At 39.3% G+C, this 66,830-nt stretch overlaps 2 protein-coding genes across 2 annotated transcripts; both read right to left on the bottom strand.

The window, feature by feature from the left end:
- Nucleotides 1-28,108: 28,108 nt before the first annotated feature.
- Nucleotides 28,109-31,370, bottom strand: gdf3 (growth differentiation factor 3). The gene is made up of 2 exons (XM_008301464.1): nt 31,073-31,370; nt 28,109-28,959 (listed from the first exon to the last, which is right to left on the bottom strand). The coding sequence occupies exons 1-2, from the start codon at nt 31,368-31,370 to the stop codon at nt 28,109-28,111; spliced, it is 1,149 nt and encodes a 382-aa protein (XP_008299686.1).
- A 4,842-nt stretch (nt 31,371-36,212) lies between these two features.
- On the bottom strand, nt 36,213-66,613 carry trappc10 (trafficking protein particle complex subunit 10). Its single transcript, XM_008301463.1, has 23 exons — nt 66,539-66,613; nt 61,938-62,019; nt 59,981-60,116; nt 55,330-55,529; nt 54,657-54,852; nt 54,341-54,452; nt 53,993-54,240; nt 53,479-53,625; nt 52,230-52,344; nt 51,453-51,529; nt 51,123-51,214; nt 49,465-49,605; nt 48,825-48,934; nt 47,446-47,978; nt 47,108-47,249; nt 45,537-45,695; nt 44,295-44,524; nt 43,675-43,775; nt 42,577-42,700; nt 41,170-41,334; nt 40,667-40,847; nt 39,753-39,947; nt 36,213-38,419 (listed from the first exon to the last, which is right to left on the bottom strand). The coding sequence occupies exons 1-23, from the start codon at nt 66,597-66,599 to the stop codon at nt 38,172-38,174; spliced, it is 3,795 nt and encodes a 1,264-aa protein (XP_008299685.1). The 5' UTR covers nt 66,600-66,613; the 3' UTR covers nt 36,213-38,171.
- Between the last annotated feature and the right edge of the window lie 217 nt (nt 66,614-66,830).

Here is a 66,830-nt window from a genome sequence, read left to right as displayed (position 1 = left end):
CATCTGTATGGTCGCTGCCGACTGTCAATCAAGCCAGCCATGCCCCTTGTCCCCCAAAAGTTTGACGATTTTTTAAAAATTCAGTATTGATCTATTTTCAGATTGGCCACCTGATCTCTGGATTTGACTATGAAAACTAATAAGAAAAAACCCCTGAGCAGTAAGAATGCGGTATTTCGTGTTCTGTGATCACTTCTTTTCTAATTCATTCCATGGGAGCCAGGGCTTTTTGGAGCCAGCAGCTCACGGACGCAGGTTTTTGACACTTCCAGGTTGGCTTCATTTTTCAGCTACGTCCATCTTTTATACAGTCTATGGTGTGAGTGTGTGTCTGTGTGCATTTGTATGCGTAACCATATGTGTATGTGTACACATGGAGGGTGGGGGGGCGGGTTTTCTTGTCTTTTTTTTTTTTTTTGATAATGTTTTTAATACCGTAAAGCACTTTGTGTTGCTCCATGTATGAAAAGTGCTATATAAATAAAGTTTGATTTGATTTGATATTCCTAGAATTAAAGCCAAAGTTACTTAGTGTTGAAAGGGTTTAACTACGTGTCTCTAATCTGTTTATCTTTTTCAGACAAATGAGCACTGGTGGAGGAACTGGTAACTTCACATACTACAGATATTTGCTCCTTAGACTTTGATTTTGTTTCCATGCTCATCTCCTCTCCAATCCGTGTAAACACACTCAGTCGAAAAGTTCTGGAGTTTTTGTCACATGACTGTTGGTCACTGCTGAGTCATGAATTGCTTCATGGTTGTGCCAAAGAGTAAAATATTAATAGCTTTATACAGAAACTGGCTTATGCAAAGACTACATTTTCAGCGTATTCTTGAATAATAATAAGGTACGTCAAACACGATAACCATCAAAAAAGCTGTAAATCCGATGCCCGTTTTCCTTTTTTTGTTGTTTTTGTTGTTTTCTTTTTTAAGAGTTTCTGGCTCTGATAAATTATGCAGATTTTCTTTTTCTTTTTTAGAACTTTTTCAACACAGCATGCCTTTCAAACTTGCCTGCAGGTTTTGGGGTTTAGAGGGTTAAAAGAAAGTTTGCTTCGAGTTTGCTTGACAATTATAAAAAAACTTCTCTTTCACTTTTTTTTCCCCCTTTACCTGCTTTATTCTTCTCCCGTCAGACTCTTTTCTCCATCATGTCATATTTTCTCTACATTCTTCAGTCCTTGTTAACTGTGTTTTTAAATTTTTTATTATTTCACCTTCTCCTTTCTGATCGTTTCCCCTTTACTTTACCTTTCTTGCAGGTTTCGGTCTCATTTCTAACCTTTTCCTCATCTTCTTTTCTTTTTAATCATCTCCTTTTTCTCCTCTCTGCTCTCTTTTCTCTCTTTATTCCCAGTTCCCTCTCTCTTCTCCTCTCCTCTCTGCAGGATTATTGATGGCCTCGTATTCTCAGTGGCCGGGCAGACAGGAAACAGAAACCCCTGCAAAGAGTGAAACAGCATCACAACCCCTCGGGCAGGTGACCAGGTGAGTGACTCTGAGTGTGTGTTTGTGTGCGTTTGTATTTATGTGTATGTGTGTGTGTGTGTGTGTGTGTGTGTGTGTGTGTGGAGGAGGAGATGGGATTTGTGTCCAGGCTGAAGTTATGGTGGTTGCGCTGACAGAGGCAAAAAGGTAAAAGGGGTGGGGGAAAGAAAAAAAAGAGGAAAAGGAGGAAAAGAATTCATTTTCTCCAGAGGGATGAAGGGTTTGTGTGTCTGTGTGTAGTAACAGTGGACTCCTGCTACCTCCAGCCCTGCAGGCCTCTCAGAATAAATGGATTTTCTTTTTCTATTCTAGGACGCACTGGACCTTATTTCCTTCTCATTCTCCTCTCTCTTTCAATCTCTGTCTCCATCTCTGTTCTCCCCGAGCCACGAGAACATGCTCACAGATGTTGCGGCCCTCACTCCCAGCCCTATTATCTCGTGGAGTGCCATTAATAGACTTTAATTTAATTCAATAATCCTTTATTACAGTAGACTACAAAAAAAAGGGAGCTGAACCAATAAAATCGAGGCAAATATCCCACTCATGTGACTCCAAATAAGAAGAATATGAGGGATAATCAAAACGATAGTAATGACAGTCATGCCGTGTTGCTATGGTTACCAGCAGTTTAATAACCTCCTGCACTGATTTTGAGCAGCGACGACAACATTGACTATGTACAGCAGAACTTAAGATACGCCAGCGTGAAGTTTTAGCGAAGAGTCGCCAACCAGTCAGAAGCAAGGAGGGTTGTAAAGAAAGTTTGCAGTTATATGATCACAAAAAAAGACACAAGTCTTTTTTTTAATTCACTTTCTAAGTCAGGTGGATCCTCAGAAAACTTATATTTTCTTCTCAGATTGGATATTGACGCATGTAAGGCCAAGAGTTAGAACAAGTGGCCAACTCAGATGTACTTACAGATCTGGATACACGTGCAGGTAGGAATAAGAAGCTTCAATTGTGACATAAAAACAAACATTAATGAATGAGTCTGAGGTCAACAATTCTATGATCAAGACATTCCTTCAGTTGTTATGAAAACTGGCTTCCAGCAACATCTACCGCACCAACCCTAATGTGCTTAGAATATTTCTCATTATGTGCAGCCTTTGGTACAGTTTTTCTGGTTTGATTGCTTCTTTTGAAAACAAGAAAATGCTTTTTCATACTGAAAACAACTTTCCACAGCAGGCGGCACACCATAGTATAACTCTTAACCTGTATCCTGAACCTCAGTCCATAAACGCACGGTCAACTCTGTCTCACAAAATGTACGTCTCTACACAGCCAAGCTACACTGTCATTTACATTTTGAAAGAACAGTATTTTCCCAACTAACTCTAAAGCTATTGAGCACATTGATTCTAGTGTGAAAAGATCCATTGAGTCTACATCAGGAGGACAGAGAGGAGGAGGATGCACCATCCCACGATCCAACCTCCATCCAGGAGGCTTCGCTTTGCATCCTATGCATAATTCTTCAGCTTAAGTTTAATGTCACTATTTAATTTTGTTTTTCTCTTACAGTTTGGTTAAATTTTAAAAACTTAAAAAATGACCCATTCACAGCAGTAGGAACCTTCTCCTACATTTTCTGAAGTGACAAGTCCCACCAGAACTAATGTCTGACTAGGAAAGCAGTGACAGTAAGGCAATAAGGTAAATGGCAAAGATACATCTGAACACAGCCGAGAAGAAAATTTCTCCATAGAATGTAACCGATTGTAAATATTGTATAGATCTAGTAGCCTGCTGGTATTGATCATTATTGTTTTTGGCTCAAAAAAAGCACCAGATTTTACAATATTTAACCATATTTTAGAAAGGCAGTGCACAACACAATCTGTCTTTATCTTAACAGTGATCTATTAGAGTGTCTAACTAGCAAACCATTTCCACCCATAGACTGGCTGAGCTCTTCGATGCTTGCTAACATTTAACTTTACTAACTAATTTAGTCCAAGAATCTGCAGATCACTCAGGATCTCCAGAACAAGTTACTACAATTTAGGACATTTGATTTTGTAATCTGAAACATAGATGATAAATAATAAACCACATCAGTTAAATGCTAGTTTCCTGTTTGTAAAACAAAAGAAAAAAAAGAAAGAAAAGAAAGAAATCAATGTTGATGAACTGATATTTTGGTTATTTAATTAGTTTTTTCCACATAATGAAATAAGGCAGCAGCATAAAAACCTAAACACACTTGGCTTAACAAAATTGGCCAACTAATTTTTTTCTACCAATTAATTTATTTTAATGTTGTTGAACCATCATTGAATAAGCCGATACACGTGTATGTAATTACTTGTAAATGAATGCATTGTATAGGATATAGAATATGTACAGATTACAGTATGAATATTTATAGACAAATGCAGCACTGGACTTTAAAATAATCAAACTCAAGTTTCTCGTGTGTGTGTTTTAGTAGTTACATAATTGAAATGAAATGTACAGGAGAGTTAAGCGAGCACATTCTGTTGGAAGAGAGACGACCACAGCTCCTCTGGATCTGCACTATCTGCAGTTTTTCCTGTTTGTTTTACAGCAGCAGTTTTTCGGGGTATAAAATAATCAGCCTGAAAACACATAAAATAAAAACACTGCAACCGTTCTGTTTGTTTTACAGTTCACCATCCAGCCTGAGAACATTAACTCCATTTTTTCCCCTCAACTTCACTGCTTCTGTCTTTAATGCACTTTGTTTGTGTTCTGCAACACAGTTTCCCATTTTTAGACATCACTCAAAGTAACATGAGTTAAAACTAAAATAGAACTTGTTGAGATTAATGTCATATCTTATTAACAGCTAGTGAAGAGCTGGAATATTTCATGGAGTTGTGTGTCAACCACAAGAAACAAGATTGCACTGGCTTGACGTTTTCACTAAAAATACAATGAACTGATAAAACAAACAACCCAATGTTTCAGTTCTCCACCAGAACAAATGCTGTTTTTACACCTACAGATTTATAGAATTGATGAGTGTTGCTATGCATGTTTTTTTCTTCCTGTACATCATCAACACTTGTCAAATCTCAAACTGGCTCGAGTGTTTCACTTCAGTTCATTTTAAAGGTTGAATATTTTAGCCTAACGGCACACAGAGCTCTTTCTTCGTTAAATAATCGCCTTCTATCAAAAAGTCTCGTCAAGCTGACAAATGAAAACACTGCCCTTGAATGTGACTCCTCAGATTTTCATGTAGGCGTTCAGGACGCGTCCATCTGCGTTGGCTCTCAGCCGCTTTCGAGCCTCGAATCGACTCCACAGACTCTTGACATTGTCCAGAGAGGGTCCATCTCCGAGCATCGCCATGGTGATAACTGCATTATGTTAAATTTCACAGCAGCATACGGAGGAGGCAGAAACAGGAAGAGAGTCGCTTTCTACACAATGTTAAGATGTGAACTTTCACCACTGGTAAAAAAAAAAAAAAAAAAAACCTCCAATTAATGTCCTCAACCAGCAAAACTGTTGCAGACACAAGCACTGGGATTTATTAGCCCTCACAGTTGTTTATGATGGGATGGCAGGTGTTGTTAAAGTGCTAAACATCTCACACACTGGTCCACAGTCAGAGAGATAAGACCTGGTTAAGAGCAGCTGGTGTATGACAGACAGTAAAATAAGAAAGCCAGCATTTAGTTCCACATCAGGGCTTCTCGTCTCAATGCTGTCTTCTTTATTAACTATCACAAACCTCAGGCTTTTGTTAAAAAAAGGTAAAACCACTTATACAAGCTTACAATGAGCACCAGAGGTCTATAATACAAAGCAGGTGTTCAGGTTATCAAGCTAACTTCAGGTTTAAGTTGGGTTTTCATGTCAACAGCAGCGGTTCACCTCTTAATGGACTATGTTGCTATATATGTTAACTAAACACCTAAACTGCTTTGGAGCATTCATGATATAACATCCACTGACAAATTGGCTCTCTTGGAAAATGGCATCATCATTCCTAAAAGATTCCACAGAGTTTGGTACGCTGATAGCGAGAGGGGCAAGTGGGAATTTTTCAAGCAATTTTACAGTCATTTCATTGTTTTTTTCTGTCTTTGTACAGCAATATAAACCTAAAAATGAAACTGATGGCTCTAAAAGCAAACATTTAGGCTGAACAAAAACTATGCAACAGTTTGCAACAGTCTTTTTGAGTTATGATGACTTCTAATAAAATTATGTTCAACCAACAAACTAAATTTTAAAAATGGAATTAATCTTTTGTCTATAATCAATTGGAATTTAAGCGATCAATTACTTAATAATTAGTGCAACAAACACATATTCAAGGACTTTAAATTCTGAACCTAAAAACCTATAGCACAAATGTATTTATTTCTTTGTTTGTTTTTAGTCAGTCCACATGTAAATAAAAACTTTTCATTTTACTACTTTTTATGTGTAATTTACAAAAGAGGAAACGTCAGAAAAACAACAAAAATAACAGTTGAATGATTGACCATATTTTAATCCAATTATTTTTTAGTGGTAGTTTTTTTACATTGTCCTCAAGGCTACAAACATTAGGGATTCAAACTCAAGCATTAAAAGCTTGCGAGACAACTTGTGCAGCTTCCAATAGTCACACTGATATTTTCTCCAGGAAATGCAATCTGGTGTCATCTTTAGTTTTTAGCTGCCGTCCAAAACCTCTCTACAATGTTCCGCCACATCTGCAACCATTAACTCAATAAACTTACCTCCTCTTGAAGAAACAGCATTGACAGAAACCTTATTTAAATAATAGTGATAAATTGTAGAGGAAGTGTGGTAATGCGGTACCACTTTCCAACACAACGCTACATGCAATTATTAACTGAAATAATATAAATAAGCTGGCGAGATCAGTATAATGTTGTTATTGTTCCTGCGATCAGACTCAACAATAACTAATGTGCTGGCTGCTTTATTTAAGTGGATTCAACAGCTGAAGTGTTTTCGAAACCTGTGTTTGTTTGTTGCAAAGAGCCGACATCCAGACTGTTCAGACATTAGCTTAAGCTGTGAGCAAGTGTGTGTGTGTGTGTGTGTGTGGTGGGGGGGGCTGTTTCTATTTGCATACATTTGTGTTGATAAAACCTCAAACATTTTTAATTCACATGGATGCAGTTTTACCATAATTGATGCCATCTACAGCAAATCTGTGTCTGCGTCTTACCTCTAAGATTTACTTCTTTAACTTTGGCCGCTCGTCTCAAACTTTGTCTGCAAGCTGTTGGTTTGTCAAAGAGTGAAGAGACTAAATTGGAGAAATGAAATTACAATACGAGCACAGGAAGACAGGTGATTTCAGCTAACCAGCTCCAGCCGCGGAGTGGAAGCGTCCGAGTCCGAGTCAAGGTGAGACATCTGATTAATTATGCGCTCTCTGGTTGAAGCTCCACTGCTCTCTGAAATCATTTGGGCCCTGTCGCGGTTTTGCAGGTTTCACAAACAATGAGTTTGTTTGCTCGAAATTTGCCAGCAGTAGCAGATGGGCAGGAATAATTAATTTCAGGATGGAGTGCGTGAACTTTCACGTCGCCTTGGGAGGAAATTCAGACAAATCAAGAAAAGGAACCAAGAAAACTGAGTGATACACAGAGATGTATGATTTATACAAAAAAATGATGCTAGAGCCACTTTAGTGTGTTGATTGCAAGCTATATTATTAAAATTTGCTCTTGTATTAAGGTGATGTGAATCTACTATTTTGCTTTAGTCTCAATAATAATATTCTGATGAATTAATGTGGGATTTGCTGCAGTTTATGAAATCCTTAATCAGCTGTCATAGTTAGCATGTGGAGAAAAATCCTGTATTTTTATTCATTTAAATGGCCAAGTAACAGTTAAGGAAACTGTTTAAAGCTTGCATCCCTGGTTTAAATTCACATGTAGGGTTTTTCTGTGTTTCTTTCAGCTCGTGATTTTGGTTTTAAAGCAAATTTCCTGTTTCATATGGTCTCACTACTGTCACCATGCCCTTTACTACAAAATACAGTCGTCCACAAATGTATTCATATGCCTCCATTAAAGAAAAGGCAAAATTCACAATAGTCACTCAACTAACTAGGAACTGAAAAATAATAAATAAAAAATGTGCTAAATTATAATTTAGTGAAATAAGACATTGCTTTTTTGAATTGTGGTTGAAAAGAATAATTAAAAACAAACAAAACTGTCTCGGACAAATTAGAGCACTTTGCTGATGAGCAGTGGGCCAAAATCTAAATACCTGTCAACAGGTGCAGAAGTCTGATTGAGAGTTACAGAAAACACTTGATTGCAGTGATTGGCTCAAAGGGTTGTTCAACAAAACATTAGTTTGTGGGTCCCATCATGCTTGTTTGCTTGGTTTTTTTTTTGTTGTTGTTGTTGTTGTTGTTTTAATATTTCTGTTGAAAAGCAGTGTCATGATTTTCACTACATTTTTATTTATTATTACTTTTGTCAATTTCACCTTATTTCAGTGACAGCTGTTTTTTTCCTTCTTTAATGGGAGGGCATGAATACATTTGAGGACGGCTGTAGATCAAACTGATTTCACACTAACTTCTCTGCACCAGACAGCAAGCAGGCCCATTTGGAGACTAGCTAACATCCATATCAGAGGTAAAAGGCACTTTGCATATTTAAATTCTGCAACTTTAAGATGATTTCAAACAGAAAAACACCTTCAAAAGTACAGAAACATGCACAATTACCTGCTAACTAACAAGCTTGCATCCCTGGTTTAAATGCACATGTCTGCCTTTTTTGAATATCTTTTTGCTCATTGTTTAGGTTTTACGGCACATTGGCTGTTTCACTTGGTCTCAAAGCTACCCTTCACAATAAAATATGTCTAATTAGCTGCACTCTAGCTGCTCTGCACCAAACAGAAGTCAGAGACTAGCTGGTGAAGAAAACATACATATTAGAGGAAACAGGCACCTTGCACATTTTAAAATTCTGCAACTTTAAAGAGATCTTAATCTGAAAAACATTGGATTTTACCTAGAAACAATTGTCCAAAAATATTCTCTGGAGCCAAACGGCAGACTTTAGTAGATACGCAGCAGCTTCTTCTTCCTCTTTGATTCTTAGAGCGGCGCAGAAGTTCAAACAGGCCTATTTGATGTTACAGCAGCTCTCACACAAAACTGTTACACAGAAAGTCGAGAGAAATCTTTATGTTCATGTAAGCATTCCTCTTCACAGGGGAGCTTATTGAGTAAAAGGAAAGAGGACATGAAAGAGGAGCAGAGAACAAACAGGGCCAGAGAGTTCTTTGTTTTTCTGCTTAATTGCTCACGTTCCAACAAATTAACCGCGTGGAAAGTTTTCTAATTGCTGACAAAGAAAACTCGGGTCAATGATCTCACTGTGTGTGTGTGTGTGCGACTGTGCGTGTGTTTGTGAACGTTGAGCTGTTTTGGGGATTTGTAAGTGTGTTTGCAGTATGTATTTATTATCATAGTAAGTCTGGTTGAATGTGGTGCCTGGTGTTTCTGTTGAATCACTGGAGGAATAAACGGAGAGAAAAAAAACACCACTTTTCCTCTTTGGGGAGTGGACAGGTGATCACCATCATCCTCATGACAGACTTTTTTTTGTCTTTTCTTTCTCTGAGGACACATATTTTCTCACTTCTTCAGTATTTCTTGTCTACCGTGTGCTTGTTTGTGTAAATTAATAACAGCCTTCAGTTTGATAATGAGGTTGGATCTGTGTCGGATGAGCTGGTGAACGAATGCTGATTTAATCAATACGTTGGAAATCTGAATGGCTGCTCACTTATTCTGGTCTGAGAGTCTCAACAACAACAAAAAACAAACTGAATATATGTGTCTACCAGTCACGTCTATATATAGGTCACCTCCTATATGTGTTGTCTCCGTGCCTCAGGTTGCTGAGAGGGTTTCCTGCCAGCGGCTGCCCTCCATCACCTCAGACTCAGACAAACTAAAGCCTCATTCAGACAGGATTTATTTCTCCAGAGGACGCTGTGATTTTAATATTGCATGTGCTGACCATTGATTTTAATCCTGTCTGGAGCGCATGTGTGTGATTTTTGTCTTCCTTTTGCTCTCCTGCCGCACAGATATAAATATTTAAAATAAAAACCGATGATTGTGGTTTCTTATGATTTTGCCACTGATTAAAAGCTGCATGTATAGTTCATTTCAAAGCTAATTACAACTTTGCAGACAATATTGTTGAGCTTCTGGACGTGTTTTTCCAACCATTTCAGACATCCACCAGTTTACATGCAGCCTGTGAATATAAACCACTAAATGTGCATTTTGGTTTATATTTATGGGGGTAATTGAATACAAAATCAATAATGTATTAGAATTTGACATGCTTTTAAACTGCAGGTCGATTTAAAAGATAGATTTGGCTGAGTTACTCTGCAGCAGTAATGTAACACTGAGAAAAACTCATTTAGACTTGGTGTTTGTGTGAAGCATAACTCGAGCAACTTTCAAACATCAGAATATTTACTTCTACATGGTTCAGTAATGAATGAAAACAAACTTGTCCTGCAGCAGGACTGAAAATAAAGAAATGTTCAGCAAACATATACACAGTTTGTAAGACGATTTAAAAAACAAACAAACAAACAAACAAAACCATAGCATGGACAGAAAAAGAAAAAGATATTTTTTTCTGTACTCACAAAGATGCATCTCCTTTTTTGTGTTTCATAAATTCACAGTCTTTTAGAAAAGAGAAATGTGAGTTTCTGCAGCTGTTTTGTTTAATAATTACTAAATATTAACATGATATATTTAGTAAGCTTACAGTGAGGCTCACAATGTTTTATGTGAGCTTTTTACAGGTTGATACCCTTAAAAAGCAGAAAACTTTTCTTACTTTTCACTCCCAGACAGACATTTAAAAGAAAATGCATAATAGCAGGTTGTCTGGGCAGCAGTATAGACTGAAAACCAACATAGATTGTCTGATTTAGGTGTTTGGGTGCCAACAGAACAGCTTCACTGCATTGACTCTTCTTCCAACAGATATTCTCTCATTTGGGATTTTTACAATGAGAATCTCCCATAAGCTATCAGTTGGGTTGAGATCAGCTGACTGTCAAGGCCACAGAATGTGATTCACATCATTTACAGACTTGAACTATTCAATGACACCTCATGTCCTAACAGAAACCACTAACATCACAATACAAATGTTTCATCATATAATAAATGTGATGTATTGATTTGCGGTGACCCTTCCCTCTTGTAGCCAGCAAAAAATGCCCTATGTCATAACCAAGCCACTGACTCTCCTCACTGTAGGGGTCCAGGGTTCAGGTTTCTACTCTAAATTGTTACCTGTCCGTATACTGTATACAGTGGATCGCTGCAAGCGGCGTAAAGTACAGTCTGCTAGTTTAAAGTGCAGCTTCACCTCCATCTCTGAGCCTAACTCAGATTTAAAAAAAAAAAAAAAAAAAAGCAAGAGACTAAGAGTTTTCCGCTTCAGAATCCCCTGAAGAGGAGTCCAAGCCTTATAAATTCACCACAGTGGTGATGTTGCCACTGAGGGTCTGATGGGAGAAACTAGTCCAGTGGTGCTTCTACAGCCATCAAAAACACAAAACTAAACAAAGCAGGAATTACAATGTATACATACACCACAAAAAATAGCATAAACTCCTATGAATGACGAGTCTTCATCAGCATTTGTGCTTCACCATGTCACATTTCAGCACAATCACATCGCAAGAAGTGCAATGTAAAGCAAATTAATTCATCAAGTTACAATGTTTTTGTTGCTTGATACAGAAAGAAAACGCACATGGTTCTCTTTTTCTATGATTAATCTACAGGAGAACTTTGTTTTGTTTTCTTGGACACACAGATTTGTTTTGACCTTACAATAAATTGGAGTGTGTTGACATGCAGGAGAAAACAGGAGAGAAACTCTGAAAATGGAAGATTCTGTTACAAAAAGAAATGCAACATGAGTTACATGGAAATATTTTAAATACTAAAAGGATGACATGAGCAAAAACAGAAACTCTGTCATCAGTGTCTTGTAATTGAGGCAATACCACTATTTTCTTTTCACCATTTAAATCCACACCAGAAACCAATGTATGATGAGAGCAAAGCCTGATGAAAAAGACGCCATGTAAAGTTAAAAAGCAACTTTAGACACTGTTGTCAGTGTTACATCATATGAAAAAGATTCCAAACTGCATTGTTTAAAATGATTTTTTTATTGTCTATATACTCCCCTACCAGTCATTATGGAATGATTCATTCTTTTCATATGTAGTTGTTCAAGTCAAAGCCGTGTATTTTCTATACAGCAATATTTATATATCACTGAAAATCATTGTTTCCCCAATAACATGCAGCCTCAGTCAGTATGTATTTGAAAAAAAAGTGCAGTTTTACCAGTTTACACTCGAGAGCAAAGTCTGGTAGGAGGTGAGCCGCCCACCTCTGATTAAAGAGCATTTCATTTCTGTTTTATATAAATTTAATGACATAACTGAATCCTGAATTGTGACTATCTCAGCATAGGCCTTGCTGAGTTCAGTAGATGATGTGTTGAACCATTTTCAACCCATGAAATGCCAATTTTTAGATGTTTTGTGCTGTCTTTGAAGTTGATGTGTGTGAGTTGATTAAAAACACAAGTTAAAAAAGTTAAAAAGTAGGATTAAAAAGTGTTTTTTGTAGTTCTTTGAAAATCTGTCAGAGTGAGCGCTCTGTGCGTCGTCTCCGTGAAGAGAGTTCCACTTGTAACGGCTATCACAAGCACAACGGAGCTTCACGGCATCGCTAAATTGTTCATACATGCTTTTGCCTTGGAAAATATTTGCCTGTAAGTGAAAGTGTGCACAAGCATGAAATACACTACATATGTGTTTTCGAGCAGACGTTTCTGTTTCTGTCACTCCGCTTGTGATAAGAGCCGTTAGCAGCTAACCCGTGTAGCTAACTTTAGCTAAAGGTTTATTGGCTGTGGTTAAATGTTGTTCGTGTTCATGCTACATGGCAGCTATATGTTTTGTTTCATGTTTATGTAGTGTGATTGTGTATTTATTTTCTCTGTATTTTCAGTTTTACAAGATGTTTGAAAGCTACAAAAGAACAGTAAATGCCAAGAAAACAAGCCTTGTGTGTTTATTGAACATAGCTGGAACATGTTCACTGGCTGTCCAGCAGTGTGAAGCTGCCGCAGTGTGAGGGCAGCACATGTTTATTTTCATTTCATCACATTACAGTCACATTAGTTAGTTTAAAAGACATGTTTAAAGTATGCACTTCCTCTTGAAAGTAAAATGACATCCGTGCAAAAGACTAACTTCAGATAATTTCCATTTCTGATTTGCAAAATTAATTCACAGGGAACTGAGTTGACTCTGGTCATTAAGCAAATGGAGGTCAGGACGGGCTTCACACATGCGTTCATGACGCCGTCTCACCGAACTAAAACTGTTCTTCATAAATATGGAACCTTAACCTGCAGAGGGTCACTGACCAGGAGATGCGGATGTGTCAGAATATCAGATAGAGTTGTTAGCTGCTCATTAAAACACCATTTGTCTAAGAGGTAATGTGAGTGCGTTGGACTGTATCAGCGTGAAGCAGCAGTTCAGCCGTATGCTTTGTAATTAAATCTCTCTCACACACACACACACACACACACACCTGGACACACACACCGTGGATTCAGGCTGAAGGGTCAGGGGTAATGGTGTCGCCTCAGTCTGCTGTGTGAGTCCACGCAAGTGGTCAAAGTGTGTGTCTGCGGAGCCTGCTGTCACCTCATTACAGGACGCCGCCAGCCACAGCTCAAGCTGACATCCAGGGGCAACATTCGCAGAGTATTTTATTTTACCACCAGGAGTTCTTCGAAAATGGCACCGAAAAGTTCTGAGGCGAGAGTTTTTCGTCTTAAGAGCCATTCACCAAGCTGCTGGGAGCAACTTTGACTGAGGAAGAGAGAGAAACTGTGAGGACAGTGGAGTAAAGTCACACTTTTCCTCCTGTCAGTGCTTAGGCTGTGATCCTGTATGAACTGTTGTGCTACCGCTGGTTTACTATAAACTACAAATTACACTCGTCCTACAGTCACACAGGGCTGGAATGAGTTGACCAAAGTGTTGTACATATTATTAGCTGGCACTAAAAATCTGCACAAACATGAAGATGTAACTTGCAAAATCAATCAGTAAAACTAAATAAAATAATATAAAATACTACAACAGTTTTTTTTTTTTTTTCTTAAAGGACAACAGCTTGTAAAGTCATTTTCTGGAATCAAAACAAATCCGAATTATTGAGACCATTAAGAGCTGCAAAAAGTCATTAGATAAAACAATCAATTTGCAGCTTTACTTAATTTCATTTTTAATAGTTTGAGTGTTTTTACAGTGTGGTATTAGTACTTTTTTGAGTATTTCCTTTACCACTGGACCACATACATTTATTTATTGTCCAATCAAATGTGGTTTTTGGACAAAAAACCTTCTGGGTCTGAGTTAGATCGTTGAATCAGATGAATTGTGGATGTCGGTTGGCAAAGAAGAAGTGCAGCGGTCAGGTTCCAGTTCTTGTGCTGGAGACTTACTCATGTGCATCTCATCCTCTAGTCAGGATTTTTCCCCTCCTTCATTCCCTTTAGCACAATTTAGGAGTTTAATATTCAACAAAGACGAACTGTATGAAAGTAAAGTTGTCCTAGCTGAACTGTGAAAAATGAATCCATCGATTGAGATGAAACTGTATAATATTTGATTAAAGCCAAGTATGAGTCAATTCATGTGTTTTATTGTGAAAGATGATCAATATATTTTTAATGTTCTGAATTATTCATTTGTGATCATAAAATATTAATTTTACTGAAATAATTTGACACGTTAAGAACAAAAAAATATTAAAATTGCTTGCGAGCCAAAGTGGAGTCAAACAGATTTGTGTTAGTTTTGAAAGAGGAACTGGTTTTGTGTAGCACGTCACAGTAAGCACAGATTGAACACGTGTCAGAAAAGAAAATTGAATGCTCATTTCTCGCACCATACATCTGAGCCATGTTTATATTTTGTTGAATAAATCTCAAATAATTAAACCTAACAGAAGGATTTGGGTAAATGGCAAATTTTCTTGTAAAAATGTGACAAATTACAAGCTGGAACTGAATAACTGAGCCACCAGCAATATTGGACTAATATTTTGTTCTTCAGACTGCTGTGATGGAGCACAGAAAGGTTGGAGTTTTATTTTCTTAAGCATTAAAATCAAATAATGAAGATGATAAAAGTGTTCATGGAAATATTCCACTTCTAAACAGTCAGATCATATCCATCCATCCATTATCTATACACCGCTTAATCCTCATTAGGGTCGTGGGGGGGCTGGAGCCTATCCCAGCTGACTTAGGACAAAGGCAGGGGACACCCTGGACAGGTCACCAGTCTATCACAGGGTCACACTTTGAGACAGACAACCAAGCACACTCACATTCACACCTACGGACAATTTAGAATCACCAATTAACCTCAACATATTTTTGGACTGTGGGAGTGAGCCAGAGAACCCGGAGAGAACCCACGGTGCACGGGGAGAACATGCAAACTCCACACAGAAAGATCCTGGGTGTCCTCACCGGAACGCAAACCAGCGACCTTCTTGCTGCGAGGCAACAGTGCTAACCTTGCAGCCCAATCAGATAATATCGCTAAACAAATAAATAAAATCCTATTTAAATAACATCCTAACCAAACATTATCATTTATTTGAGGTTGTGTGCATCCACCTGATTACTGTAAGTGTGTTGTGTATTCCAACTTTAGCTTTGAGTTTGATCTACACCAGCTCCTAACTCCTATATCTTGTTTTCATTGCTCCACTTTGTCAAGCATATTCCAGATATGAAGGTCAATTCATGATTTCCATGTCAACGTATCCATTGAGGTCTGTATCTGTATCTTCATGCGTCGCTGACTGCAAGGCTTCATATGGACCATCCTCAAAATTTAAGCCTGCATAGACGTTCTGCACGGCAAAAGCCAGAAAAGTATTCTGGACGCTTATTTCATGCATCACATGTACATCATTATGTCTGAACTATTTCCTGGTGAAGCATCGTGCACTGTCTTTCTTTCTTTAATGCTCAAACAAACTCAAACAAAGCAGCTCTTCTGCTCGTTGTCAGGTTTTCTAGTGCACATATGTGTAACATGTCCACGCAGATATGCCCCCAGTTGCAGTATGGCCTATATATAAATGCATTTGCACTTCCATTGCTTCGTGTTCACAGCTGCTGAAAGCGGCTAAGATGCTCTGCAGAGCTGCTGCCGATCATTTCCTCGGGTACCATCACTACACACGTTACACACAGTCGTTGGATTCACTGGTCGTAATGTGAAATTTGTGAAGCTTTAAACATTATAAATTGCCTCCCAACCCTCGGAGCATTTCGCAGGACAGTGATGACATCATCTGCAGCCTGGCTTAGCATGCTGTTGATGGTACACACTCGCTCCGACATGCAAACATGTGTATGTGTGTGACTCAAAGTGCAGGTTAGCATGTTAATGACGCAGAGGCTCATGTTACCAGGCAGGATACACGGTGATTCCATTATCATTGATTATGTGGCAGAGTGTGTGTGCAAATTTATGTCAGTGTGACACACACTGTAAGAGGATTAGAAATATGGGAGCCAAGAAGTGTGTGTGTGTGTGTCTGTGTGTGTGTGTGTAGCAGAACATTACACAGTTTGCTTCTAGTGTCAGACTGTACTCACTATGGAGGTCAATGGAACGATGAGTCTGTGTGACTGAGACAGAATAAGTGCCTCAGTGTCAGTGAAGGACCGGGATCAAAGAACGGCCATGGCATCCGAGACCGGCGCCGTTTTCAAAACCCAGTGCCAACCCCACCCAAATGTGAGCATAAAAAAGCTGGAGATAAAACCGTACAGACGGACTAGAAAAGCAGACATTCGACACACACTCTCACTTATAGTCGCTGACGTGTACCGACGACTGTTTAACACAATCTGAGTGAGGCAGAGCACGAGGTGTGACAACACGATACACATTCAGCACACATATACAGGCACAGCACACAATAACACAACAGCTCCACCACAACATGAAAGGGACACTGCACAACCACAGCAGGGCTCCAGAGTGGGACCAGTTTGGTTGCACATACGACCGAAAATCTGCTACTAAACATTTTCATTGGTTGCACTGGTGCACTTCATATGTAGCAGGTCTGTCTGTGCGTGTCTATACAACCCACCCAGGTAGATAAAAATCACTTGGTTTCAGACACACTGTTCACTGTTTTCTGACTAATATTTGGTCGCACGCTTGTCTGAGTTGCAGCACTGCAGTAACTAAGTGGAGACTGGTGGCTTCTCTGTGCACAGTAATATCTACCAACACATTTGAGGATTTTAATATTTATATTTACAATAAAAACAAATGTCAAATTAGACAAATAATGGAAACAAATTTAATAAATAAAGATCATAAACTTGCAACATAAACAAGATGAAATAGTTAAGTCAAGTCGAGACATCGTCCTTACGTCAAACATCCAGGTCAACAGCCACTGTGCCAAAGTGCCCCCCAGCTCAAACAATCATGATTAGCACCACAAACATAACCTAACAAGACCAAACATTTTACACTTAAGGTATGACTACACCCAACAATCCGCACACCACGGACCAAACCCCACAACTATTTGTACAAACCACCACTTTTCTTGTGTACAACAGGCATTAGGTTGAGTGTTTACCAATGTGTGTGAGGGGACATTAGTAATTTGTTGCAGAAAACAAAGGGATATGATCAAATGAGCAGCGTTACGCGTTGTGTTTATTGCAAAGATTGCAGGAAAATCATGGCCTGAAACAGCTTTTTGCTGATGGAGCATCAACACTGCAGACTGAAACGTTAAAAAAAGCACAATGTCCCCAAGAAGCTTGTCTAAAAAAATGAACACTACTTATAATATTTACAACCATTTGCTAACTTCCATTCTTACAATCATTTACATCATGTGTTAAGGAATCATCGATGAGTGCGGAAACGACAAAACAACAGTGAAAAACTTCAGGCACATCCAAATTCTGTGCTGGTGCATCCAACTGAAAGCACATTTGTGCAACAAATTGACAAGTTAGTCTGTATCCTTGCACAGTAGATTCACCACAATATGAAAAGAAAACTGCACAGCCACAGCATAGAATAGAAAATAAATATGTCCTACCTTCATGTGGTTATGAGGCCTCAAAGGATTTTACTTTTCCTTGTCAATCACATCATCAGACTCCAGATTCATCAGGATCTTTTCTTCTACAGCACGAGGGCCTCCAAACTGTCCTGTGACGAGAGATAAACATTAGTGTGGAGAAACTTCTCTTACGTTCCACCTTTGTGTTGGGGAGGGTCAACAGAAAAGTTGTAGGCCAAACCTTTGTGTGATTCAACTGCTGCAGGAGCAAATAACAGCACAGTTCTTGCATTTCTTTCATTCACTACATCGATTTCTACTTGATCCACCCTGCCTGATGTTCCCATTTCTCAAATCCAATTTTAAGCAAGTAAATTGCAAGTGCAAGTTAACATATTACAGAAAATACAATATCTTGCAAATTAGTTTCAGCAGCTATATAACTTAATCCTGTCACACATCTGTATGTAAAGCATTTAAACTCAAATTCCTGATTCTCAGCATGCTTTTCTTCACGCTCTGCTCTGGAAACTGGTGGTTGTGCCTCATCTTAAGCTAAATTATTACAATCAGAATGAGGAATACCGTTATCCACAGCATTCTCCATTCAGGAATATCTGCAAATGGTTGACCTACTCTCTGAAACAGCATGTAGCTTACACACACTTTCCCTTAATTGTCAACACCTGTTTCAATTCTCATTCATCAGCTTGTCAACACTCAACTTTTACTGCAACAACTGAACACTTCAGAGTAGCAGCTGGATTTTCATGGATGCAAACACTCACCGGAAACACGCTGAGCAGCTCATGCTCAAGTGGTTACGATCCTTGTTCAGATGAAGTTCAGTTCAGAGTTTGGCTCAGTGCAGGGTGATGCAGTGATGTCCAGGACCAACATTCATTTTGTAAGTGAATTCATTTGGATAACAAGAAACTCCCGATTAAAAAAATGGAGTTCTTTGGCAGCTCAAAGCTCCACCAGCTTGCCGTTAACTGTGTCTGTCTGCTGTTTGGTGCCGAGCAGGTAGTGAACAGTTTGGGTTTAAGGGATAAAAGCAGTGACTGACTGCAGCAGAAAGTGTCACCATGTGTGTGGTGAGAACATGCCAGAAAATTAAAGCAGTTAGCAGAAAGATGGCGAACAAGGCTGCAGAGCTCAAGCTGGTGAAGGCTGACTGCTGCAGGCTTAGTGAGGAGGGTGGAAACAGGTGATCTGACTGGGGAAGTGGGAGCAGGTGAGGTGGGTGTGGTGGAGCAGAGATAAAGACTAGGGACATCTGGTGGATGGAGGCAGTGATGCATTGACAAAAACATGGAAAACATGGCTCATCACTGTAGGATATACAGATATTAATCATAGAAGCTATAAGACTTCGACCAAAATACATTTTAAGCAAGTTTGGATTCAAAAAAATGCAACAAAAGCAGCGTTGTAATAATTATGTAATCTATGTTAGTTATTTTGCAGCAACCACACTAGTCATGGGAACAAATATGAGGTTTTATTGTGTTTTTAGTGTTTTATCGACACACTTACTCCCAAACTAAATTATGAAATCCTAGGAGGAAAAAAAAACCCTGCTCACACACATGCGGTCCTCGCTCAGCTTCACTGCTGATGGGCTCTGCAGCTCTCTGCTCACCTACCCACTGCTAACCAGCTACCTCATGCTGAGAGTGTTCACACACGGACAAACATCAAACCAGCACATACAAAGGCAGCCTCTGCAGCTCCGCACCGTCGGCTGAAGCCACAGTGCCCCCTGCTGGACGATAGAGGAACATTTCCTCTCAGTGTCAATGGGTTCTCCAACTTTTGCACACCGCAGACCCTTTAAAGGGAAGACATTTTCCGAAGGACTCCATCCAAACTGTTACTCCAAACATATAATGATAGAAAAGATAATATCATTTTTAAGTTATGAGGAAATGTAATCTTGTTGCTAATCCAGATGGAGCTAAACCTGCTTCTTTTTACCATTTAATGCATCAAAGTCAGTTCATAACATGTCAGGAGCTCACTTGGTATCCTTTTAAGCTGCAGAATCATAATATGTTAAGTGGAAACATCTGTTATTATACTCATTTAGCTGAATAAAAATGAAATATTCAACATATAAGTTTAAAGCAAGAACAGTAAAGTGCAAGCAACTCAAAATTGAATTTATATTTAATTTACTTTCCAGCATTGTTTTCTTGTGTTTGTCAAATGTCCCCGTGTTTTGTGTACAGTTTCTCACTAAATAGAGGATGCTATTTTTATAATGCCTGTTTCTTGGTTTTAGGGGGAGTCAGAACAGCAGAACCCAGAGGATTTATCACTTAATTCTACTCTTTGGTCTTCACATCCTGTTCTGTGGGACAAATCTCTAATGCATGATAACAGTGTGTTCTGGTGTCGCTGCAGGCGACTGAACAGTCTCTGCCAGGCTGTGCAGGAGTAAACAGTAAATCTAGACAAAGTTTGTTCTTCCCATTGCAATTCAGATTTCGGAATCTGACAGTTTTTGCTTTGATGATGAAAGACTTCATTCGGCGACAAACAAACTGAAGTCTAACCCAAGTAACTAGAATTTTCCACGACACTTTGGCTGCAAGAATTTACTCCCATTCAGCCACAATAGTATTATTGATGTGCAGTGCATGAGATGCAGTACAGATTTTAGGGTGATAAAGCTCACAGTCAGTGATGCAGTTCCTTCCTCGGATGCCGACGGAGGCTGAGGTCAGAGCTCTGTGCAGCCCAGTGGAGATCAAAGCTGCAGAGCTTCGCTATTGTCTAAAATATGACTGTATCCAGTAGTATTAAGTGGATACAGATAAAAGGGACTGGAGACAGAAACACAGGCCACATGTAGTCAGGATGGCTGAGTCATAACGGCTCCACAGTCTCCATCTTGACTGGTATTGATTATTCATTTCTCATTGACTGTGCACACGTGGGAGCAAGTTGTAGAGGAAGTAGAGACAGAAAGTCGAGCAATAGTGTTTTCTCTCGGGTCCTACAACGTATGAACTCAGGTCACGACAACAGTCAATAAAGGAAACATTTAGCAAAATCGTGCATCAGTTTATTTGTAGGTTACATGTACAGTTTGAATGGTACATGCATTCTAGCTACCAAAAAATGGTGCTTGTTGTCATCATTAAGTTTAACCAATCAGCATCTGTCTTTTTCAAGCTAAACCAATCAGCGTTGATGCCTGTACAACAGTTTTTCAGGTTTTTTCTCCTCTGAAAACAGCTGTGAAAGAGGTTTTGCATGGGCTGTTGGAACATGCACAAGGGTTTGGGACACCCTAAAACCAAGTTCCTGCATTGGAAAATGGCTTTTTTTTTTTTTTTTTTTAAAACAAAAATCAACCTTTAATTGTATCAGGACCTTCTTTATTACTAAAGCCATAATAGTCTACAGCCATGCTCCAGGTACAGGAGTACTTTGAGCTAAATGCGAACATTATCATGCTAATATGCTGATATTTAGCATGTTTCCTATCTTCACGATGTTCATGAATATACTCCATTGTCCGTTACAATCATCTGTTATCATGCTAACATCTGTTAATTAACAATAAAACCCAAAGTACACCTGATGCTGATGAGTGTTAATTATTTTGCAGGTTATTCCGGTACAAACCGAAACATAGGACATACCAAAATTTTGACCTGATGAAGACCTGACATGAAAAGTTTCTACAGTCACATTTACTATAATATGTTTTGAGGGTAATTTGAACGTCTGTGCCAAATTTCATGACAATCCATCTGAGATATTTTGCTCCAAATCACAAAGATGAACTTCATAGTCACACTGGAGGAAAAGCCAAAGGGCCACCGAATGTGGCTACGAGTAACATTGTCAGTCGACGTCTTTATCCGAGCTGTCGGCTTAAATAAAAACGTTGCATTGTCCAAGACACAAAAGGTTCAACTTTGCACCTTATTTTCTACGAGTGCTTTCAGTGTCGGCAGGCTTCAGAGGGAGAATCACAGATGTAAAGCTTAATAAAGATAATTTCACTCTGTGGCTCGTCTTTCCCCGAGTGAAGATTCACTTGGGAGGAGGAGGAGGAGAGAGAGAGATTCAGTTTTAGAGACAGGAAGCAAAACACTTCTGAGTCTGACTGTTGGAGATAGAGTGTGTGTTGCTGGTCCCAGAGGGCAAAGTGGAAATGACTTTGTCTTTGACAGAAAAGAGCTGTTGAAGAGCCTGAGGCCTCTTCCTTTTCCTGCCTCCCTCTGCTGCTCTGCTCTCGCTTGCTTTCATTCATCTGCTGTGTCTGTTTGGTGATGTTGCACATCAGAGGAGCAATTTCATTACAATGTGATTATGAACATGGGCAAAACAAAATACAAATGTATTGCCTTTATTACAACACAAACAAATGCCAGTTATTTGTGACTATATTTAGTTTCATGCAAGTCTTTAAGTGTCACTGGACAGTTTATTTTGTTTTAAGTCATCATTATGAAGTAACTTTTAATTGCACACTGCATTGGCTATAGAAAAACAATACCATCTGCATTTAGATTGAATAACTATAAGCCTCACTTTCACTATGCAGTTCTGACACCTCACCTGAAAAACGAAGGCTCGATTTACCCCACAAAGAACATCCAGAGTAACTGTGGAAACTCAACCTTGCAAACAAAAAAGATCCTCATTGTCAGACAGAGGCGAAGAAGGCGAATGATAGAATTCGAGGTAAAACAAGGATGAACCTAAGACATGCCTTCACTCGCTGGAGAGAGCTCCGGGACTTGTGAGGGTTCAAAAACCAAGATTCAGTTGGCATTATTTCTACTACATCAGTCGGTAACAAAAACCTGCCTACTTATTAATACCACCGGGTGTTTCGCTGTGTTTTTATTACAGCGCTGACATCAGGGTTTCTATTTCAAATTGGCACCTTTCAGGCTGTTCTGGTTGTGTCTCTCTAGCCACGTTGATCGAGCAGCTAGAACCAGGATTTCTTTCCTCTCTCTTGCTTCTTAAGTGCTGTTGATTGTTTCGTGTCCTGTGGTTTTAGTAGTTGAGATGCTCTCAGGTATAAAGAAATCATTCCAGTCTTTGCAATTGCGACGTCAACAGTAATACTGCTTGGAAATGTGAGGAGGAGAGTTGAAAAGTTGTCTTTTGCCTCTTTAAATATATGTTGAAATACTGCAGTTTAGAACGATCATATCTGAAAACTCCGGCCAAAGGGGAGATTTCGAAAAGCTCCGGCTTTACGTTTGCATGTAGACAGGAGGAGACAGAGTTTGACGTCACAGTATGGGACAAAAGTGTCATCAGCGTCAAATGTGTGCGACCCATGTTTACAGTTTGACAACATCCATATACTTGGATTGACATGTTTCCCAGCCAATATTTTACTTGTTTTGTACTCTAACACCACGTTTAGGAGTAGCTCCACTTCTCTGTCAGTCCAAACAAACAAACCCTCGCGCCATTATACAGGAAGTAATTTGTGTCATTCGTTGTGTTTTTTTCCCCAAGATTCTGATTGGCTAGCATGGCTTTATGTTTCCTGTTACACTACCCCCTATAGGTTTGGCATGCTCATAACAATTCTTAACATGTTTATGCAGGTTTGTGTGTAAACAGAGATTTTTATTTTATTTTTTTTAAACAATCTGATATGAACAATGTTATTTTTGAAAATGTAGGTCTGTTTTTGTAAATACTCAGCTACACTGCATCTCAACATGGTACTCCAGCTGCAGTATGTCAAACAGAAAAGCCCTGCAGAGGATAGTTAGAGGAGGTGAGAGGGTCATCGGAGTTTCCCTCACCTCTGTCCAAGAACTTTTCCAGAGCTGCTGCAGGAGCAGGACACTGAACATTGTCAGGGACTCCTCACACCCTCTCCATAAACTGCTACCATTAGGCAAACGTTTCCAGTGCATTAAAGGAAGAACCTCCAGATTGATCAACAGCTTCATTCCACAAGCTGTCAGAATGCTGAACTGCCGACCTAGATATGAAAACACTTGTTTATTTAAGTTGCTTTAAGTTACTGGATCCTGAAGAAACACTCTTTCATCTTGCCTGTACTACTGTGTATGTACAACAAAATGACAATAAACCTGATTTGATTTGTGTGTAAACCTGGCCTTAGAGACAAACAACCAAGCACACTCAGATTTACACCTACGGACAATTTAGAATCACCAGTTAACCTCAACATGTTTTTGGACTGTGGGAGGAAGCCGGAGAACCTGGAGAGAACCCACGCTGCACGGGGAGAACATGGAAATTCCATGCAGAAAGATCCTGGGCATCCTAACCAGGACGCGAACTGGGGATCTTCTAGCCGTGAGCCAGTCTAAGAAATCAATATGCATAAAATAAGCCAGTTTAAACTTAAACAATCATGTAGTTTTCACCTGTTTGAGATCAAAATCATGCTGAAAGAAGCAGTCAATGGAATTGACACCAGTTATGGATAGAAAGAAGGACAAATCCTCTGTGATATTTCCAGAAGAGCAGTTTTGAAGCTCAATATGAGAGGAAATCCCTAATTAATGCCCAGGTTACCCCAAAATGAACAAAGAGGTGGAGCCTGACAGGAGCTGAGTCCATGGACTGTCTGATGACAGTGCTCACCTGTCACTCAAAGTTGAGTAGGCGAGAGCTGAGGCATGCTACAATACGAGAAACTAGTGAGGGGGAGCCAGGGGAGACAGAGTTAGACCAGGTGACTTCAGCAGAGGAACACAGAAGATATGGAGGACTGGAGCCAGAAGAATCCAACGGAGGGGAATCAGGAACAAAGATGGATCACGTGTTGGCAGCAAACGTGGCGAAAATAGGTGTTACAACAATCTTGCATCAATTTGTGGCTTGCTGGCATCTTAAATACTGTATGCTGATCTGAGAAGTGTATGGCAAGCCACGCCTCGCTGCACCTGGAGCAATTGGTTGATTGTGATCCACAACACCTGGTCCCTTGTCCCTCCGGCTTGTTGCAAGGGAAAGCATGAAGCAATACTAAAAGAGCTCCACTTGGTGGAGCCAAAGGCGGAGGTCATGTCAAAAACTGTTGCTATGTCAGGCTGTAAATATGTTTATTTCTGCTGTGAAGATGGCCTTTTTAATGTGGGGGTCTACTGGAAGCTACTCGCATTTGGAAACAGCTCTAGTGGCCATTTGACGTATTGCAGCTTTTGGCACTTTGTGTTAATCTTTCAGCCCCAGAGGTTTCCACTGATCATTGGTAGTTGCTCTGACCATACTAAGATGCACTACAGGAAAAATAGTTGTTTTTGAAGCTTCACCTTCACTCCAAACAGCAAGTTTGTGCCTGAGTTGCTGCTACACAGGTTTTGGCTTTTGTGCTTTAAATGTGTCTCTTGTGAACTGAGCAGCTTTACGGAAGCCAAGATTAGAACACTTTAGTGCCTCTTTATTGTGTTGCGTGGATGTGTACAAAAAAAAAAAAAAAGGAGCAGCAGCCTCGAGTGGCCCTAACTTCCTATAGTAATTTCTATAACTCTTCAGGAGAATTGAATTTCAGCACACTGTCAGCATTAAGTTAATTGAAAATGTAATGCTTGTGGCCATATTCCTTTTCAGTACATTCTTTTGCATGATTTTTTTATTGCATGTGTCTGCAAGGTGTGCATTACCACAGCTAAAAAAGTTGTCTTAAGGAAGTTTAAATAAAACTATGTTCATGTCTTGCACAATATTTGTAATGGAAGTTACAACCCCTCCCTCTTGTCTTAGATTTGGGTGTTTAAATCAGTATTTGAGCCCCAGAGCGGCCAGTAAGTGTGACTATGAGCAGAATAAAAGTGTAAATAGTCTTTCTATATATAAAATTTAAGGGGATAATAGCAAAAAACCTATAGACATGACTATTAAACTTCACCAGTTGCTTGATTACATTAGCGCAATTCTTTTTTGTTTTCCTAAATGTAACATTTAAAAATGCAATTGAGGTATAAAAGATCTAAAAATTCCTTAATTTGCATTACTTTCCAGAACAGAAATCTTAACATTGGATACTGACATACTACAGCCAAAGGTTTTTACTGAGGGGGAATTTGGGCTTCTGTTACATATACATTTTTGACAATGTTTAAAAAGAATAAATGGATCTAAAAATCACACTATGGATGATACATGAACAAACTCCTAAACTAGAAAGTTTGTGTATATAAGTGTTACTGAAGTGGGGATTTCTGGCTCAGAGTTTGAGACAAAAATGGGAATTAAGTTTTGAGAAACAGCCATTAAAGATACGTTTTCTAATCTAAATGTACAGATGTAAAAGGATGCAGTGCAGTAAAATAAACACCTGTGTATTTTGGATGTTTTCTTTCTGTCTGAAAGAAGACATGGAATAGATGTAAAATATTTCAAAACATGTCAGACTCGCCCAGTGCATGAATGAAGGGAGAGTTAAGAGACATTTATAAATGTCTATAATGCTATTTTTAATCATTCCAGAATCCAGAAAAAGGTTGTTCAGTAAAACTAAAATGACTTTTTTTTTTATTTATGGAAGACATGGAAATTATTAAAGCAATTTGTAAAATGTTGCTGTTTTTGATGAAAGAAAAGTGTTTTGTATCAACGATTTGTGTTTTGTATCATATTTGATCTTGTGTTAAAGCGACAAGTCCTGAAATCTTCTTTAACAACTTATGACAAAGACGCTTTTTTAAAAAAAAGTAACAACGATAACGCAAAGGGAACGTTATCAGGGAACATTTTGGGAAACAGAATCTGTTCCCCGCGTCTCTTCTTCTCTCCGTCATCACACCTCAAAACTCTCTGTCTGTATCTCTCACTAATTACTACAACCTGTCAGCCTCTACCGGTTGCTGTGGCGACCGGCAGTCGTCATGGCAACGCCAGTGGTTTGTCTGGCTCGGCGAGGGAGGGGGTTGGGGCCGCTATCTGGCAGGAAGGTGAGATAAGAGAGTTAATTTCTCATTGAGTAGATAAAAGAGTCGCCGATCTCTGTCAGAGAAACATTCAAACTGCAGGGAGGCAGTGAAGACGCTGGCAAACTGTAAACAGGGTCATCTGGATGTTTGGTAGTGGGATCATTTATATTCATACGAGGATTTAAACTGTGGATTTTTGCAGTTATACCAAAAAAAAAGCGAATATTGCATTTCTTAACTTAAACATGGCAGAAGAAATGTCTCTATGGTGGCTCAAGGAATGTATATCCTGTAATCCAGTTTAAAATGAGCGTGTATTTTCCAAGAAGGTTCACCTTCAGGCTGCATTTCAGACTTGAATAATTGATTAACCGCTTTCAACGAAAATTGCTCAAGTCATTTATCGTACCTAAAAGCCAAAAAGTCTGCGCTTCCAGCGTCTCGGATGCGAGATTCGCTTCTTTTCTTTGTTTTTCATCTTTGCAACTCAACTATCTTTAGGTCTTAGACTGGAAGGCATCCCTTTGGGGCTCTCATCTTCTGACATTTTATGAACTAGAAAAACCATTGAATCATGAATAAATTCCAATAGTTCCGTCGCTATTCCTGCAATGCACAGTCTAAGGGTGCCGTAATGTCAAATTGCTTAATACTGTTAGAAAGTGAGCAGGATTGCTTAACTTCAAAAGCACGATGGGGATCAAACATCTGGTTTTCCAAAAAGACAGACCAAGATGCTGAGCTTTAGATTAGCCTGGATGTTTGTGGATGGGTAGAGTTCAATTCATCAAATTAATTGATTAAAAAAGTTTTTAAATAAATACGTTTAAGCTGCGTATGTTGCGGGCCCAGTTGTTCAAATGTTAATACTTGTGACTGGATCAAATCATAAAAATGGGTTGTTTGAGGGGGGGGGGAGCCTGGATCAAATCTTCAATTTGTGTCTTTCTCCTTTCAGTAGGATTGGGACACCTGTGATCAAAAAAAAAAAAAAAATTAGACTTATCAAGAGTTAAGTCACTCAGGTATTTAAAATTTCTCACAAGATGAAACCTGAAGATACGAAGTCGGTGGGCAGAGAGCAAAACCTTGTCAGGAAACCATTACATCTCAAGAAACAACAAGTATGACAGCTGTCTTTTGTTAAAGTTAGGAAATATTTTGTGAAATCAGGGAAAACATACTGTTGAAGTTAATCCAAATACATGACTTTATTCAGAGACAATAATTGGCTTAATAAAATACCTCCATGAAAAATGCTTTGTTTTCAAATGCAGTTTTTTGGTGTGTGTTTTTTTTTAAACCTTCATGCACAAAAACTTTTAGAAATTTTCATGAGAACAAGCAAATACAAATCTTACATTGTTTAAAAATCACTGAGTAGAAAGACATCCCATCATATACTGACAAAAACAGACAACTGAACAAAAACTACAACTGTTTTAAAATCTTCACTTTGGAAAAAGAAGCTTAAAAAAAACAAAAACAGAACCAGTGGATGTCAAACCCGTCCTCAACGACATCCGCACTCATCCACCACCATGTCCTGGTAATGCCGGAGCACCACGTTGTCGTTGTTGTCGTAGTAGAGCATGGAGATGGCGGACAGGCGGATGGGGACGCAGCAGGGCTGAGGCGTGCCAGTCGGGTCCAGGGAGTGCACCAGGGTCTGCAGGATGGCGTGGTTGGTGCCGTTAAGGCTCTCGCTGAGTGGGAAGGGACACTCGCCGTGGCAGTAGTTGGCCATGTAGCCGTGCGGGGCAATGATCCAGTCCTGCCAGCCCACATCCCTGAAGTTGACGTAGAGGCGGCGGGCCTTGCACACATTGCTGGGCGTCACCGGGGTGTTGAAGGTGCTTCTCCTTTGCCGGGGGCGACACTGGTGGGGGTTGAGGGACACAGCGACCAGCGAGGCCTGGACCAGCGGCAGGATGACGGTTCTATCCATTGGGAGCAAGTTACTGGAGTAGAAAGGTAGCAGCTCGTCCAGATCCGTGGTGGGGGTCAGCAGCTCTAAAAACAAACCGTAGTTGTGTCCTGGTTTGCGCCATCTTTCTGCCAAAGACGTGAGGTCCAGCTTGACTGAGATGGGCTCCAGCTGCAGCTGCACCGACCGGGACAGCAGGAGTCTGCGGTTGGCCTGAGGCCTGACACCCTTCAGCGTGGTTGGGGACACCGTGTACAGAGACACGCCGACGGCCGGGTAGCTATGCAAAAGCTCGGCGGGTCGGAGGGGCTTCCAGTGGAAGGTGACCTCCAGCTGAGCCAGAGACAGCAGCTCCACAGGCTGCAGGACGGACATGTTGAAGTAGAGCTGCTTCTCCATACAGGCCTGACAGCTGCTGCTCAGTTCGGCCATCCCGCCTGCAAAACATCAGCAGGGAGACGAGCTGTTTAACAAAAGACTCTCAGGTTTTCAGGACTATTTAAACATTTTAAAATGTACGTAGAGAGCTGGTGCATGATCACATAAATCACTGAATACTGCTCGTACACACTCTGAAGCACATTTCCAGCAAGATTTAGTTCAAACACCTCAGAACAACAGCCTTCCACTGAGCTTTTGTTTTTTGTTTTGTTTTTTTAAATTAAGCTGACATGTGTTTTGGTTGTTTGCTCTGCCTTGTTACTGAATAACACTTTGATCAATAAATAATACTCTCTCTCTTTCATACTTGTGTGCAAATCCTGCTCATTATTTCACTTTTCGTGGCTCAGCCTGCTTTCTCATGAACAAAGATGTGCCAAGCTCGCAGACACATCCAATATGGGATTTTTTTCCCCCCCAGAGTCACTATACTCTCACTATACAGTCAGTTTTTGAAGTTATAATTATTTAAACAAACTTTAGAGAAATGTGCCATTTTTGCTACAGACATAACACATACAAACATTTCAAGGCTATTAGCCAAACTTAAAAAAAAATAAAAAATCAGTTTCTGTACCCAAAAAGGTGCCAACAGACGGACTATTTATTTAACTTTTGTTAAGGTGTATTAAATAGATTTTTAACAGCCATTTCATTTGCCATGTAAACTCCACAACAGAATATTTCTGTTTCTCTTATGTCTCCCAAATCAGATTTTATCTACGTGAATTCTATGAAAGTGTGCACATACATTTTTAGAGGTGCATCTTTAAAACCCATTTAACAACAAATGTTTGATTTCTGTCTTTCTTGAAGGCTGTGAAATGCCTCTGAGCATCTGGATTCCTGGACTCTAGGAACAAATTATAACAAAACTTTAAACCAACCATTTAGAGGACCTGATCCTGGACAGTAAAACATGGAATCAATCTGATCCAGGTTGAACTGCTCAAACAACAAAATCACACACTAAAGTTAACAGTGTGCTGGCATTTTAAAAAATAAATAAATACATAAAATAAAAAATCTGTTAATCTGAAAATCCGTCTGCAACTAAATGGTGAAATACAGTAATGTTGGAAGACTGTGAAACCAGTGAAAATGACAGCAAATGTCTGTAACATAATTTGTAGCTAATTTAAATATAATTTAACTGTAGAATTTTATGGTCACTCAGTGTAAAACAGCAAACTACTATTTATAAAAGTACAGATTTTTAATGTGGATATGATTTATAGTTTTGAATTTTTTTGTAAAGTGTATAAATATTACTTTTTCCTTTGATTTTATTATATTATCTGCAATTCACCAAAATACTAAATGAGTATATGTTTTTCTTCTTCTTTAAACAAATACTGCAAACCAACAAATTGTCATTTATAGAGGGACTGATTTTTTATGTGGATTTTTTTTTTCATTTATGGCCCCTTTTGTTTTATACAGATAACATGTAAAATATTGCACATTTACTAGTTTACTATCTGTGATTTAACAAAAACAGGAAAAATCTGTAAAATAACATTAAAAATGATCAACCTATGTGTATTTTTTTCATTGAGATAATATCAAACATCTTAAAACTATATGTTTAACAGTTTCAAAGAAGTGCAAATTTACTCTCAACCGTCGCAAAAGAACAAATGACCATTTATAAAAGCATACATTTTTGATGTGGATATTATTTACAGTTTTGGTTGTTTTTTTACGGTTAACATGTAAAGGAATGCTTACTTTCTGTCATTTTTCTAGATATTATCTGTAAGACTAAACAGGGATTTTTTTGTGACTGCTGCTAAAAATACTTGACATACCGAAGTCTTCTTTCAAAAAACTGCAAGAACCTCCGAAATAATATTTTTGAAATAATATACTTTTTTTTTTTTTTAAGGTGTAATGGTCAAATGTTGTAAAAGAATGCAGATTTCTGATGTGGACATTATTTACACTCTTGACTTGTATTTCTTTTTTAAATTGTTGCCAATTAACTACTTCTTTTCTGTGACTTCACTATTTATGATCTACATTTTGACAAAACATGGTACATCTGTAAAATAACAGGTCATTTTCTTCAAACTTTACAATAAAAACCGTTTTCTTTTTACAGTGTACCTTGGTCCTGCACAAAGCGGATGATGTTGCCTCGGACTCCGTACTGGGACACCGTGCACGACTCGCCGTCTTCCTCCGGCTCGCCGTCGGACCTCCGGAACATCCTCCAGAGCGCGGAGGGGACGCGGCGCCTGGCGGTCTGCCGGGCTGCTGCTGTGGGCCGAGGCCGCTCGTTGAGGCCCAGGGCGCTGAGGAAGAGCCGCTCCTGTTCCTTCATCTCCACCTTCATCTCCTCCAACGGAGACGGAGCTCCGACACTGAGGAAACACACCGTCAACAGCAGCAGCAGAGGACTCATGCCTAGCCTCAGGTTGGTTCTGGATCCTCACCTGTAGACTGTCGTTAGTTTGAGTGTGACGAGCCTCCAGCTGCATCATCATGTTAATGAGGAGATAAGGAGGTGAGGAGGTGAGGAGGTGGAGCTCATCAGGCTCAGCTCAGCTCACGGTTTAACACTGAAGGAAAAGTGTTCAAGTTCCTCTTTAGATGTTAGTTTTCCTGCCTGGAATGTCCCCTGTAGAGGTATTTTTTCAGCACACCCATGGTACAGATGGGAAACTTGAAGTAGTAAACTGTTATAAAGATTAAACCTTGATTTTATATATGTATCATTTTTAATTAAAAAAAAAAATTTTTTTTTCAACCTTTTAAAAACTTTTTGTTGTCCTGTAGGTGTTCTGTCTTGCTTCAGATGCAGTGGCCATGTAATTTCATTTTGGTTGCTCTAAGAAGCAAAAATGACATTTAAAAACAACTCAAAAAACGCAGCTTCCAGAAACATGACTGAAAACTTGTCAAGACCAAGTGACCACACAATATGTTATCAATGCTATGAGCAATGAACATTCACTCGTTTTAAGCTCCTGTATTCATAATAAAGGAAACTAACACATGCAGTATCTGATTTCTTTTATCTAAGCTATGCAGATCTTCCATCATGTGATGCGATAATATGCAAATTCTTTATTTTAGCTTTTAAAAACTGTTTGGTCTGTTGTTGTCACACTTTGACATGCATTTCACAATGAAGTGCCGGCAGTAGAGATGTGTTTCCATAATGGTGCAGGGCATACTGTCTAGAATCTGGAGGATGACTTAGAAACTAGAGAAAATGTGTTTAGTGCCTAACTGTAGCACATTTCCTCTCACATTTGTTCAAAATTGCGATGGATGCTCCATCCTCTGTTCTGTGGTTCTAGTCTTGTGTCAAAATCTATAACCAAGAGTGTGTAAATTTGCATTTGCTGCCCGTTCGTTGTAAATTTCTGTTTCATTAAATTGCTTTCATTCCTCCCCCCTCCCTCCCTGTCAAGTAATTAACACACAACAAAACCAGAGGCAGTGAAGTGGTATTTCCTCAGAGAAGAACTGCAAGGCTGCAATCAACAGTTATTTTCATTATCAATACTTCTGCAGTTGGTTTTCTTTAATAATCAGTTGGTTGTTCAGTGTGTAAAATGTCAGAAAACTGAAAAATGTCAGTCACGTCTCTGCAGCCTCAGTGAACATATTTAAATGTCTTGTTTTGTTTTAACAGCACAGAAAGTGGAGGGAACTTGCAAATATTCACATCAGAGAAGCTGATGAATGAAAAAAAAAACAAACAGCTTTAATCAGTTCTTAAAAAAGAATTAAACTATGTAACTAGAAAGTGATGATTTCAGCTGCAGGACTCGTCAGTTTCTGGCTGTTTCATGAAATGCTAAAACTTATTGTCCTCGTTGCGTTTTCCTTAAGGATTAATCCCAATGAAAGCACCACAGCACTAGAAGTAGAACTGCACAGCAACAACATGCTGCTTTATTGCATTTTAACAGCGGTGGAGCTGAAACCGTTTGTTCTGCAGAGCTGGGAACTAGAACTGAGCAACCTTCAGCACTTTACGAGCTCCAGTTGTGAGTTTATTCCACCATCTAGTGTTCGCTGAGGGTAACTCCTTGTTGGAATAATGCAAACCAACAGCTGTTCACTCCGTTTGATCTGTTCACCGTCGTAGAAACGATTCCCAAAATCTTCAGGCTGTGACCCTCAAAAACAAACAGATATATTTACAATCCCTGTCACAGTTTATGGCCTCAGTATATTCATCAGAATTGTGAGCGACCTCAAGTGGTTAAAGTATTTAGAATGAGGAGAAACGGCAAAAAAAATAAAATTAAAATAAAACATATGTCCCTTAACCTTTTGACCTTTACACCCTTCTGTACAGGCAAGTTTAGCACATCTACTATGACTTTTTTATTTGATCTGATCAAATAGCAAAGAGAATGAAAAATATAAAGAAAATAAAAATATATTTTAAAATATATATAACAAAATATTTTTAAAATTATATATATATATATACATATATATATATAAAACAATAAAATCATAAAAATAAAATCATAAAAATTTAAAAAATAAAATAAAAAATCAACTACTGTGGTAATAGAACCCAAAATGTGATTTCCAAGCATGTGGACACCAGGTCTTAAGAGGTTAAGTTGTAAAAATGTCCATTTTTGCTTTCGTTTTTCAAATCTCACTCACTTGTTGTAAAAATGAGATTTATTTCATTTTAAAATTCTCTCAGGTGTCTCTGATCCATTGAGCCCAAAGCTGTTCCTTTTGACAGTGTTGCAGCTTATTACTGGCTGCATTTGAGGATTTTTTCAAGTGGAAATTTTAAAAAAGAGCTTAGGTCTTCAATGCAACTCATTTCTCTAAGTTGGGCCTCCTCGTCTCCTCCGTCCTCCTGCCTTTAACCCAGAAATCAATCGCAGCTTGTCGTTTTGATGGACGCCTCCATTCCTAAAACACACCTCGAGGAGCGAGGAGGTTTGCTGGAGGAGCTATGAAGGAGGACACGCAGGTGTGTTCTCACTGAATCCATTGTGGAAGTGTTTTTAGCATCTGTGACGTATGAAAGACGCACAACTAGCACATGGCTTGGCAAATGTTTTTGTGTAATATCCCACTATATGAGTTATGAGTAAATATATACTGTAAGTTGTCATGAACAATGTTCTGCTCATCCTACAGAGATCATAAAATGCAGCACTCGGCTGTAACAAAACAATGAATAGATGATGCCAGACGTCATGTTTAACTGACATCGCTGTAAAACAACAGTCAAGTCTCACTTTTTAAAATGCCTCTCTTCTTGTGTCTCGTCTTGGATACTTTTAATAGTCACTATATAACTCTGGTCTATTATTGGTTGCTTTTGGACATTTAAATACAAAAACTTCACATATTTTACTTTTAAGTGGTCAACCATCTTATGTCTTTAAATCCTCCAGTCAAATCACAGATCAACCTTTAGGTCAGTGTTGCCCATAATCTCAAAAAGAGCTGTTTCTTTTAGCTTAATACCTGCTTCAAATTATGCCAAAAATGCTACTAGGCTTGTTTTTTTTTTGTTTGTTTTTTTAAATAAAGATTTTACTGACAATAACAGGGCTTAAACAGCACCATCAAACCTACTGACAACTGTTCTGCTCCTGATAGGTAGACTGACTCATTCATACAAATATCAGATACTTATAGAATGTAACTTAATTTATGAGATGCTACGATACATGGCCAACCTATTTACCTGTCCCAATGTGAGAAGTTTAGATCCAATGGTCAATGTATTGATGTGTTAATGGATATGTGCCTGGCTTGTGAGGCAGTGATTTTTAATGAGAAAAGCCTGAGGCGGTGAATGAGGCGTGACGAACACCTGAATGTAAATCAGTCACAATAAAGAAGTGGACTTTTTAAAATAAGAATATTAAGTGATAAATATTCAGATTCACCAACATCTAAATGAAAAATATGTATTTTGTATTTGAAATCTACAAACACTTTCATTAAAGTTAACCAGAATTTGATTTGATGTTTGATCAGCTGGAATAGGCTTCAGGCCCCTGGCGACCCTAGTGAGGATTAAGTGGTGTATAAATAATGGATGGATGATATCAACCAGATAAGTTCAGATATTATCTTGATTACATGAAGATATATAGGGCAAGATGCAAACAGTTATTGTGTCTGTCGATGCCACATGAATATTAAAATGGACTCACACAGAGTCCTAAGTTTTTCAGAGCATTAGCAACTGATGAACATAAGGACAGGTGACAAATGAAAGGAAAAACCTGAACTCTTGACCCCTACATCAAGGAGATCTGGTGGCTCTGTTACGCTATTTGTGGATCATTTTGCCAGAATGGGTTTGTGTCCCATCTATCCTGGTAGTAGTAGTGGTGGTGGTCTCTTCCAGGATGACAACGCTCCTTTATATATGACACAAGGGCTCACTAAATGATTTCATCAGCATAAAAACATTGTGGATCGCATGCACCTATGGTAGTTACTTTAACTGTTTTGCTTGCTTTAACTGTACTCTGGCAAAACAATTTCCTTCGGGATGAATAAAGTTTATCTTTATCTTTATCTTTATCTTTAGATTTAGGATAGGGATTGACGATATATCTGCGACCACATCGGTATCGACTGATTTTTATTTTTTTTTCACCATATATCGGTATCGATCCGTTGAACAAATTTAGCCAATGCGAATAAACAATGACTGTCTAACATTAGTGCCTTCGTCTCTGCATTTGATATTGCTGCTATTTCACAGATGTTTTTACTTAAATGTTTCTGGACTTATATATGTTAAAATATGTTTTACTTTTGCTACGTAATAAAGAAGACTATGTGGTCTAATTTGGTATAGGCTACCTTTAAGTAGTTTTCACATTCTCACAGTGCTTACTTATACTCATTTTTCATTGTGAACAAAAATTGAATATCGACATTGGTAATATTGGTTATCTGCGATATCAGAAATCTTAATATCAGATATCAGTATCGGCCAGAAATTTTAATATTGTGCATCACTAATTCAGTACCAATGTTTCAGGCAGCAATCTCCACCAACATCCTCAAAACACCAAATTAGGGAATAATTTTTGAAAAAAAATGGTGTTCTAGACACCTGGTGCAATCAATGCCATCACCTTGCTAAGACACTTTATGTCAGCCTTTCCTTTAATTTGTCACCCATCTGTACATTCCTGGAGACAAAGATGGCACAGACACGAGTCTGACCTAGAACTTTCCTGCTGAAATGCCACTATAAACACCACATACACATACACCCAGGTCAGTTCCAATGATTTTTTAATATAGTTGGCAATCAAAGATGATTTTCATTTGAATCATTATTTACACATCAGTATGTACAGTGGTCGAAGAGGAGCAGGGGGCTGTAGTTACACTGTGTGCCTGCGCCAGGGGAAGGGAGGAGGACAGGAGGGCTGGTGGTGGTAGTAGTGGGGGGTTGGGGGTAGCAGACATTCATCCTTTGACAGAAATGAATGAATAAATCCAGTAATCTACTTCACTCATCCATTCAGCGGCATGTGTGCATAGCTCGGACACAGATTTGGCGACGCACACACACCCCACACACAGAATAAATATGCACACTCAGTATACAGCATGAACAATCCATTGACGATAGATAAGACAGCGATGCGCGTGGCCGACCCTTGTGTCGAAGCCTCACCCGATCGCGCACACCTGCAAATCACAGATCCTCGCATGTACACAGAACTACAGCTAAACAGAAACACGACACACACCGCTACACTCGGCCCGAGCCTCTCCAGGCATTTCACATTTGAGAGCTTTGTGCTAATTATGTCTTCACTTTTCTGTCCTGCAAGACTTAAGACTAAGACAGGTATTTAGAATACAGCGTAGGCATTTTTAATTTGTATATTTTCATCATGTTGTCATGAAAAAAACACTTCTTGAATCTTCCAACACATTTCAGGAATTCATTTGACTAAATACCACTAATTATTTAACCTAAAGTGAAGTTATTATTGTCTGAGGATCTACGAATCAGTGAGCAAAGCATTTAAACTTTAGATATAGTGTCTCATTAATTGAGCAGCTGGCACCAAAATTAGTTTAAATGTAGACGTAACAGTTTGGAACTCCTTGTATACTGTTGAAAATCAGAAAACAAGGCAACATTACTTCACATGACAACATTACAACTGTAATCATCTGGAGAAAAGTGCCATTTCAGGATGAGACTACACAATATTTTACCTTTAGGATGGTTTCTGTGTCAGATTGGGTGACTATCGTTGCAAGTTTTTGCTACTTAGACTGAATCATCACATCTTACATGACAGTAAAAAAACTGTTAATTTCCGAGGAATGACTTCACTGTAGCACCTCGCAGCACTCACGTAGTTTCTCTCCTGACTCCTCATGCTAACAGCTGTGTGGGGAAAAGCACTCTGAGGTAATATGGATCATTTTCAGTCAACGAATTGCAAAAACTCAGCAGAGAAATGGGAAATATTTCACCAGAACCTTTGAGGCCCCAGAAGGTGCGTTGGTTGTCTCTCACAATGACGCTACACAACCCTCATCTCTGGCGTCTCACATCTGTCGAGTTTACAGAGTCCCTACTTTAATTTACACCTGGATGACTATTTTTTTGTACTGACAGGACAGAAAAATATGTCAGGATTATGGATATGTCTCCAAAGTTGCAATAATGTTTGCTAACCTGCTTGGTTTAGACTTTAAAACAGCAGCATTTTCAGCAACTTGATTGCAATCATAAAAGTCTCAATTATAAGAAATGACTCGAGAGGCTCAGAGAAGCACTTAGAGCTGGACACACTCAGTCGAAGTTACAGTACTTGAGTAGCTGATCGAGGCGTACACACATCTAGGACTTTGGTGCATCATGGGACAATCAGGAGTGTTTTTCTTCAGGCGCCGATCTGATCGATCAGTCCATATATATATTTATATATTTATACCTATAAATCCATTCAATGAGCTATGTACAAAGTATGGCAAAGAAAAATCTTTATTTAAATTTATCAGCAGATGTCATTGGCTCGTCACTGTCTAGTCCATAATGTCTCCAGTGATGTGAACGTTTCATGCTTTAGGGGGTGAGTCCATACCGGCAACCTGCGGCGGTGTTTGACATGGACTCATGGACCCGATCCGCCCCAGAGCAAAGGCTCGGTGGAGTCCATCCGGGTTTAGTCCGACAACAAGGGTTCGGGTGGTCTCGCCACCAGGGTCATGTGGCGTTGACCTCCATGATGTGGTCGTCAGTGGAGGGCAGCACCAGGACCTGGCGTGCGTGGGTGTGGTTGAACACCTGTCCGGGGCTGAAGGGCTCGAGACGTGGCATGGCCACACCCTTCTGCTGCTGGTCGCCGCTGCCCACAGAGTGGACGCTGCCTCGGCTGCGGATGCTCGCTGTGTCCGCCTGGTCGTCCAGCGTCTTGTCCAGCAGGGACAGACTGTCATTCTCCACGCAGCTATCTGAGGGTGGAAAGGAATAAACTTGATGAGAGAGGAGATCAGCAAGCCAAAAGACATTCATTTGCCACTGCAATGTTGCTGCTGAGATTTGGGGATGCTCTGACAAACACACAAACATCACAGAACACAAGCTGGCAGAAAGGTTGTAAACAAAATGCCCAATTCTGCCAAACCCTTTAGAGAGATAAAATCTAAATTAAAACCCTAAATAATCTTTTATGTCTTTTGTTGAAGAGGGTTTTTGTGGCTTCATTAAATCTTCTCCTTTTCAATGTTACTGGAAACATGGACCTGCTTCCACTCAACCCTCTGAAAACCAAAACTTACTGGCAGGTTTGAGAAACATGTTTTCTTTGAAAAAAAAAATGTTGAAAATGACAACATTTATCAGAACAAAAACTGTAAAAAAGAATCTTGTGCAATAACTAACTATAAGCGTAAAACTGTAAGATTTCATCAGAATCTCTTTGTTTAAAAATTTGCCAAAAATCAACTATTTGCACTAACCATATTCATTAAAATACTAAAAAATCTGCACTGCTTGGCACAACCAAAAAGCCCTTACTGCAGGGGTGTCCAATCCTGGTCCTGGAGGGCCACAATCCTGCATGTTTTAGATGTTTCCCTCTTCCAACACACCTGTTTCAAATGATCAGGATTGTTATCAGGCTTCTGCAGAGCTTGATGATGAGCTGATCATTTGTGTTGGAAGAGGGAAACGTCTAAAACATGCAGGATTGTGTTCTCGAGGACCAGGATTGGACACCCTTGCTTTAGTGACTCAGCTGCAACCAATAATCACATGACAAAAATTCAGGAACTATTGGGCTGAACTGGGCTGAACTGCAGGCCATGTTTCAGGAGCATATAGGAGACAAGTATGGGAACAAATTAAAAATGTACATAACAAAATATCCGTATTATGTAGAATCACCAGTTTTTCTCCATTGCATTGAGTTCTATCTAATTCTAGCCATGGATGTGCTTTTTCAGAAGAGGTGCAAGACTTTATTTTGCAGTGAAGAATGAGCCCACAACGAGCAATAAACTCCTAGAAACCGCTTGGTGCTCAGAGCTTGTGCTTAACATTTGTCCTGAACCTAATTTGGCTGATAGAGAACCGGTGGTTTAACAATGCTAAGGTGTTGTTTACTCAATATTTCGCTGCCTTTTACTCTTTTAGGACATTTTTGTACAACGTTCTTCTTCTGTAATTTTACCTGCTGTTGCTAAACCAGAATTTCTGCTGCTTGTTTAAAATTTAAGTGTCCATTTCTTCACAATTGAACCAACATCTTAAAAGATGTGTGCTACTACGGTCAAGGACTCTTACCCGGGTCTGGCTGAATGGCCACCGCTGCAGTGTGAGGCAGGTACTTCAGCACTTTGATCTTGGGGAAGGGCAGGTGTCCCGCAAACAGCGGCATCACCTCGATCTGCACCTTGTGGGTGGCATTGGCCGTCATGGGCATTGACACCATCCCTGAGCTCTTTCCACACACCGCCCAGTTACTGCTGCTGTCAGCCACTGTGGACGCACATGCACAAGATCAGGCCTCAGTACTGATGTTGCATTGGCTCTACAGTTTTTAGCTACAGTGGCTAAGGAAAATATGAGATTGCTTTATAGATACAGGTACTTCTACAAAACCAAATTAATCTACCAATAATCAATCTACTTCTAATAAAAACGTTTGAGTATCTGAGAAAACTGATAAAAATTGACTTAAAGGCTAAGTTTATAGTCAACAGCTGACTCACACACTGAGATCCTTCGCTTTCAATTGTCTACAACTAATTATTGTTTCCTATTGATTGGTCAACCAGTTATTCATTTTCATTTAACCTTTTTAGTCTATTAAATATCAAGTGTAACAAAAGACAGAAATGAAAACAAAGGCATATGGCAAAAAACAAAGCTGCAGGTGTAAATCTAAGAGGCAGGAACCTCACAACAACACTTACTGCTCACCGACTCACAACACATTTATATATCACTGTTTACTGTTATGCACTAAAACATCAAGTTCTTTTAATAAGCATAAAACTGTCTCTGATTCTGATCACAAGAGCTCAAGTAACGTTCAACTAGGACTGGAAATGCAAAAGTATACATTTGATTGGCTTAAAAGACAAATGACAATTTCTTTTTTAGTCCTCCTGTAAACCTCCATTGTCTATTGTTTGTGCTTTCACCAACCTCTACCATCTCTCATGATCTTTTAGAAAAGGTGCCTGATAACATACCTTCATACATGAGTTTGGTGGTTCTGAGGCCATCAGTGTCAGTCTTGCTGTCCTCTGCCACCTCTCCTTCTGCAGGTTCAGTCAGTCGTGTTATACACACCTCAAGTCCACAGAGGAAACCTGAGCGACAGTGCTGCTCACCGGCAGGAGGCAAAATCTCTGCTCTCACACTGTACAATGTCTGAAAGCACAAAAGAGAATTTATTTGTAGCTCAAAAGTGGCAGGGCTTCTTTCTTAACCATGAACTAAAAAGCAAGCATTTCCTCACATTAGCCGTATCACAAGCATATTTATTTACCAAATTTCATATTTAACCTCACCTAGCCTGCTGTAATCAGCTAGCCACAATAGAAATACTGAAAACAAATGTCACTTGTTAATGTTTAATCTGTTCTGATGTTTTTAAAAAGCTGTTGACATTTGAGCTGCTGACAACACAGTCCTAGCAGCACTCGAGTATTTAAGGCAAAAGAAACCAAAACAAGGGTTTAAGTGGACTCACAGTGACTCTCTCGAGCTGGAACTGGTAGTGGAAGGGTTTGAAGGCAGAGATGTCTTGGTTGAGAGGAGAAAAGTTGGCAGAGAAAACACACTGGAGACAGGAGGGCAGGTCATCCTTCCACCTCACCTCCCACAGGCAGAACACGCTGTGCTTACTGCACAGAAGCTGCACACAACAGAAGACACACCAGACATCAGTGTGAAATAACGATGATGTTTGATTTATTTTTTTCAATCTATATCAAAACATGTACGATGTATATAGACAGTCAGGCAGCGCCCACACTGATGGGAAGGAACTTAAAAATACTGAGACATGAGCTCCCTCTTCACTGAGGAGATGTTTTCAGAGAACTTGCACCAAGATCAATAGATGATTAACATCTTGTTGTGTAACTGCCACCTCCTGTTTAAGAGTACAGTTAAATGGACAAATTATCAAGACAGACTCTGCAAGTTCTGAATTTCTTTGAGAAAACCTCCACAGAGAAACCTTCTCATCAGAAACCATCTCATCCAGTCGCTTTGAACTTCAAGATCGCTTCAGCTGTCAGAGCTTCTCACCTTTCTACATGAGGCTTTTTTAAAATCCCACACAGAAGGCCATTTAATACGTATGAAAGTACAATAAAAATCCAGCAGGAACCATATGTCCAAGAATAATTGCTTATTACATGCAGTACATCATACTTGTTTATGGCAATAATTAATACTGATGTAATGAACTAAAATTAATGCAACCACACCCTGATGAGCTGCACAAAATGGATGGATCAGCCGATTAAAAATGATTACTGTATTTAATTTAGGCCAATATAAATTCCTTTATTTCCATCAGCTTCCTACAGCAGCTAGCAGTAATACAGTCTTTGCTGTAGACCTGGATTGAGGAAGTACTGGTTTGTGGGTGTGTGATGTATGTGCAATGCCGCCCAACAACCTGCACTCTGGTATGAAATGACATCACTATGAACGTTGTGGTCTACGGCAGGCAGGAAAAAATATTTAGGACTCTTTAAAAATTAAATTCCAGACTTTAGTACCTTCTCCTATTTTGGAGAAACTGAACTCTATGCTTTTTTAGGATTTTACAAGACCTGTAGATGTCTTTGGGAAACTCATTTTGGCTGCTCGCAAACACAGCAATGTCTCGCCCTACTCAGAATTTACAACCATAAATTGGAGCATGTAAGTCAGGAAATTGAGAGATTCACCTTCAGGTTAGTTCCCTTGAGATGGAAGGTTGAAACTAAGTAGTCTGTATTTATGCTCATTTGTGTGGCCTGAAAAGTCATATTTTTCAACTTTTTTAATATTTCCCTGTATTGCAAGTGATATACATTACACAAGTGCTGCATCATCATTCAAAACACTGAGACATTTGGTTATTTTCGTTTTCTCTGCTCACCTGTTGTGTTTTAGTGTTGAGGGATTGTAGCTCCAGTGACACGTGTTGCTTCTCTGTCAGCTTCACTTCTGCCAGCGTGAAGTTCACATCTGACACGTTCTGCACACACACCTGGATGTACTTCCTGAGAGGCCGAATCAAAGGTCACCAGTCAGTCATATGTATAAAAAGGATCATATTAATATTAAATAAGCAAACATTAGCTTCCTGCATAATGTAGATTTCATATGAACGAGCAACTTCCCCAAAGATTCCCATGGATAAACACTAACGGCTCAACAATACAAGACAGCGCCATCTTGCGAACATCATGTCTTTAGTTTTCCATTACCTATTTCAATTAAAGTTTGTATCTTGTGACTTGCAATAGATATATTACAACTAAACTTGCTCCACTTTTCAGCAACACTCAAGTGTAAATACAATCTTCCTCTTTACGTTTCATACAGGTTGCAGTTCTTGACGTGTGACATGAACAGCTGTCAGGCCTTATGGAATTTATCCATAGATCCGATCAGAGTGAATCTAATACAAATGCAAAGGCAACAGCATTTGATTTATATTTTTGGAGGGTTAGCGTCTTCAGCAACCATTCCAAATATTGCTGTTCGTGGTAATTAATTGAATGGAATCTTAGATAAATTCAGAAGAGTTGTGAACACATCTCCCCAGTTCTAATGAAGTCAGGAGCAGATCCATAAAGTGTGGGTAAGAGTCTCTATTTGATTTTTGTATCGAGCACATAAAGAGTTCAATCCTAAAATTTTGGCTAATTTTTCTTCCGTATACTGAAGGTGATGGACAACTTGAAACTGAAAGAGTCCACGTTGAGCACATATAGATAAAGAATGGACCCTGTTCAGAATTGAATCCTGTATTTCTTCATTCAGCTGCAAATTTAGGTCCTCTTCCCTTAAGCCTTTAATTATAGATAAGAAGTAGCAATCAAGACGAGAAACGAGGAACTACGTCCTTTCCAAGTGGATTTACAGCCAGAATGTTGTCTCTTATTCTAATTTTGATGGAACTTGTGTTTCAAATTTTAATGAGAATAAAACATTTAATTTTATATGCATTTCTGTGAAAACGGAGGCTCACCTGTTACCAGCAGAAAGCAGTGAGTGTTTGGTCTTGAAGGGGATGTAGAAGGTGAGGGCGAGCAGCGTGGAGTAGATCGACCACGGACAGTCGATGGACATCTGCAGAGAGAAACAAGCGAGATGGTACTATTAAATATTTCCAGGTACAAAACAGACAATATGCAGTTAAAAGGAGACAATATTTATCTGGATGATGCTGGTTCTGCTTCAGAAAAGTTTAGAGCTGCACCCAACAATTTCTTCACAGATTATTACCTCTGCTGAACATTTTGCCAATAAATTGATATGTTTGGTTTATATATCATTGTGAAAACTGTGTGTTACAGTAGCTTAGAGCCTAAAATGACACAATCAGCTTCACTGTTTTGTACAACCAAGACTCGCAATACCAGAAATAATACATTTAATATAATGGAAGGCAAACAAATCCCCACTTACTCTCAATCTCAATTAACTGTATAATTGTTGAAGCTCTAGAAAATGCACAATATGCTGCATAGGTATCATCCATAGCAGCAGAAATGTGAAATGCCTCCATCGCTGCCTCACTCATTTCTCCAACATTAGTTAAAACTCATTCTACTATCTCAAAGTGTGAAATGTGTTTGTTTTTCTCACCCTCTGGTCGATGGCGGTCATGGGCGTGTCGGGATGACTGTAGCTTCGAGGTCGATGGCGCACCTCCCCGTTGGTCAGCCTCTCATTGGCGGGTCGCTCGGATCCGGACGGGATAATGCACAAAACCTCCAGCTGGAACTCCAGAGTGTGGTAGGGAGGAGTGGGAGGAAGGGTGATGCTGGTCACCTTTTCAGACGACTGGATGGACAGAGTGCTTTCATCTACCAACTCTGAAAACGTGACACAAAATCCAGATGTAAGACTTTTAAACTTGTCTTCGGCCCCATTTACACATAGCACAAATGGTGATATTTCAATGTGTTTGGGCCTTTGGTTTACATATAAACCACCTACAAGTCACCAAAAATGATCATATCTAAAAATTTCGGCCAAAGCGGAGATTTGGAAAAACTCCGTCTTAACGTTTGCATGTAGACAGGAGATTGAGTTTGATGTTACAGCATGTGACAAAAGCATCATCAGCATCATATGTGTGCGACCCATGTTTACAGTTTGGCTCCCGTGATAGAAACGGATGCTGTTAATATTTGTAATATTAATATAATGTCAATATTTTCAAGTATTTTACTTGTTTTGTTCTCTTACACCACATTTAGAAGTAGCTCCACTTCTCTATTGGTCCAAACAAACAACCATCGTGCCATTATCGTTGAAGTAACAAGAACTAATTTGTGCCATTCGTTGTGTTTTTTTCCAGGATTCTGATTGGCTAGCATGGCTTTATGCTTCCCGTTACACTGCCCCGTATAGATCTGGCATGCTCATAGCAGTTCTTAACGACATGTTTATGCGGGTTTGTGTAAACAAAGATTTTTTTATTATTTTAAACAATCTGGTGTGAACATCGTTATTTCTGAAAACGTAGATCCGTTTCTGTAAATACCCGGTTATGTGTAAACATGGCCTCAGTTAATTTGTATATAGGTGCACTTGTTGTGGTCACCTTTCTGTAGTAACGATGCAGGGATTTGTCAGAGTGATTGGGACAAGACAAGAAAACAAAAGGTGCTTTTACGCTGGATAACCCTGGTTTCTCTGCTATGTCAATGTGTAATCACATTTCATGCATGATTTTTACACTTAGTCACCACAAAAGCTTTCAGCCAGGGAAAGAAAGACAGTAGTGGGATAAACCGTCAGAAAAGATCACTAACTACCTAAACCCAAAACCATCATGAGGGTATCAATGGTAACTTCCTATGCCTAGATGTAGTTACTGACCAGCAGTAGGGCTGCTGATGCGGGCAGTGCAGCTGCTGGAGGGCAGGATGGGCATGGTGTCTGTGTTGCTGAGCTGCAAAGCATCTCCCTTCTTCACAGCGTAGTGACCCGTCAACAGAGTAAACTTCACCATCTGAGGCAGGCCGGCCAACAGCGGCTCTGAACACACAAACACAATGAGCAAAAAACACACATAAGGTTCATGTGTAAAAACAAAAGCGACACATTGTTAATCTGAACAGGAGGAAAGTCAACTGAAGCAAGCTGGTGAAACTTCCTGATTTGTTGCATGGTCATTAGGATCAGTAATTTGTAAAGGCACACTGACAAGCTTGTAAATAAAACATAAAGATACTGATACTCTAAACACACTGATAGTATCACCTGCATGTTGTTTTATGGACTAATCAGAAGTTGGGAAAATATCGAACTTAAACTACCATCAATACTAAACTAGTGAGTACAGTTCCTTTACTTCTGCTCAATGTTATTACTGTAATTTGTGGACTGTAAGCCGCTACTTTTTTCACACACTTTGAACACTGCGGCTTAAACAATGATGTAGCTAATTAATGGATTTTTATGAATTTGCCTCAAGACATAAGTGACATTGACAGCGACAACAAAAAAGAGAGACTGAGGAAGTGTGTGACGAAGTAATTCTGAGGCTGTTCAATACCAACACTGAAGAAGACGACTTTAGTGGTTTTAGTGCGCGGGAGGAAGATGAAGATAGTGATTAATGACTTTTCTGGTAGGCGACTGTATTTTTAATTTTTTTAACCAGTTGTATTACAGCACTGTTCGGAAAAAAGCATTTACGGTACGTATTTGTGTATGCTACCGGTATGCATTTAATTAAAAGTTAAAAAGAAATCTTACTGTGTAAATATCTCATGTTACAACATGGACACCTGTGGCTTATAGACAAGTACGGCCTATATATGTACACTTTTTTTTTTTCTTTTCAAAGTTAGTGGGTGTGGCTTATATTCAGGTGCGCTCCATAGTCCGAAAATTCTCTTTAGTCAAAAAATAAATAACTGCAAGTGGGAAAACCTTATATTATCTTCACAGCGTTTGCAGATGATGATATCACAAACCCTGTGTATTTATACACAGCAAATACAGAACAGAACCTACCAGGCTTATGCAGAGACAGTTAAATCATGTGACTAACTACACACAAATGTGAGACTCAACAGCATAAGGGATTTATTCTAGATACGCTCAGGCTCTTGTGCTTTCCTTTAAGACAGTCACATACACATTCACAACATGGTTCGCTGATGAAGCCTCGGGACTGTTTTTCATGGTCTACATTTTAAGTTTGATCAATAACAGAGATCTGAAAAAGCTGTGAGTGCAAACACAATGCTCAGCACTGCAGGAGATTCACAGAAATTTCTTAGGCTGTTCATTTGTCAGTAGAAATCAATTTAAAAGATAAATGAGTAAAAATGCACACAACTTCAGTGTTTCAGAAAATCATCTTCATTTGTACAATTTCAAAATACCACAACCTGAGATTGGAAGCGTTTGGTTTTACTCATCATATTAAAAATTCTGACCTGAGAGAGGCTCCACGGTGAGCTGGGGCTCCTGAGAATACACTTCATACTGGACCGACGGATAGATGTGAGGCAGGACAAACTGCACCTCGCCAACTGTGGCACACAGCTGACGCAACGTGTAAGTACCTGGCTGTTCACTCTACAAAGAAAAACAGAGGAGAGACAAGAGTGGCACAACAAAAGATGGAAAGTGAGACAAAAAGAAGAATGTTTTATCAGACAGATCAGTCAAAGTTCACAGAGAGTAGAAAGTGGAAAGGACAAATAACTTTTCTTGAATGTTAAAAAAAAACCCAACAACTTTGGAGTGGCAGTGTTGCAGTCAAGTGTCTTACTGGTGCTGTAAAGGTGATGCTGTTGTTCCCAGGCTCTAACGTTACATCCTGCACCTTCAGCATCTGTGCTCCTTCCTTCATGGCAACAGTAGGAGGGCTGACACAGTTGGGCGTGTCCGGCGGTGAATTGCTGTCATGACGACGCATGATCAGGTGAGTGTTTTTACACACCACTCCTGTAGAGTTGAGAGAATTGTCCGAAGGACTCCTGTCCTGAATCTCATCCAGCTCTAATGAAGGGCCGGTGGCCGAGGAGGAGGGAGGCCCCGCTGATGAGCTACCGTGGTTAAACTCTACTGTCCCTGGGTTTGTTTGTCTCTGAGCTCCCTTAGACCTTCCGTGAGTCCCTCCATGATCCACATCAAAGTGAATACTAGCAGCTAGTTGCTGTATGCGCACCGACACGGGCATCAAACATCGTAGAGTGAGCTCCACCTGCAGGATGGCTCCAGAGTGCACCGAGGCCGTCGCTGGATGGAACTGTAACCGTGTGAGCTGAGCAAAAACACTCATGCTGAGACAGACTTTGTTAGCTGTGGAGGAAGAAAGTAAAAATTCAGTGTTGAAGTAGACTTTTTTTTTTAAGGACAGAAGAACTCCTTGTGCACCTCTTTCATGAGGTAGGTGTGTAACAGAGGGACGAGCGTTTCAATGAGACTATTGCACACTAACTTGTAAAATTAAATTTAATAATATATTTTACTTTTTACAAATACAAGACAAACAGTGTGTATGACTATTTCTTAGGAACGAGTATGTAAGTGATCATGCACAATCAGAGAGAGTTGGCGAGCAGAAGACAAACTGGAGTGGTGCTTTGTTACACTGAATCTAATACTGAGACAGCCTGAAGTGTGGTCTCGCTACTAATTGATGTAACCACCTGACAAAAGAAAAGCAGGCTCTTTAAGTAATTGTCCTTTTTTTTCAAATCTGCTGCATAGTTGAAACAATGTTAAATTAGATTCACTGATTCAGTTTTTAACTGCTCATGTAAGATGAAGAAGAATACAAACTAATGTGGCTCTAGACTCCTGCAGCTGAGTTTACTTCACACATGATTCACACAGTGATTGAACTGGTGAGGGAAGTGATTACAGACAAAATACCAGTGAAAACCTCAGTTATTCAGCTCGGTAGATTCATATGCTATGTCCCACTGTTCTACGAGAGCATCAAGCTGAAATCCTCTCTGGTAAGATTGTCTTCTACTTGGGTGAAATCTCACACACCAGTAACTGAAGTAGAAATAGACGCTTCTGGAACGCACTGACCGATCATCAGACTGATGATACAGGAAAGAGTCCAGTACAAAGTGTTCTTCTGTAAAACTGTATGTCTTATAGATTATCTTGCCAGTAATGAACACGATCACTTACACTTGTCTCCAGACTTGCCAGCGAAGCTCAGAATTTCCTGACAAAAGTGCTTCCTCTCCTCTGTGGTCAGATTCACATCACCTGCCAACAAGGCACTGGTTTGCAAGTAGCTGAAGAGGGTTGTAAAGGAAACTAAATACTCCAAGATACTCCTACAAGAACACGAGCTTTGTGGGGACAACATAAGAACCATTTATCAGCCTTCCAAAACACAGGTACATTGGGCGAGTTTTTGTATCACAAATTGTCCAGCCTGCTTTAACTCTGACTGAAAAAATGTGACGATATGATTGGCCAAACTCAAAGCTGTGACATATTTAAAATAAAGTTTACATAAGTCTATTTGGCTATTTTAACAACTTCTTAAACCACAAACTATATCTATATATATTTTAAGAACTGACTCAGATAAATGCAGTGATTTCTACTAATATGTGAATAAACAACCTTATTTTTATATGAAGTTAATAAAACTCAAAGAGAGGCTTGTATTTGGTATTCAAAATAAAAGGTACATAGATCTGTTTTTTTTGTTTGTTTTTTTTTTTACTCTCTCACAGTTCCATCCTGGCACTATTGTAAAGTGACATACTTGGTCCTTAACTGGTCTTCTAGCTATTGCTAGTGATTTGAAGGATACTCTTCAGTTCTGCCCAGCAGTTTCTGACACTCTGCAATCTGTCTCCTGGTGTGAGTCACAGGGAGTCTCCAGCCTTCTGATACGTAAGACTTCAGAGCTTCCTGTAAAAAGGTTTCTGCTCGCTCAGGATCCCCCTTCCTCCTAATAAAAGACACAAAAACACATCAGATGACTTTCTTACAACTATAAAAAGGCTCAGAGATAACTTGACAGGATGTCTGTTGATCTGTAGATTTTTAAGTTAAGTGGAATAAACACAACAGACTGACTACAGTGAAACCTTGCTCATGTATGTATGAGTTCTGTGAGACTAGTGAAGAAATTTAATTTTAGCACACTGAATACATATAAAAGCAGCATCTGTGTCACTCAGTATTCACAAATGTTGTTTTTCCACACATTTATAAAGGAGCGTTACAGCCCTGGTGCCCTACCGATGTGATGTGATCAACCTCATTCTTGTTTCGTATATAAACTAGCAAGCCCCCCGCTCAGCCTGTTGCTTTGCCTGCTCCTCCTCCAACCTGCTTTCTGACCTGATCAAGCAACGCGACGCCAGCTTAAAAGCTCAGGAAATCCGTCACTCCGCATGGCTGTGATTTGGAGTTTGCAGCTCATTTCTGTGGCTCTTTGTTTGGCATTTTAGACGACTGTGCCAACAATCTCTGTTCATCCCAGACATGTGATTTGTCTAGCTACGAGTTTGTCACTGGAGGCTGAGCCAGGTTCAGGATATTATATATACAAGTCCATCTTATTTAACAGCAATTTAGGAGTTTAAGAGTGCTACTTCCACCTGTATTTTTTTTGTTTGGTCAGTAAGTGCAGGTTGGGCAGCTCAGGATTTTAATTTTGAGCTGGTTTGTTGTCTATATAAATTGGGTAAATTAGTTTAAATTTTTTAATCGGAAGTTCTCCTTTTGTTTGATCTGACTAGTATTCACTGCCTGATGCCTTTTTTGATATGTGCTGATTTATGCTGTTATGCCAAAAACAAATAAAAACAACATTCAGCTTTGGTACAGCCCTGATCATCTGCTTGTTTATTTGCTACTTCCCATTTCCCCTCGTGAGCGTAACTGTAACAAGTGTTTTTTTTGTGTTTTTTTTTAATCACTACAATACGTGAAACTGCATGTGAAGCCTGTGACAGCCATTCACTAATAACCTGTCTGACATTTGAATCTGTATTTACAAAGTGTGGCAAGACCTGACATCAAAGAAGCAGAGACACAGCTCATTTCCTCGTTTTTGCCACAAGACATCTGACTTCATCGTACACATTTGGTTTTTGGATCTGGTTGCTCCTAAAGTGACATCAATCAGCCCTGTGTTTTAAAAATAGCTGATTATGTCACTGAAGGGTGAGTTAGAGGTCTTTAAGTTGTTTAATATATTCATCTAAACTTCACTCACATTAGTTTAAAGTCTCTACACACCCACTGTAAACCCACGTTGGTGTTTTCATTTATTCCGCCTGATTAGACTTCTCTTCAGGACTGCGTGGGAGCTTATTAGCAGTAATTGACTGACAGCTCCTGACAAGAGGCCTAATCAGCCAGAAAAACTGAAACAGCAGGGTACATGTGCTTGGCCTTTAAGCCAAATTTGAGACCTCCCTCTACCCTAATTGAACCAGCGGCTTCATTCTTCCTTACATGTAGAACTCCGCCAAGCTTTTTCCCACCAGTCTGGCAGACCTCAGCCGGCCGATGGCGCGGTACATTTCCATAGCAGCATGAGAGAGTTCCTGATGCAAGAAGGAGCCAACGAGGTGGTTATGGAGGAAGAGGGGTGAGAAGGGAGGGAAGAAGAGTGGAGAAAGATAATCAAATGAGCTGTTTCCAGGACATTACATCAGAAAAAATATTGATTAAAAAACTGGGACAAGAGTTCAGAGAGTGTGTGTGTGTGTGTATGTGTGTTAACTTCCTACGTCGCCAACTACTGAAATGCAACACCACACTGTGGCAATGTGTGTGACTTACAAGATAGTGCCTTTCAAAAGCTTCTACAGACGACAAAGCTTCTTTCAGCTTTTTGTAAGGGCTCTGCAAGCTGTTGACTGTGGAGGAAGACAAAACAGATTTTTAAAAACAATGCACACCACTATTTATTGTATTTCAAATAAGAGTCAGGGTTTATTGTTAGCTCTTAATTAACATGATTGACCAAATGAGCTCATGTTTGTTTCAGAGAACAGGACATTTCAACACAAAGGGCAGCGATGTTCTTAAAAGAACATGTGCTGCCACAGACAAACAGAGGCGTTGCTTAATGTCTGCTCTTAAAGGCTGGCAGACAGGTAACACAAGTGCACCTGCATATATTTGTAAAACAAAAAAAAACTGCAGAGAAACAAACAGAACAAACCTGCTTCATCGCAATAATAACACTTTGACCAGTATTTGGAACAGAGTATAAATTAAAAATATGCAGCATGTGTCTGATATAAAGTTGAACTTTGCTAGTGTTTGTCTGGTAATGGTATCTGTTGTGGGGGAAAAAAAGGAAAAGGCAGACACAAAAACTGCACAGAAACTAGGAAATCCCAGATTAGTCAGCTTGAACATCCAGTCAGACATTCAGTCAGCCCTGATTCAGCTGAAGTGCTGTTGATGAGGCCGACTGGAGCTGATTAGAGCCGTTGATGCAGGACACCTTCTATATCTATCTTTAAACTTTTTGCAATCAAGTTCTAATTACCACTAAAAATGTTTTCAAAATTCACACTAGTTTCATTAACAGCAGAGTCAACAGCTCACCCGTCTCAGGTCTCTCATCTCCCAGTCCAGCCAGCAGGTCCACAGTTCTGTTCAGGTCTTCAGATGTGGGTCCCTTCTCTGACACCAGGCCACAGAGTTCCCCCAGAGACTTCAGCTAGACAAGGCACAATACAGAGAGAGAGAAAAAAAGAAACATTGTATTTAAGATATTTACCTTTACTAATGATTATTTTACTGTTGATCAATCCTTAGATTTTCAACTAATTGATTAGCTGTTAATACCAATGCCATTATCGATTCCCCGTATTGATCTGATTCTTCGTCAATTATGTTATCGATTTATGGTCAGTAGGCTATTCTATGTGGGGAAACTTAGCTGTTCTATTATTGTCACTGTTAATCTTTTGGCTTGCTATATACTTGCTATTTTCTTCCACTTTGTCTCATCAATGAGAAACAGAGCTCTGGAGTCCGAGGACTTGTGTACTACTTTATTGACCACAAAACAGTAAAAGCTGTTGCTGGCTGTTTCATGTCTGATTTTTTTCTAAAATAAAACTTTTAAACTTTTGCGTTTTAAGGTACACTTTTTGAAGATGGGTGTATGGCCATTCATTTTGCTAGTCTTGAGAATTGTATACAGTGTCATCAGTATCAGTGTCAATCAGTATTCCTAAATGTCCAAGATGATGTCTTGTTTTATCCACAATACAAAGATATTCAGCTTATGGTCGTAGAGGAGGAAAGAAAACAAAAAATACTCAAATTCAGGATGCTGGAATCAAATGATTTGCCTTAGAAATTACTGAAACTGATAAATCAGTTACCAATTACTGACATTCATAGTTGACAATTAACAGATTAATTGCTGCAGCTCTACTTTAAAAAAAAATAAAAAGCAGTACCTTCATTCTCTTAAATGTCAGAGCTAGAATTTTCCTGATGCCATGCACTAATACAAATGTTTTGGTTGTTTTTTCAAACTTCTCATTTGAACAAGTCACCAAACAGGGACAGTCATGTGATTTAGGATAACACTGCACAGCACAACACTACATATGAATTCTATCTTATTGATAATCTTAACAGGTTGATGGAGACAGATAAAAGGGGAATACCCATGAAACTCTTAACAATGCTAACATTTGTAGTGAGAGTTTTTCTTCCATAAAAAGTCATTGTTTCAGACCTAACCTATGGTGCACTGACATCCTTGAAGTTATACAAATCATCAAAGCCAAACTTATAAAAAAAAAACTAAACAAACCACAAGACTTCTGTGCTTTACCTTGTCTGTAGCATAAGCCCAGAGGCCAACAGTATGGGAGCAGTTTGCAGCTAACTGGGCCTGATCACAGCAGCCCTCGATCCTGTGCAGAACCTCCAAACAGCTGAGAAACACCCAACAGTCCAGCGCCCCATCCAGGACAGACACCTCAATGACAAAAAGAACATAAGCATTTTATCATGGGGACACACATCAGCGTGGGTCGTTGCAGCACCCACTCAAGAACAGATATTTCTGACTTTGAGTCACAGTGTAACAACTGACCTCTAAACTATTAAGATTGTTAAGATGAACACTGTTTGTGTTTACAAAAGAATGAACTTGTGTATTTTCTTAGTCCAAAATGTATTCATATCCATGTTGCTTTTTCTATTTGACTAAACCTGAAAACACAGGATAATTCACTGCTTTTCTGTTAGCACAATTAGTTTTGTAAAAAGTTTATATTTTGGTTTTAAACCTGTTTAAACATGTTGTATGAAGTAAAAAGTATGCAAAAAACGGCTCCGTTTACCTCCAGCAGGCGTAGCTCCTGGACACAGTTGTGGAGCAACTCCAGGGCTCTCTGTGTGACCTCCCAGGGTCTCAGGAGGAAGATGAGTAAAGTGCACTGGCGAGAGAACAGGTAGCTCCTCAGGTCCAACAGGCTGGCCTCCCCACGCTGGATCCCATCCCGCTTCTCCATGTCGATGGGCCGCCGAAGCAGCAAACCGCTCCAGTTACGCACCGGTGCGCAGAATGAGCCGAGCCAGTTTGCTGTGTCTGTAGACAGAAGCAGGCGAGTAAGACCAAAACCAAAATTGGAATGATCTTGAAAAAGAAAAATACTTGCATATTTAAACCACAGTAGGTGGCTACATACCTCCAGCTCCAAAGTTAAGGACATACTGGGTAAAAAGAGCATCAAGTTCATCATACTGGACCAAGGCATCCTCAAACTGCTGCAGCATCTCAAAAACAAAGGCTAGCTCCTCCTGCACACACACACATTTCCACTGAGCATCATGATTTTTCTTTAATGTAATTATCTTTAGAAACAGAGGAAATATATGGTGGGAGAAGGGACACGTGTTTTAACTCTTTCAGTCCAGTCAGTTTCAGTCCCGACACAATCACTTCTCTTCTTTTGTTTCTCGTCACTAAATCAACGTCCACCTGCCTGCGTGTTTTCTACATACCTGGACCATGAAGTATTCACAAAAGCTCCAGCCAGGCTGAGTGCGTTTCTCTCTGAGCGTTCGCATGTCGTCTTCGAAGCGGCCCAAGTTCTTGGTGAAGGACATGAGGAGAAGAGTTCGCAGCTTTAGAAGTAAGGAATTCCAGGATTCCTGAGACCGAGACGAATCCTTCAGAGGATCTGACAGAACCACACACCTGGATCGAAGGATAACAACCGATATTTACTCAGGGAAGGTTGAATTGACATAGTTTTTTATATTTAGCAAGGACTTATTATTTGTCCTGCTGTGAGAACAAATAAAAAGGATGGCAATAAATCATTTTAACTTTTGATTATACCTGCAGATGTCTTTTAAGTATATGAGCAAGCTCATTCATAAAATAGAGAAAAGAAAGAAATGTTTAGAAAATTTAGAAGCTGAAATCAAAGAATATTTGGCCTTTTTTCTGATAAATAAATGCAAATCTCAGTCAACTAGCTCCTAAATGAACTGATCAGATCAGCACTACATATATGAACATATTCTACATCAGCATGTTCAGCAGCAAAACAATCATGTCTGACTGTTACTGTAGCAAAAGAAGGAACTTGGGACCAACTAATGCGTTTCAAAGGAAGTTAACTGTTCTCTCATCTAAAACAACCAATTTGAAAGGGAGGAGTTTACTAACCTGTCGTTCTGCTTGTTGCAAAAGTCACTGCGGATCTTGTCCACGATCGACGACCGAGGCAGGATGTTCGTCTTGTTCTTCTTCTTAGTATCGTTGGTCTCCACCACGATGATGACCCAGTCTGCTGAGCCGTGGGTCCTCAAGCTGTTTTGCCAGCGCATCATGTCTTCCTTCACCGTGCTCTTATACACCTCTGTATCCTACAATAAAGCACAATGTTTTTATTATTCAGACCTTCTGCAGTGATTTACATACTGTCTCTAATGAACTGTGCAACAGCTTTAGGTGCTTTGGGAGTTCAGATTCTTGCATCATGTAGTGCCACCGGGGAGGTGTCTGAGGTGACCCACATTCATTCCGCAGCATTACAACAACCCCAAAGCAAACAAACAAGGACCACAACGAACTATTATCAGCCACAAGAAGAACAGGGAGTGCTGCAACAGATGGTACGGACTCCATGGAGCCCTGATCTTAATATCATGGAGTTACTCTTAGATTACATGAAGAGAAAGGAGACACTAAGACAGAATAAATCCACAGAAGCACTGTGGAAAGTTCTTCAAGACACTTTAACAAACTTTCCAAATACTTTAAAAAACTGTGTTTGTGCACCAAGGACGACCGGTGGTGTTTTAAATATGGTTCAATTGTTCCGGTTTTCTTTCCAAAAATGAAACCATTATTGATTATTAATACACATTTGCAGTAAAAACACAAACTTCAACTTTACATTGTGCATATGTATTGATTAAAAGAGAATTTTTCAGCATAGCATTGATTGGTTATTACTCGTTATGTGCAACCAATCACATTGTGCTCTCGGTGGTACATTTCCCACAGTAACACATTTTTCCTTTTTTTTTTTTTTTTAGAAAGGTAACGGACTACAAAATGTACATGAAGTTTGTTTCATCCATTTGTGTTTGAGGATTGGCGTGACTGCTTGTTTACACTCCAGTAGTGGTCCTATCGGGATAAAAACTGGTGATATAAAGCAGAATAACAATACGATTATCAGAAAATTGTGGCATTTCCGATAATGAGCCAGGTCAACCTTTATTTTTAAAGACAAAGGGTGATCACACTACATAGTGATTTTTCTAACATCCTCACTTTACTTTTAGTGAGTAATAATTTTGCAGAGTACTTTATACACAGTAAACATGCAATGGAAAAAATGTTTAATTTCTGTAAGCACGGTTTTGAATCATCAACTTTCCCAAGGAAAATTTAAACAAACATGGAACAGCTGTGGTCTAATACATTGTAACCATTCGCAATGGCAATAACCATTCTTTAGAGGGATGCTTTCACACAGTTTCTCTGCACTCGCATGCAATCTGAAGGAATACTGCATGTAAAGCACTATTATCAGTGTTAAAGGGAGGTAATATGCCATTAAGTTTCATCAAAGATGTTTTTTATGCAAACAGGGACACAAATTAAATACATTTATTTTTATAATATGATTACATAATGAAAGAAAAGACAGTAGACGGAAGCTACAAAAAATTTTATGATAATCTGTAGGCTAGTAATGTGAACGATGTGACTGGAGTTTACAGAGTGAGCTGCTGTAAATGGCTGCTGCTTGAGGGATGGAGGGATGTGTTTGTTTTAAATTGGCTGGAAATGAGTACAGGCGGGATATAATATAATGAGTCAGTCATTATGTAACAGTCCACTGGCAGGGAGGGAAACTCAAGCCCCTGTGTTACACAATGTTTTGCAAGCAAACTTGTATTTACAAGTTCTGTCTGTAGGATCACTTTGGGGTTGTAAATCTTAGTGATCACTTGTGTGACTGTATATGCAATCACAAGGTGACAGAACGTAAATTCATTTCACCTTTGATGTGTTTTCTTTGAAGCGTGTAGTTAACTGTGTCACACGGGTTTGGACAGATTTTTGCATCACTAAAATTTGTTTGTTTCTTGAAAACCATACACATGGAAACCCAACAAAGGTTTTTAACTCCAGCGGCTGATGAGTTCTGCCTGACTGTCCTGTGACTGAAGAGCCCGACCAAAACAAGCATGCCGCTGCTTCCACCATCTTTACTGCTTACTTCCTTGTTTGCTGCAGCCTGGTTGGAGGAGAAGCTGAATGTGAACAGAGTTTTACTTTAGCGATAGCACAGCTGCTAGCATTGTACAATATTATTACACAAAACATAGATGCTACTCGTTGGTGTGACTAGTGACTGCAATGTGGTTTTACAAGCTGTCAAGTCACATCTTAGAGTTTTGAACTTTGTCTATCACACTGTCAACTTGTGCACAAGATTTTTGTAGTCAAAGGACTGGTCAAGGGAAGCTGCAGATCTAATACAAGCTGCAACTTTTATGTATTAATATATTTCGCTCCATATTGTCCATGTTTGTGCACACATTAAGCAGATCCAAAAGTTTGTCGGAGTTTTGTGAGCCTGGATGTTCAAAGAGTAGAGCATGTTCATGAGAGATCAGGCCTTTGAAAAAATGCTACTGTAAAATTCAAAGAGCATGCTCTTGATTTAAACAAGAATAAACATGCATACACTTAGATAATGCACAAGTTCTTATGGTCTCAGGAAAAATTGAATAGTTTAACTGTATTTACAGAGCTGGCCTGTTTGGTTTAGTGAAAGCCAAGTCTGTCCTGTTTGCTCAGTTAGTGCAGTTTATTTGGGCTGCTGTGACTCCATTAAAAACAAAGTGATCCCACATTAATCATGTCGGAGTACTCCTGTGCAAGACGCCCTGTTTCCATCCTGTCTCTACCTGTTTGTCATTATTTGTAACTTGCTATTCATTTGGAGGAACAATGGTATAATAAATCACTAATCTACTACTAACTACAAATAATCATTTTTTTTCTCTTTTCTTTATGTCACCACATTACAACCGGAACTGCTGTCACTAGAATTTCCACCAAACAATTCAGTCAGTTACTGACTAGGTTTGTTTGCCAGAAGTCTGAAAGAACAAAAACAAGATCAGAAATAAATCTCTTCATTTTTGTGCTTTATGTGGACCAAATGAACCAAACTAAAGGCATGAAAACATTAAAACCCCCTTAGGGGAAAATTAAACTGCTGTTGCTTTCTCTTTTGGTAATATGTCTATGTGGTGTTTTTTTATATGCTAAAGGACACACTATAAGTAAAATACTACCTGACATTGTGTAGCATACAGTGTTTAGGTCTGAGGGAGCTGGTGTGCTTGAGCTGCATGAGTGGGGAGGGGTGAGAAGAGAGCAGTGGAGATTTCCTAGATCTGCACTTTCTAAAATAAGCAACAGTGTAGAGTTACCTCTCAGCCATTTTAAGGCAGGAAGGAATTGTTTTCATGGAGAAAAACTCCTAAACATGTAACACAGATACACAGAGGTGAATTTTTAGGGGTTAAATCAATGACCTGAGAAGGACTTAAAAGTTTCACAAAGAGAGTCTTGACTACAGGTGTACTGTATTGAATTGCAATACAGGTGTTGGTGTGTCCATACTGCAGCACAGGCCGAGTGCTCTCACACTACAGGCACAGTCCTTAGGAAATGTCATGAGTCATGAGCTGATGACAGCACTTCCTTAAACTAACCAGCTGCTCAGTCAGCAGCAGCAGGTTCCTGCGTCCCTTCTTGTTTTTCTCCTGCCTGCTTTCTCTGCACAGCCTTTAAAAAGTAGATGTCTAGTTCAGTTTGGCCCGTTAACTGCAGGCTAATAAAAGTAGATCACGTAAAGTCAAGTGTACAATACCACAGACAGATTTTAAAGCATGGTCTGTTCTAAATTTGAGACAAGAAGACGATCTTTTCCTTAAACCTGAGCGTTTAAAATGATCTACAACCTATTTAAATATGAAAATGGTACTTTGAAAGTATGATACATGTGTGCCTGCTAATCATCAGAGCCACAGAGTTTAGCTGACATGATAATAAGTCTGTGAGTTATGAACTATGGGCATATCTTGCATACAGAGCTGTCTGTGACCTATTTTACCCAGATAACTACTAGGACTGATAGAGAGTGTAAACAAGCAGTCGTGTCTTATCCTACAACACACATGTCTGAAAGATACTTTATTAAGATGCTGTATTCAAAATTCCTAAGCATTTATTCAACTTTCCACATTTTGTCGAATAACAGCAACATTTAAACGTGGCTGCATGTTGCTAATCTCTCATGTCTGTGTTAAACACAATACAAGTCATCTCATTGGTTTGTCTTTATGTTTGTGGTCTTGGACCGCTTCACATGTATGAAACCGTAATTAGCTGTGGCTTTAATAAACACTTTGCAGGTATAAAATGTATGCTACATATTTTCCACTAGTACGGCACTTGAACAACAAATAGAAGAATTATGCTTATACATAACAAGATCTTCTGTATACAACTCTACTGAAACACAAAATAAACAGTCACACAGTGTGGGAGGTGATAAAAATGATGTATGGACACTAATCATGCTGCTCCATCCAAAATTGTGGCAATAATCCACAATTTTGTGGGAAAAAAGAAAGGAGAGTATTAAATTCATGATTTTTCATTATAGATCCTTTAACCAACGGAGGACCCCCAAAGATTGGTTATGGGAATAACACTTAACCTCAGCTGGCAGCCAGAAAGAGTAGAATGACAGTGTGTGTGGTGTTTTCAGGCTACTTACACAGCAGTCAGTCCAATAGATATGCAGGAAGGGAAAGGTGAGAAGAGCCTTGTTGCCCTCCTTCGGGAGGAGCTCCTCTTTAAACTGGACAAAATTAGCTTCAAGGTGGATCATTTTTGGTGCACGGCCGTAAGTCCTGCACGGAGGAGAAAACGGAGATTTACAGGATCAATTACACAGTGTTTTTGAAGAATAGGGTTTGTTTTGCATTGAAACAAAATATGAACACATTCTATCTACTGAATAACCATGCATCATTTAACCTTATAAAGTCTAAAATAGCACGATCACTAAACCTTGAATCTGTCACTGGATTATTAGCTATTTGAGAAGATTGGTTAAAGGAATATCTGGCAAATATCAATCAAATTCATCAACAAGAGGGAACAAGGCTACTGTTTAAGAAGCCATTACTACAAGAATTTCCTTCGGGATTAACAAAGTTCTCTCTTATCATGTAGTACAGACAGGCTTTCATTTCGGGCTGCAGTGTAAGTATTTTTCATGTTCAATGATGATGAGCAGTACAATGTGAACACTAAACAATTAACTGAGAATTCTAACTGAGTTTGAAACAATGCAATTAGCAAAAAAGTGCTAATTTAGTTCTTTTTTATTATTAGTTATTATTACCTTATTTAACTGAACACAGCCACTACTTTTGTGTTAATTGTTTCTATATTCTATTTTAAATCAAAAATGCAATAAATACATGTTGGAAATATTTCATAGCTTTAAATCGCTCTTATTTTAATAGTCATACATGTGATAATGCTTTATCACATTTTAAATTTATGACATTGTGGATATTTAACTGAAGCTCAAGTTTAAAAAAAAAAAAAGCTACATTCCAAGTTAAATTGCAATATCTGTCATAAATGTCGATTTTATTTTTTCCCCAAATCGTTCAACCCTAATATAAGGAGTTAAGCTACAAGGAAAGTTATTCTTTATTAACTTCATGGAGAAGGAAAGAGCTGCTGTGATAACTATCCTCCTTTCAAACTGTGACAGTAAGATGTAGGATGTAAAATAGCTAGATTTTCCTTTACATGCCCATTCCTACCCCTGAGGCTGTGTTCACTCCCAGTGGCTAATCTCACTCTTCAAAAGCTGCCATCATTCTAACACGGCTGGCACAATGACAAACAGTGTATGAACAAACCGATCCTGTTCACGGTCGATAGACTCGTTCTGAACACATAAACACACAAGTGCTTTGCATCTTAAAACTCAGGTAGTTTTCTCAATCATTTTTGTTTGGGCGCTCCTGAAAAAAAGCTTAAATAGAATAAAATATAGACCACGGGATAAAAAAATCCAACAAGGACTTTACTTGCCGTGGCAGCTCATAAAACTCAAGATGGGACAACAACTCCTGCAATATTTCTGCTCAGCTGTCAAATGAAACATCAATACATCGTCCGGAGCAGTGTGTTATCACTGTTTGGATTGTAATGTGGCTTTAAACTTGAGTAAATTATCAGTAAGTCATCCAATAATAGCAGCTTTCCCGTGCCATCAATTAAATGCCTGTATCAGGCCATAATCAGAGCAAGGAAATGGTCTCTTAACCGACTCACATACATCATCTGTTTTTTGTTTTCACACTTCAGATGCTACAGATAAAACCTAAAACAACCGGTTTCTTCTCTTCTGCTTTTGGCAGCACCTGTTAATGTCATAATTTATGTACTTCATGCACTCTCTGCTCCCTCTTGTTATCTTTACTAAGAATGTTTTGTGCCTGAGATGTTTTGTTTTGGATCAGCTAATGAAATGCAAAATCAGTAGGAAGCACTGAATAGAGAAACCTGCAGAAAGGACGTCTACATTTCCTTTATAAATGACCACTCAGTCTTAGTAGACTGTTACGATGTTTTAAGTAATATCTCTGGATGAGCTGAAGCTACCGATGATATTTTTTCCATCATGCATTTAGCGGTTCAGTACTCACCTCCTCCACTCCATTGGCTCCCGGGGAAGTTGTTGTGCCAATGAGGTATAAAGAGACGTGAACAAGCCCTGATCTCCAGCACCTGGGATGTGAAGAGAGGAGGACAAAGAGCGTTTAAAAATTAGGTCAGGCTTGAAAAATTAGTTGCTCAGGGGAAAACTGAAATCTAATATCTACAGACTCTTCTGTTTTCATATATGTGGGCAAAAGATAAGTTACCTTGTTCCAAATCTCCACTTTTGACTACTGAGGTGTTTAGTTCATAGGACATGGGGAATTTTTTGGGCCAAATCTGAAGTGTATTAAAATGCTCATTTGCACTAAATATCAAGACAAGCCCAAAAAAGTAAGGAGGAGGAGTAAACGGGTGAAAAATGAAAATGAAAAACACAGAAAGATGGAAAATTTCAGAACAAAACACAGTGACATCTTGTATAAGAGCCTTTTAAAGAACAAAATGAGGTGAATGGTTAATTCACAAAACAATTAATGCTGTATAATACATATGTTTTCAAGCCACAAGAATTCCAAAAGAAAACACTGAGATGCAATTTTCATTTTGAGGAATGCACTAAAGATGTTCAGGTTTTCCCCGGACAGTCTGTCAGAGTCTGAGTCCTGCAGCACTGTATGCCTCTTTATCGGCTCTCTCAGCTCTGTGGATCTAAATCATGTGTTTCCTCCAACACGTGAATGAGTTTTTCCACTGATTGTAGGCAGCACAATAAAGGCTACAGATTAAAGTAATATATTGGGAGCAACAGGCCCATAGTTAGGACCTTTTCAACTTAAATCACAAAACAATACAATTATAATATTTGTCCTCTAAACTGTGTTACTGATTATTGGACAATTTTTAAAACTTTATTTTTGTCTTTTTGAGACAAACACAATAACAACTTGTAAAATCAAATTCTAAAATTAAGCAAATATAAAATTCTAAAAAATAAAACCATTAAGTGTAACCAAAAAAATCACTGAAAGCATACGAGTCTTTAGACTTTTCTTTAAAATATCAATAGGGGGGAACATTTCATTGAAGAGAAGACCATTACAAAGCAGGGCTGCTGCTGCACAGTCGCCCTTACCCACTCGTCTCAATATCATTAATCTTTTTATATAAAGCAGAACGTATATAGAGCTTTCACAGCTCAGCTCACGTCATATTATTTATATAGCCAAAGTTCAACACCCTCTATCCTTAGACCATGTTCCATCACTGTGTCATACAGTATAATGTGTACCCAAGTGCAGTCTGAGCCATTAGAGCAACACCTATGAAAGACTCAACTGACAGAAAGTATAAAAGACTTGAGTTCAAATGTTGGCAGTAAAAACTATTTCAACCTCAGAAACACAGAAAAAGTGTGTTGCTCCTAGCAGCCACAGCTTTATTCTCAATACTATGGTCTTGGCTATAACAAAGAACGCAATTACAAAAACACTAAAGTGTTGCAAAAACATATGTGTACCAGCAGGTCTTTTCACAGTATATTGCCCTTCATAGAACCGTCTCAGCTACACAAACTTTCAGCCATTCCACACAAACATATGGTCCTTTTCACCCGCTGCCTCGCTGCTCACACCTCACCAGTGCTTAACAAATCCCCCTTCAGATTATGGGACACTGCTCAATAAAGCGAATGCACTGAAAGCACTGCAACAGACTTTGTGTGGCGACTATGACGTAAAGGTGCAGAAATCCAGCTTTAATTTGAGGCTGCTCTCCCAGTCTTCTCTCCCATATGCCCCATATGAGAATCCCCACTCCAGCTCAACCAATAAAGCGTCTTTAATTTCACAGCCAGTGGCCAATTTTAAAAATGTTTGAACTGTCACTCATGGTAGATGTGTGCGATTTGATAAACAGTGGAGGACTTGTTTGAGCTACACTGAAAGTGGGTCATATTCAATGAACTGGGTAAAAAGCCTGTTTTATAAATATCCTGTGAGGGTAAACAACAGGAATACTAGTACTACATTGTTCACTCAGCCAGCATGGATGCAAATATCCTCAAATAACCTGCAAGTTGAAGTCAGCACTTAAATCTCACGATGCCGTCTATTTGAATCTAGTGTCCTGGAGTTGGGCCAACATGACTGCCTGTGCCGGCAATTATGGCCGCATTGTAAATCAATTAGCCTTGCTGCCCAAAGTTAAACACTTGGACAGATGTGTAGGATCATTGGACGTGGAGCTTTCCTGTGTGGCGTACAGTATGATCAAACTATTGCATCAAAAGCTTTATGCAAAATTCAGAATTATTTGAGTAATGTGCATGTACCATCAGTGCAGGGACAAAATACGACCTGATCATTCTTGCAGATCATAGCTGTCAGAATACACTGTAATTAGTTGGTCTTTTCTCTGTGTAATGTTGACATGAACCAGTGATCTGATCTGAAACTGGAAGCAAAATGCAGCATTACGAGTTCATGTCAGTTGATGCACCTGTTTGTGTTGATCAGTGATTTATCTTTTCAGGGTTGTAAAGGTCCAGTACACTTAAAAAAAAAAAAAAAAAAAAGAACTGAACTTTGATTATTCCAAGGCTGCTATCAAACACAACCCTTCAAAGCAAACACAAGTATGATCCCTGTGACTGCATGAGTCAATTTTACACAAGTTCACGTAAAAAAAAAAAAAAACTTGGAGAGCAAAAGGAGCAGAGTGTTGTACACTCACACTCGGAGGCCTTTTTTTCACAACTCTGTAAGGATAAAACCACACTTCATCTGAGTGAGATGTGCTCGATGCACTCTGCAGGTGATTTACATTTAAATCGGTGATCGTACAGTGTCAGCAACACAAACATACAGACAGTAACCCTGAATGTAATGTGAGGTCATTTGTAGCCGAGAAGGGCATCTGTATCCTGCCGCAAATAGCACACACACAGAGATGTGTTTTCTGTGTAGCAAATTTTCATTAAATACCTAACAATACATCCCACTCTCTGAACTAAAGTGCCATGCCAGTTTCATTTATTTTTCTATCTCAGCCCTTGTTTGTGTCTGTTGTGTATTTCGCATCAATAATAACTCTCAAAAATAAGCCACACTTGGCATTTTTTTACCAATCTGACAAACCTGCATCACATTTTAAAAATATAACTTTGAAAAGATTGCCATTCCTTAACAGAAGACATACTTATTAACTTGTTTGGTTGCCAACGAGCGGTGCGACAATTAAATGATTAGTCGTCAATTATTAAATTATGGTCAACTATGTTGTTGAAAAGTTAATCACTCAAAAATCAAGCTTCCTGTAATTCAGTACTCTCTGGGTTCTTTACCCCTCTGAGAATCTGAGAAATCTCCCACAATTTCCCTGAGGTTTGCACGGAAGGATCAATATAGTTTTTTATTCTTCTCTTCTAAAATATCGGTGTGGACAAAATAAGGCACTGAAGACCATAATCTTAGCCTCTGGAAAACACTTATCAACAATTTTCACCATTTTCTAACATATCATCGACCAATAATATAGACAAATAGACAAAATAATCAAACAATGCAAATAATTATTAGTTGCTGCTCCACGCTTCACAAACACACATACAATAACCCTGAGTGTAAGTGGATGTCATTCACATTAGAGAAGGGCATCTAATGTGTTTTTCCTGTAATTATCAGCTTTATAGCTCAAAATTTGCATTAATAAGCATGCCTTTATTGTTATGTAAAAATATATAATTTTAGCCATTCATTGAAGGATAGCTGTTGTTGCCATCTTTGCTTTGAGAAACGTACTGAAATTGTAGAGCATGTTTTCAGACTTTTGAGGAGTGGGGATGTATGTTGCAAAACCTCCAGGATTTTCACGTAATTATTTCTGTCCAGGTTTTACATTTCTGAATCTCCTCATCACTGTAGAAGTCAAGCGAGATTCCAGAGGCACGCTGAGGTAGGACACCTGATAATGCAGGTGAATCCCACGATAGGTTCCCTGTCATTTAGATTTTGAATCTATCCCCAAATCCCTACTGTACGATTTCCTTTCAGATTCAGACTTCCCAGAGCGTCTGTCTGCTCGTGTACAGGGCCACGGGACTAAAAATGGAGCAGCCTGCGGTGGGAGATGAGACTGTCACCCACCACCGCCGACAGCTCCTAAAATAACCCCTACAAAAGACGCTTCAATAGGACTCCGAGGGATTTATGAATGGAAAACTGACCCCAGCTCCCCAACATCATGTCTACTCTACAGCCTGAACTGCTACCAGAGGGAACTGTGTCTGTGCAGTAGGGAACAGGATGATATCCTTCCCAAAACTGCAGCAACTAGCCGTGACGTTATATCGTTAGCTAGGCCTGTTAATCAATGTAGCTGCAAGCTAGCTGAGACAAATACCGTTTTCCAGGAGACCATTTAGCACGGACAGCGGTGTCGCATGCACGTATGAAAATATTACAGTCCTCACACGTAGAAATAAAGCCCCCAGTGGCAGCACACACACACACACACAAGCAGCGTCTCCAAGCTGGTTAATATGAGGGTGACAGCTAGCTTAGCTTCAACGAGCTAATGAATGCAGCTAGCAGGCTAACTGTCAAGAGCAGAAAAAAATCAGACTGGACGTCTTTTAACAAACACTTACATGTTACAATCGGCTTGTTTTCCATGGTATAGATGATTGGCTTTTCCTCTTGACACTCCATATGTGTTAGCGGCGGTACTCCATGAAAATGACATCCAAACAGAGCTGTATTATTAGTAAGTGCTTATGTGTGCAGTTGTGTTGTATCGATGGGGCCTGTGTCCCCGCTGCTCTTCCGGGAAGTGCGTAACCTGTGCGTCATTAAAGGGCCAAGACGGGCTTTTTTATGGAAGCAAAAAATGACAGGTGAGTCAAAAAAGCGGCAACTTGTGCTTGTAATGTAACTAAAAAC

The sequence above is a fragment of the Stegastes partitus genome, unplaced genomic scaffold (genome assembly GCF_000690725.1).
Source record: "Stegastes partitus isolate 25-593 unplaced genomic scaffold, Stegastes_partitus-1.0.2 Scaffold1675, whole genome shotgun sequence".
Classification (NCBI taxonomy): Eukaryota; Metazoa; Chordata; class Actinopteri; family Pomacentridae; genus Stegastes; species Stegastes partitus.
Note: the sequence above shows the minus strand (reverse complement) of the source record. Positions and strands in the feature narration are given on the sequence as shown.

Coding starts and splice junctions, on each gene's coding strand:
- gdf3 (XM_008301464.1), bottom strand. CDS start 31,370: ATGAGTCCTCTGCTGCTGCTGTTGACGGTGTGTTTCCTCAGTGTCGGA. Junction 28,960..31,072: donor CCGCTTTGTGCAGGACCAAG/GTACACTGTAAA, acceptor GATGTTTTGCAG/GCGGGATGGCCGAACTGAGC.
- trappc10 (XM_008301463.1), bottom strand. CDS start 66,599: ATGGAGTGTCAAGAGGAAAAGCCAATCATCTATACCATGGAAAACAAG. Junction 62,020..66,538: donor AAACAAGCCGATTGTAACAT/GTAAGTGTTTGT, acceptor TTCACATCCCAG/GTGCTGGAGATCAGGGCTTG. Junction 47,979..48,824: donor TGGCAAGTCTGGAGACAAGT/GTAAGTGATCGT, acceptor CTTCCTCCACAG/CTAACAAAGTCTGTCTCAGC.